Source organism: Chelonoidis abingdonii, chromosome 26 (assembly GCF_003597395.2).
Source record: "Chelonoidis abingdonii isolate Lonesome George chromosome 26, CheloAbing_2.0, whole genome shotgun sequence".
In the NCBI taxonomy this organism is placed as follows: domain Eukaryota; kingdom Metazoa; phylum Chordata; order Testudines; family Testudinidae; genus Chelonoidis; species Chelonoidis abingdonii.
The window spans coordinates 11,634,409-11,704,515 of record NC_133794.1 but is presented as its reverse complement, the minus strand read 5'-3'; the positions used below and the strand labels follow the sequence as shown (position 1 = coordinate 11,704,515).

Below are 70,107 nucleotides of genomic sequence, written 5' to 3'. Positions count from 1 at the left end.
GCACCTGGTACTTGCCACTGTTGGAAGACAAGATACTGGGCTAGATGGACCCAGTATGGCTGTTCTGATGTTCAGCTTCTTTTGGGGTAGGGAGAGGCTGCCACATTAGAGCCACGCTCTGTTGCCTGAGCCAAAAAAATCCAACTCTTCCAGCATCATTCATTTGTGGTATAGTCACTGGAGGGAGACAGAAAGCCTCATTATGTATGTAGATGACAATGTGGCCTAGCAGTTAGGGAATGGGACTGTGACTTGAGTCCTGGGTTCAATTCCAGGCCCTGCCACAAATTTGCTAAGTGACCTTGAGCAAGTCAGTACCCCCCATGCCTCAGTTTCCCCATTTGTGACATAAGGGTAATGATGCAGTTCTGGAGATCTCTAGTTAAAAAGCACTATATAATTGTGATTATCATTACACTTAAGTAACAGCGTCTCTTGACGTGTTATTTCCTCCTCTCAAGGCGAAATAAAGTCATTGCCTGGAATGGCTCCCACCAGCGTCTCATCCGTTACCACCTTCAACCCAGCAACGAGCCAGCCAACCCAAACCCTAGCTCCCTTGGCCGTGCAAGCTACGCCACAGGTAACTACCCACCAGTCCCGCAGCTGGGCGTGGGAAGGGAGCAAACGCGGACGGCGAGCAGGGGAAGAGCGAGAGGTATTTCTCCTGTGTCCGACATGTGGGAGGGGAGGCTCAAGCGGTGAGGTGGATGCACCTGTGAGGGCACTACGGACGCATGGGATTCACACCCGCTCTTCCAATGCTCCCTGTCGTGTATCGGTTGTTAATGGTCCCTGAAACAGCACTGTGTTTTGCACAGAGACGTGCCCAGTGGGAGAGCACCCAGTGGTGGGGTGGGGTTTGAATGAAACAACCCGCCTAGGCATGGAGCATAGGTTCTGTGTCCTGATCCATCCCTGGCCTCTCCTCCATATAGCGCCCGCCACAGAGGGCCCTGTGGCGTTGAGCTGCTGCTGGAAATGATTCTGTAGGGTTGCACTAAGGAAAAAAAAAAAGGCCCCTTCTGGTGTTGATTTGACAACCAGCTTCCGGGGGGCTCCGCTCAGCTGGAACCCAGCTGCTAAGACGGGAGCGATCCCACACCCACGCATGGCTCAGGCAGGCTCCCCCTGGCTGGGGCAAAGCGTGCCTTGGAAAGACCGCGTGCGCTCGCTAATGCGGCTGGTGCTGTCTGCAGTGGCGCTGATTTTTTTTTTCCTTTTCTTTTTTAAATCTTGTTTACTTTTGCAGGTCTTGACTCAGGAAAACTTAGCAACAGTTGTGACAGGAGTAATGGTTCCAGCAGGGGCAGTTACTCAACCTCTTCTTATCCCCATCAGTATTGCAGGTCAAGTGGCTGGTCAGCAGGGGCTGGCTGTGTGGACATTTCCTACAGCAACGGTCGCTGCCCTTCCCGGACTGACGGCTGCTTCTCCTACAGGGGGAATTTTCAAACCACCTATAGCCAACTTGCAAGGTACCGGCCGCTCCTCTGCCTTAGAACATCCCCAATTGGGTCAAATATCCTGTTGCTTGTGCTGAGTCAAAGTCCACTTGGCCTGGGAATGGGGTAAAGCTGCAAGCACCGGGCCTGAATCTGCTGTTCTTTTGCAGGCAAAAGCTCCCATTGGCTCCAGCTGGCTTTGCATGCATAAGGACTGCAGGCTCATGCAGGGGCAAGGAAGGTTGCATTGATTTCTCTGTGTCTGAGAAGAAGCATGGGCCAGTGCTCTGAGCTCCAGCCCAGGATCTGCATTTAAATTCTGAGTCCGCGGCTGGGTCGGTAGGGAAGTCATGCTCATTCTCTGGGTGAAATGCACCCCGCACAGGGGGCCGGCATGAGGTCTAGGCATCACTTCAGTCCATATGGTTGGTATACCATTTAAGCAGTGCCGAGGCCTCATGCTGCCACAGGGGTGAACGGTGCCCTCTCAGTTCATCTGATGCAGAGCTATGAGATTAACGCTGACCTGTCTCCTGGTGGAGCCGTGTTTAGCTAATGTGTCTAATTGCTTTGAAGCCCCGAAGGGCTGGCTCCCTCACACTGTCTAATCCTGTGGTTGCCACTGTGCGTGTTCGCTGCCCCGATGACCAGTTTGGTTCCCTTTACAGAGTTAAGGGTGGATTCCAGATGGGACTTTTCAGATTCTGGGGATGTTTGACCGATCAGGTTTTTGAACTTTGCCAACTCCCTTCCAAAAAGGGGGGGGTGGGGGGGAGTCCACCTGCTTCTCAACAAGAAGCTGCTCCTAAACGATGGTCTGGCAGATAAGGCAGCCAACAGGGACTCTGCGGAACTGGGTTCCCATCCTGGTTCACTCATGGATTTCCTCTGTGACCTGGGACTAAGCATGAACCCAACCCTGTGCCTTGGTCCCCCCACCTATTTACCCCCCCTTGGGTTGTGATGTCTGCGGATGGCACTCAGGTGCCCTGCGCTCCTGGATATCCATGTAACCCCTGCCCATGATCGCATGCAGGCCTTGGTACAGGAACTGACATGTGATATACCTAGAGCATTGGGCTGGGATTCAGGACTCCTTGGTTCTTTTCCTAGCTGAGCTGCTGGCTTTCTGGATGACCTTGGGCGTGTCATGTCACCGCCCCGTGCCTCCGTTTCCCCATCTGTAAAATGGGGGGGTGATGATCCTGGTCTCCTTTGTAAAACCCTTTCAGACCGACTCATGCAAACCGCTAGGGATGTTTCCCAGCATCTCTCTGCAGCCGCGGGGGCTAGAAACGTACGTCCAGTTTCCTAGACGAAAGCTGAAATATTTCCGTAGTCCCATGACCCCAAGAGCTGGGGCTCCATGGGCCGAATACCCTAAATCATGAGATGGGTGATAAAGCCACCAGAGTTGGCAGCTGGTCTTCTGTCAGACAGTCCATGGCCTGCCCTGTCCTGGATCCCACGCACCCTTGTCGTTTGTCGTAGTGCCAGGCATCCAAAGGACAGAACAGAGGCCAGTGCTGGTGCCTGGATAAAAAGGCTCAGGTGGGGCCAGCGGGGGCTCAGTTTAAAGGCTCTGGATGAGGCTAGGTATTACAATGATGGTTTGTTGCAGGGACAGGCAAAGAGAGCGGCATATTACGGCTATTCAGCGTCCATGTCTCTGCTCTGCTTTCAGCAGCTGCGGTCCTGAACACAGCAATGCCAGCCCCAGTGCAGCCTGCCCAGCCACTGCAGGCTTCGCCGACAGTCCAGCCGCGACCCTCCATCCAAACCCAGGCCGTGTTCCAGCTGCAGCCCTCGCTCCAGAGCCCGCCAGCCATCCTGCCCCAGCCTGCCGCTGCCCCTCCGCCGCCCGTGGCAAAGCCATTGGAGACCCAGACGCAAATCACAGTCCAGCCTGCGGGATTTGCCTTTAACCCTGGCATAGTAAGGAGCTGGTGTGACACTCCCAGAGAATCTCTGGGAGCCGAGCTGTCTGTCCTGCTTGGGCAGGAATCCCTGCCAGCTGACCTGACGTTGGGCAGTCGGTATTGACAGAGCAGCTCACAAAGGGACCTGATTCTGGCCCCTTGTGTCATCGTTTATACCTGCCCACAACAGGAGGCAGTGTTGCCTAGTGGATAGAACACTGGACTGGGAGGGAGGAGAGTTGCGTTCCATTCCTGGCTCTGACACTGACCAGCTGGAGGACCTTGGGCTAGTTGTTTTGCCGCTCTGTGCCTCAGTTTCCCCATCTGTAAAAATGGGGCTGATGATACCCCCTTTGTAAAGTGCTCTGAGAGCTACTGGTGGTATGAGCCAGGTGTGGTTATTAATCATTCTGATGGGGACTTTTCCCTTGCATAGGGAGCATGGCAGGAGAAAGGACACGGGGACTGGTGGGAGCAGCTGGCAGGTTGGGCTGGCTGCCATCACTGACAAAGCAGAAGCAGGCTGGGTGGTGAGCCGAGATAGGCGGAGTCTTTTGCAAGACCTCCTTGAAAGACGGTGCCTAGAAAAGGAAGGATGGCCTAGTGGTTATGGTGCTAACCTGGGACTTTGCAGGCCTGGGTTTACTTCCTTGTTGTCTCCCAGACTTCCTGCCTGCCTGAGGGTACAACTGGGCTGCAAATGAAGCTGTGACTGTTAGCATGCGGATGCATCCCTGCACTGGCTTTGATCTAGCTAGCACAGTAATAGTGAAGATGAGGCGGCATGGCCTGACTGCCCAAGTACAAGCCCTCCGGGAACCCTGGGTACAAATTCAGGTCGCTAGCTGGCCCCAGGCTCTGTCCCGCTGTTACGGTTCCCCGGGCTAGCTAGCTTAAAGCTGGCAGGGCTATGCCTACCTGTGCTACAATCACATCTTCATTTGTGGTCTCTGGTCCCTCTGCACCTCAGTGCCCCATCTGTAAAGTGAGGATAGTAGCACTGCTCTGTCCCCTCCCTCCCCCTGGGGTTTGTGAAGATGAGCACAATAAAGATTATGAAGTGTCACGATACTATCGTAATAAGAACATAAGAACGGCCATACTGGGTCAAACCAAAGGTCCATCCAGCCCAGTGTCCTGTCTGCCGACAGTGGCCAATGCCAGGTGCCCCAGAGGGAGTGAACCCAACAGGCAATGATCAAGTGATCTCTCTCCTGCCATCCATCTCCACCCTCTGACAAATAGAGGCTAGGGACACCCTTCCTTACCCATCCTGGCTAATAGCCATTAATGGACTTAACTTCCATGAATTTATCTAGTTCTCTTTTAAACCCTGTTATAGTCCTAACCTTCACAACCTCCTCAGGCAAGGAGTTCCACAGGTTGACTGGCACTGTGTGAAGAACTGGGGGCCAGATAAGTACCTAAAGCAGCTGGAGGATTCCTGCCCGTAAGAGAGAGCCAGAGGGGGGTTTCCCCACTGAACAAGACATGGCTGAGTGCATGTGTTTAACCTCCGACTCCTGTTTTCTCTACAGATCAGCGCAGCTTCTCTCGGGGGGCAAACCCAGCTCCTCAGCTCACTGGCCGCCGCCCCGGTGATCACGAACACCATTCCCAGCGTCCAAGGGATAACGAGCCAGATTCTGACCAATGCCCAGGGACAGGTACGTGGGGACAGGCTCCAATAGACAACAGGAGGATAACCCTCCCTAGCCACTCATAAAGCCTTCCTATGGGCATCCTCTCCCTTCCTGAGAGCTGTCACTCAGGATAGAGATAGTCATAGAGTTCAAGGCCAGATCAGCTGATCCGACCTCTTGTGTATCACAGGCCATCGGCACCACCTAGCCAGAATTAGATCCACGTGTTGCAGCCCACAGATGACCCAACTGTGCCCCCGGGCCCCATGCAGTGGCAGAGAATTGATTAAGTGAGGTATGCCCAGATGATCCTAGGAAGGTGAAATCAAGGTCACCTGGGGGAAATTTCTTCCCAACCGCACATATGGCCATCAGTTAGACCCCGAGCATGTGAGCATGAACCAGCCGGCCGAGTACTTGAGAGAGAATTTTCAACACCACCCCAGAGCACCAGCTCACCCCATGCAGTGTCCTGTATCCAGCCCCGGAAGGGAGGGACACTCCATCCTGCCGGATGGGAGGTGGGGAAGGATATTGGTGTGCCACGCACCCAGCTCCCATTCTTGTCTCCTCTGCAGGTCATTGGGACGCTGCCCTGGGTGGTGAACCCGGCTGGGATCACAACAGCCAGCGCCACCCCAGCTGTTTTGCCGGCCCAGAACCTGCAGGTGCAGGCGGTGACCCCGCAGCTGCTGCTGAACGCCCAAGGGCAGGTCATTGCGACGTTAACCAGCAGCGCCCTCCAGACGGCAGCCATCAGGAAACCCAATGCCCCAGAGTCCCCAGCAAAGAACGAAGTGAGAGCCAAATGGCAGGTGACGGCTGCCTAACAGGCACCTTCTCAGGGAGCCAACTGGTTGCTGTCTGTGGCCGTGCGCCAGCATAATGCCATGCGTGGCAGCTCCCAAAAAGCCTGGGGAGGTTGGTGACTTGGGCTCTGGCCCTTTACGGATCCACTTACTGAGCATTAAACAACCTGTGGGAGCCTCTGCCAGGACCTTGCGCCCTGCTGAATTCTCTGGTGCCCCGTTAGGCTGTTCAGAAACTGAGCCTGACCTCTCCCTTTGGAAGGAGTCAAGGTGGCAGCTCCCTCCAGAGGTTCCCCCAAGGTGGCAGCTCCCTCCAGATGTTCCCCCAAGGTGGCAGCTCTCAGATCCAGTGCCAGAAGACACCGTCTAGGACACCTTTTAGCCAGGTCAGGCAGCCCTGGCATGTAGGAATTGAACAGACACCTGCTTTGCCTGCAGTTCACTTGTGGCAATTGCCTGTCTACGGGCCAGATTCTGTCCTGCAGCCAAGCTCCATTCCGCCCAGGGGAAGACCAGAGATCCAGTCTGTGCCAGCCGTGACCCTGACATGAGTTGGAGTAGCATGGGGGCGGCTTTAACATATGCCACTGATGCCTGGGCCATATATTCAGTGGTGTAACCAGGTAGAGGGAATGGTAGGAAAAAAAGGCGCCACCCGCTGCGGCGCTTTTACTCACCTGGCAGCACTCCAGCTCTTCAGCGGCACTTCGGTGGCAGGCCCTTCACTCACTCCGGGTGTCTTCGGCGGCACTGAAGGACTCCCCGCGGAAATGCCACCGAAGTGCCGCTGAAGACCCGGAGTGCCGCCGGGTGAGTAAAATAAAAGCGCCGCAGCAGGTGGCGCCTTTTTTTTTTTTGATCGCTCCCCTGGGTGAGTAAAAAGGCGCCAAGAAATTGACAAGGTGCCACTTGTCCTCAGTGGGGGAATGGCCGCAGCCCCGGTCACCCCCAGCTACGCTACTGCATATGCCAACAGGGAATCAGCGTAGCAGAGCTGTGCTCTGCCCCCTATGCAGAGGCCGTGTGGGTGGCCAGGGCTTTACCGCAGCTGAGAGCTTGCCACAACCCTCTCCATCCATCTGGGCTACATGCACTGATATGGCCTTCATCTGAGCCTTGTTGTTTGCTGTGTTACCAGGTTCAGCCAATCCAGCCTGCCCCAGCTCTGCCCCAGCCAGCTGTGGTCATCGCAAACCCAGCCCCTGCCGCTAAGCCCTCTTCCGCGCCCGTTCCCATCACTTGCTCGGAGACCCCGACAGTGAGCCAGCTGGTTTCCAGTAAGCACCTCTCAGGTCCTGTCCATTTAATGCTGGGGGTTGGGGCGACAGCTTGCACTCCCTTTGTAGGAATTGGAGAGTGTGCGATGTGACCACTGAGGTTTAGCTCTTCCCGGTGATTGTCTAGTGGTGAGAGTACAGGACAGAACCAGTGTTGTGCACAATGGGTTATTGTAGTGTCCCTGGTGAGCTCCGAGCTGCGCACACTGTATTGGTATTGTAGGGGCGCTGGTAAGCTCCGAGCTGCCCACGCTGGGTTGTTATCGTAGGGGCGCTGGTGAGCTCTGAGCTGCCCACGCTGGGTTGTTATTGTAGGGTCCCTGGTGAGCTTCGAGCTGCGCACACTGGGTTGTTATTGTAGGGGCGCTGGTGAGCTCTGAGCTGCGCACGCTGGGTTATTGTAGGGTCACTGGTGAGCTCCGAGCTGCGCACGCTGGGTTGTTATCGTAGGGGCGCTGGTGAGCTCCGAGCTGCCCACGCTGGGTTGTTATTGTAGGGTCCCTGGTGAGCTTCGAGCTGCGCACTCTGGGTTGTTATCGTAGGGGCGCTGGTGAGCTTAGAGCTGCGCACGCTGGGTTATTGTAGGGTCACTGGTGAGCTCTGAGCTGCGCACGCTTGGTTGTTATCGTAGGGTAGCTGGTGAGCTCCGAGCTGCGCACGCTGGGTTGTTATCGTAGGGTCGCTGGTGAGCTCCGAGCTGCGCACGCTGGGTTGTTATCGTAGGGTCGCTGGTGAGCTCCGAGCTGCGCACGCTGGGTTGTTATCGTAGGGTCGCTGGTGAGCTCCGAGCTGCGCACGCTGGGTTGTTATCGTAGGGTCGCTGGTGAGCTCCGAGCTGCGCACGCTGGGTTGTTATCGTAGGGTCGCTGGTGAGCTCCGAGCTGCGCACGCTGGGTTGTTATCGTAGGGTCGCTGGTGAGCTCCGAGCTGCGCACGCTGGGTTGTTATCGTAGGGTCGCTGGTGAGCTCCGAGCTGCGCACGCTGGGTTGTTATCGTAGGGTCGCTGGTGAGCTCCGAGCTGCGCACGCTGGGTTGTTATCGTAGGGTCGCTGGTGAGCGCCGAGCTGCGCACGCTGGGTTGTTATCGTAGGGTCGCTGGTGAGCTCCGAGCTGCGCACGCTGGGTTGTTATCTTAGGGTCTCTGGTGAGCTCCGAGCTGCGCACGCTGGGTTGTTAATCGTAGGGTCGCTGGTGAGCTCCGAGCTGCACATGCTAGGTTGTTATTGTAGGGTCGCTGGTGCGCGCCAAGCTGCGCATGCTGGTTTGTTATCGTAGGGTCCCTGGTGAGCTCCGAGCTGCGCAACTGGGTTGTTATTGTAGGGTCCCTGGTGCACTCTGAGCTGCACACGCTGGGTTGTTATTGTAGGGTCCCTGGTGCACTCTGAGCTGCACACGCTGGGTTGTTATTGTAGGGTCGCTGGTGAGCTCCGAGCTGCACATGCTGGGTTGTTATTGTAGGGTCCCTGGTGCACTCTGAGCTGCACACACTGGGTTGTTATTGTAGGGGTGCTGGTGCGCTCCGAGCTGCGCATGCTGGGTTGTTATCGTAGGGTCTCTGGTGAGCTCCGAGCTGCGCACGCTGGGTTGTTATCGTAGGGTCACTGGTGAGCTCCAAGCTGCACATGCTAGGTTGTTATTGTAGGGTCGCTGGTGCGCGCCAAGCTGCGCACACTGGGTTGTTATCGTAGGGTCGCTGGTGAGCTTCGAGCTGCGCACACTGAGTTGTTATTGTAGGGTCGCTGGCACATGCTGCTAGGTGAAGCTTCCGATTTGTTTGGAAGCATTTTTGGTGGGGAGGAAAGGCCTTTAAACAGCGAAACAGACGTTGCGAAGCAGTGCCGTGTTAGTATTGTTATGTCTATAGTGACACCAGTGCCCTGCATCAAGCAGATCCCAGCCCCGACGAGCTGCTGCCCGAGACGCAAAGCACTCTAGAACAAGCCAAGTCACATGTTGGACTTGCTTCCCCTGGCATGGCAGTGTGGTCCTGTGAATGTGATGCTGGTCTGGGTCTTGGGAGACCTGAGTTCTCTTTCTGCCTCTGCCGCTGGGCAAGTCGCTTCCCCTCTTTCTGCCTCAGTTTCCCCTTCCACTGCTTGTTTGTTTAGACTGTAAGCACCCTGGGGCAGAGGCTGTCTGTCAACCCATTGGGGCCCTAACCATAAGGTGAGGCTACTAGAATGCTGCCAGTTATGGACAGTGTCTGCTCCCACTTGGAGATCTCCCTGGAGGAGTGAGGAGATGGACTGTGGCTGGATGTGATGATACAAAGCACACTGCGCTGCATTAACGGTACTTCCCTCCCTACCCCAGAGCCACAAACTCCAAATACAGGCACTGAGGAGGATGGAATCAACCTAGAGGAGATTCGGGAGTTTGCCAAGAACTTTAAGATCCGACGTCTGTCTCTGGGCCTGACGCAGACACAGGTGGGTCAAGCTTTGACGGCTACGGAAGGACCAGCTTACAGCCAGTCTGCCATCTGCAGGTAAGCGGCTGGGTTCAGTGCTGGCCCTGTGACGGGGCTCGGATGTTCAGGGCAGACAGTGGCTAGAGCGTCGCTCGTCTACGTAGCGTTTCGGTGACTCCCTCCCCTGAAAAAGCAAAGAGAAAACTGTCTCAGCCAAAAGGAGAGAAAGTGTTTTTGAACCCCCTGGCTTCATTGGGATAATCCCCTGAGCCAGGACAGCAGCACCCGGCCCTGCCCACCCCAGAAGCGGTGTTCATAATGCTCTCCTTTCAGCCAAGCACTAATGCCGTCAATAGAGAGGGGCACTAGGCACAGAGAGGTGGAGTGAGTTGTATAGTCGTCCAAAGACAGACTTAGAACCCAGGAGTCTTGACTCCCAGTCCCATCCACCCGCTCCAACCACTAGCCCCACTCCTCTCCCAGAGCTGGGAACAAAATCCCAAGAGTCCTGTCTCTCCATCTGCAGTAATCTGTAGACCCCAGGCCCCACCCAAAGCCATGAATAGAAGCCAGGCAGCCTGACTCCCACTCCATTACCAGTCTTGGGAAATTAACTCAGGACTCACCTTTAGATCACAGCAGGGACACCGGAATGGGAGGTGCCATGGCCCCCCACTTTTTTTCCGGCCATCAGGATGAGTGATGCGGGGCAGAGGGGGCAGAGAGGAGTGAGTGGGAGGCAGTCTTGGAAGAAGAGGCGGTGTGGGCACGGGGCCTCGGGAAGGGGTGGTGCAAGGGCAGGGGTTCGGGGAGAAGGGGTGGGGTGGGGCCTCAGGGGAAGGGCAGTGGGAGGGCAGATTCTAGGGAATGGGTAGCATGAAGGCGGGGGCTCAGGGAGAAGGGATGGAGTGGGGAGGGGCATCCAGGAAGGGGCGGGGTTGGGGGGGCCTCAGGGGGAAGGGGCGGCCAGGGGGCAGGGCCACAGTTTGAGCATCAGTGGCCCCACTCCTTCTATGAGCTGGTAATAGAACCTGAGTCCCCATCCCCACTGCTGTGACCATTCTCCACCCAGAACTGGGAAAAGAACCCAGGAGTCTAGTCTCTTTTTGTGGATCCCCAGAACCATGTGTCCATGCCTGTGTCCCATTTCAGAGTCCTCTTTTCTTAAACCAGCCTCTGTTGTCGTGTTTGTTACTGTACCATCGGCGCGTGGCCACGTAACCAGCTTGATCTTATGCCCCTTCCCCCACCCCTCCCCCCGAGCTTCTGGGGTCACTGCTGCTTCTGTCTGTGCCGGCCCCCTGGTGCAGGGCGGGACCCTCACCCCTTCTCTCCCTACCCGCTGCCCTGCCTGCAGGTTCGAGAAGCTGGACATCACTCCCAAGAGCGCCCAGAAGCTGAAGCCCGTGTTGGAGAAGTGGCTGAGCGAGGCCGAACTGCGGAACCAGGAAGGGCAGCAGAACCTGATGGAGTTCGTGGGCGGCGAGCCCTCCAAGAAACGCAAGCGCCGCACCTCCTTCACGCCCCAGGCCATCGAGGCCCTCAACGCCTACTTCGAGAAGAATGCCCTGCCCACCGGCCAGGAGATCACCGAGATCGCCAAGGAGCTCAACTACGACCGCGAGGTCGTCCGGGTCTGGTTCTGCAACCGCCGACAGACGCTCAAAAACACTAGCAAACTCAATATCTTTCAGATCCCCTAGGGGAGCAGGTGGGAGGACAGAACCCTGCCCAGCCCAGCCCGGCCACCCCCAGGATCCTGCCATGAGCACTTTGTGACTAACTGTTCCCTAGGCATTGTCCCTGTCCACCTCCCCCCTGCCCCACCAGCCCAGCTTCGCTGACTGCAGCCAGGCATTATTCCCCCCGCCCCCCCGTGTGCATATGTCCACACCCTTTGTCCTCACAGGATCTGACCGTCTACACGTCGGACATCGCAAGCCTAACTCTTTCCTTCTGCTCCTGAGTGTAACATGTACTGAGTGCCAGAGCTGCCGATGTGAGTGCCCCAAGGTAGCATCAGGGCCTGCCAGGAGGCCGGTAGGGGCCGGGAACAGGCAGATGTGAAGCCTACTTCATTTCAATCTTTGTTTATTTCATAACCTTGCTTGTCCCGTGTGAGACACAAGTTCTTGGTAGCTAACAGCATCTGGGCGGAGTAGCTTCATTTATATCCCCTCCCCTATGAGTACAAAGCACTATCCATCCAAAGACTTTAAAAGGAAGTTTCTGCGTATGATTAGCTGCTAGGGCTTGGGATCACTGCGTCGTTTAAAGAGCCAGTAGGTAGCTCCCTTACTAACCTCGTTTGCCAGGAGAAAACCAGCCACCTGCGTCCTGGATCTCCCCTGCCACCCTTGGGAAATGGAAGGTTAAATTGCACTAAATGGGATTGTTTCTATAGGAAGAAATGGGCAGAACCAGCTGGGCCAGGCAGCTTCTTCACCAAAGTGAGGCCTCTGAAGGCGGACTGGGTGTGAGCCCTTTCATTTGCTCCATCCTCTTTCTTTTTTTGCGTTGGCTCCTGTTGAAGTTGAGCGTTACGCCTTCCCCTGCTAGGGCTCGAGCCTGGGGATCTAAAGGCATGGGCCTCTGTTAGCTGGGAGGCATAAACCGCTCTGAGTGGTCTCACCAGGAGAGGGGACCAAAGAGCCATGGCGTGGTGCCGGGGCTATACAAGGTACATTTTACTTTCCTCCTGCAGGGGTCTACGCTTGTCTTTTGAGCGTAGCTTTTCTGAAGGGGATGATCTGGAAAATGAACGGACCAGACTCTTGCTCACTGCTGGAAGGGGGATGGGGAAGTAGCAGCAGTCCTCTCGGCTGTAAGAGGGGAGACCATCAGCTGATTGCCTTGTCGAATTGCCAAGTGAAGGGGGCCGACTCCAAGCCAGCAGCGCCAGCCTTCCTCCCCGTGGGAAAGCAGCCAGGCAAAGGACTCAGACTCTTTACAACGGAGACAAACCAGGCCCCGGGGCTGTGTGTGGAAGGAACAGCCTTCAGCTTTAAACTACAAAGTCCCTCCTTGTGCGGCTCAACAATCAGGGGACGCTCTCCAGGGGACGTCTATTCCTTCTTTACCGGCAGCCTTTCAGAGCGCAGCGGACGTCGCCTGAACGTGTCGTCCCTCGCCACCGCCTGTGTAGCATCATTGCAAAGCGTGCCAGAGCCCAACTCGTGGGCTGGATGCAGGGAGGTGGGATCCATCCCAAGATCACTCCCAGATGCCCTCTTTCTAAGCTGAGTTCAGTGCAAAAGAGGAGCAAGCAGAGGAAGCTGTGTGTATTAAGGTCCTGCAGGGAGGGTGGGGCCAGCCTGTTCCTGTTTGTATATGCACTGTGTGTCTTTAACATAAGAAGGGAATGGGAGGTGTGTTTTGCTGTCTTGTGAAAGCCAAAATATATATAGAGATATAAATGATTTCACAATAATCCTTAACTGTAAACCCAGGAAAAGGTCCCATTCGGTGCTGCCTCGTCTGCTTATCTTAAAGAGACAGTGTTGGTTGCCTCAGGGCTAATCATTTAAAAACAAGGCCTAAATTTCGGTCCCAAAGTAGATCATCAGAAAGTAGCTTCTGTTGCTAAGTGGAGTGGGAGGTTCTGCTTATCTGCATGGCAATCGAGGTGGTATCAGACCCCGGCACAATTTAATCTGCAGCCAGGGGCCCACCTACAGGCTAGGAAAGCATCAGATAGCCCAGTAGGATGAGAATCTGGTATAGGGGTCAGCTGGCCCTGTGCTTTATGGGAGCTCCCAGTGTCCCATAAAGCCCTCTTTATCCTAGAAGATATATGAGGGTTATGGGTCTGACATCCTGATCTCCAGGACACATCCCAGGGGCTAGTTGTTATTCCTAGGGGAATCTCAAGGGAATCTGGGTCTGTCCTAGTTCATCTCCCACCTTCCGAAGGGCAGCGGGAGTGAGTTTTCTGCTCTGGGAGGGTGGCACTGGGGGTTCAACGTAACTCACTGCCAGGCAAAATGTTTACACATCGCATTGATTTGGGCACAGCCGACCTGGGCGGGATGAGGGCCAGTTGAGGGTTTTGCTGAACTGAAAAGCTGCTTCGGTTTTACCGCATTTTTATCAGGCAAAGATCTGCCCGTAGGCTGAACGGAGCGTGAGTGTCACTAGCCCAGGACCATGAGACTCAGCAGGGAGAGGAAGAACAGGGGAAAGACCAAGCTGATTAATTGGACAGTGGCTGCTGCCTCCACAAGCAGACCTCAGTCCCAACATCAGCAGGGCGATTCTGCTGTGCAATAGAATTTCTTGGCACCTTCCCCTTCCAGTCAGGCTTTCGCTAGGATGTTTGGTTGGTCCCCTGCCCTGAGCTGATGCTGCTGTTCCCAAGATGCTACAAGCAAAGCTATCCGTTCCGTTGGCTGCCCGGTGTGGTGGTGAGACCAATGCTACCCAGGCGTTGCCGATTCCCCAAACCTCTGCTCTGAACGGCAGAACGGGGTGCTCGAGGGGCACGTCTGGATCTGTCCAAAGAAGGTTTCTTAGAGGGAGGGTTGTGGTTTTTTGTTTTTTAGGAAGCACCTTTCCGGATCTGCTGTCCCTCCACCTCTGTTTGGAATAGCTAGGGCAGGGTTGGCAGGCAAATTCCTCCCTAATAAAGGTGCTCCATCTCCCTCTCTCCCTGCCCTAAGAAATGAGTGTTTCAGTGATTTCCGGACATGGGTGGGCAGGACTGGGAGCAAAAGTGGTTTCATACCATCCTTGGAGCAGGAGGTGGTTTATACGCTGCCGCCCTGGGTCAATCAGAACCCGACCCGCTATCGCCAGTCCTGCGTCTCCAGCCTCCAATCTCCAGGGCTCCCCCCACATAGCCAGTCCTCATTGGGCGGGCCAGTCCCCCTCGCCTCGGTTAACACCACTGCTCAGTTTCAAGAGAAGCTGTTGGATTTCACAGAGTGCCGTGTGAGGTGGTATAAGCTGAACAAGGAGGGAGGGAAGGACTCCGTGGGGGTGGGGAGCCATCTGGGGTCTGGCTGTCTTGCTCTGTTAGACTGATGCACTTGATGTAGTTGTGTGAAATAAACAGTATTTTTTCTTTTTCTTTTTTCACTTTCTTTTGTAAAATATGTGTGATGTGGTTCCCCAATGGTTTATTTATTTGTAGTCTCGGGGGAGGAGAAGGGGCATGAGACGGGTGGTCCAGGTGAGGGCTGCATGGAGCAACTTCCAGCCATGCTGAAATGCTTCAGCATCTGCCGGGCTGAGGTCATTGGTTCCTACCTGCTCGCCTTCTGCTAGCTCACTGAAACTCCTACCCCCTGGGCTGGCAGAAGGCAATTCCCATTTCAGCCAACTAGTTGGTCAGGAAACCCATGAACGCTGAGTGAGTCCACGGTCAACTTAGGAAGCCAATCTCCATTCTTTCCTCTAATTCTTCAAGGAATTAGACACACCGTGTCCCTGTCTTCAGAGCACAATCTGCCAGCTAAGAGCTCTCTAGACCCCTTCTGCCGAAGCATGGAACGGAGTGGGTGGGTCACGGTCTTGTTCTTCTGTGTCTTGATCATAAGAATTGCCAGTGGGAACAGACAGTGAGGGGTTTGTCTGTACCTATCTCCTCATTCTAGCTTAGCCAGTAGGCTCTGACCCCTCAACATATACGCATAACCGATGCAAGAGAACGCCAAGGATGACAGATGTTTGGGATAAAATTGACAGCAGGAACACAGCTGCTTTTGTTGGAATGTATTAGGAAGACCCAAAGCTCCATAGGATCACAAACTTAAGCCAAGGGAGAGGTTAATTCTGGATTCAGAGCCTGCCATCTAAAGGCAAAATGACCTGAATTGCCTACCTGGAGGAGTGCTGGATTATTGCTGTTTCTGAAAAGCAAACAAAAAACACATATTTTGACAGAACAAGGAGTAATGGTCTCGAGTTGCAGTGGGAGAAGTTTAGGTTGGATATTAGGAAAAACTTTTTCACTAGGAGGGTGGTGAAGCACTGGGATGGGTTACCGAGGGAGGTGGTGGAATCTCCTTCCTTAGAGGTTTTTTAAGGCTTAGCTTGACAAAGCCCTGGCTGGGATGATTTAGTTGGGGTTGGTCCTGCTTTGAGCAGGGGGTTGGACTAGATACCTCCTGAGGTCTCTTCCAACCCTGATATTCTAGGATTCTAATGTAGATTTGAGGGTGAAATTTGACCTCCTAGTGCTGACAGACAACAGGATGCCTATCTACCACTTAAATTCACTGAAAAAACAGGCCAGCGTTCCTCAGTTCCACCTGAGGGGAATTAATTTGCTGGTCTTTCTGCCAGGGAAGGTGCCGCTGTGGTCCAGAGATGCACACGCAACATTGGCACAAACCAGGCAGCAGGATTTTGGAACCTGATTTTTTTATTTCAAAGTCCATTGATGATTTCTAAGCCCTTCTGACTACAGGGGCTGGTGGCCACTAGGTGGCATCGTTTCCCAAATCATATAGCAGCAAGTTGCATAATGGATGTAAAATTAGGGCCCTATAAACACCAATTAGGAGGGGGGAAGATTTTGCACTTGCTCAATGTTCCATAGGCTAGGGGCAGGGCCGGCGCTTCCATTTAGGCAGCCTAGGCAATCGCTTAGGGCGCCAGGATTATTGGTGGGCGGCATTTGGCATTTTGCCGGAGGGGGCGGCTCTGGTGGAGCTGCCGCAGTCGTGCCTGTGGAGCGTCTGCTGGTCCGCGGCTCCGGTGGAGCTGCCGCAGTCGTGCCTGTGGAGCGTCTGCTGGTCCGCGGCTCCGGTGGAGCTGCCACAGTCGTGCCTGCAGATGGTCGGCTGCTCCCGCGGCTTCGATGGAGCTCCCGCAGACACCACTGCGGCAGCTCCACCGAAGCCGCGGGACCAGGATGCGGGGCGGTGAAATTGCCATGTGCCTAGGGCGCTAAAACCCCTAGCGCCAGTCCTGGCTAGGGGGCCATGGCCCAGCTACTTTTAAGCAGTGATCTTGTACTAAATCAACACGGCGGAGAGTTTCCTCCAGGAAATATCCGAAATGGTGCCACTGATTGAAAAGTTTAAGATGTTCTGCTGTTAGGAACACAAAATGACTTCCCCAAAGCTGTTAGGAATAGGGCTCGGGCAGTGTGTAAGTGAAATAATATGTGCTAATCCTCTGCTGGCATCCGGAAGAGAGAGGCGCAAGCCCATTTTTCTTTGAAGAATAAGGCCCAAAATATCAGGGAACCAGTTCTGCAGGGAGCGAAACTTTTATTGTAAAGAATGGAAAACTAGAGAGACAGGTTGAGAGTGGAGGGAAACTACGATCTGCTAATGTGAGCACATAACTGAATGTAAACGCTTTGGGCTAAGGAGTGTCTTTTTGCTCTGTGTTTGTACTGCACCTTGCACAGTGGGGTCATAGTCCATGGCTCGGGCTCATAGGTAATAATAAGTAGGAATTTCCAACGCATATTGATTGTATTTTCTCTAGGAAAATAATACAGATGGCGTTAATCATATGGCCCTCCAGTAGGGGCTGAAAACTGATTACTAATGTAAACAAGCCTGACCCCATTTCCAGCTGAGTTTTCATTGCAGCAGGGCTCTAGTTCACTTCCTAACAGCAGTGCAGGCCGCCACTGGAAATCCACCCTATGAAAACAAGCCCCCCACCCCAGCTTGAATCTGTCAGGGCTGAGGGTTCCTGGGAAAGAAACTGCCACCCAAACTGTAGGACAGCAGCCAGCCTCCCATAGTGGTGGGAAGGCTGGGCTTCCTGTCTGCATGCTGAGGACTGTGTGGATGGAAGATTCTGACTGTAGAATCTGGATGCAGTTTGGGAGCACTTTAGCCAAAGCCCAACTTTTCTCATTTGAGTTCTAGATCCACTCTGAAAAGCACTTCCAGCAGCCAGATTAGCTGGGGTAGTTATGCACAAAGCTGGAGTTCTCCTCTGTTAGCTTCAAAGACTCAATTTGCTCCAGGGTCACCTTAAGACTTAATTGATTCACCTGCAAAGTTGGTGGGTCTGACTGGAAGGATTTTGTCACATATTTGTACCAAGTTATTTTAATAAACTTGCTACATGTTTAGTTTTTCCAGCCCATTTGATGTGAAAACTCAGCTGCTGTTCAGTAATATTTATTGTAATGCATGAAATAAGCATGTGAAATATTTGCCTTTGCTCCTCACTCATAAACCCTCTATTATTCTTGGAGTCCCCCAATGGCCTTTAGATCCCACCCTTGCACTTTCCCTTCCTGCCAATGCTCCTCAGTCCCAACCTACAGCCCCCTGCTATCCCTATCCTGGGTTTATCACCCTGAACAATTCTGCCAATGCCCTGCAATCCCAATCCCCACCCCGCCGATATCTCTGCCCCTCCCCCCAGGTCTGCCACTGCTCTCAGAGTCCCCCTGCCATTCTCCTGTCCCCTAGGTTCCAGGCTGAGTCCGCCCCCAACTCATCGCACTTATTGGCCAGGGACAGGAATCGAACCCGTAACACTCAGAGGAACTGGCCTAAGCCATGTCCCAGAAACGTAGAGGGAGGAGAATCCGGACCGTACCACGCTGAGCGGCTCCTGCGCCTTCACCCCTCTAGTCCCGCCCCGTCCGGAGCGCTCAGCCTATCGCAACGGCGCTGCCGAGGCGACGGGCCCGCCGGTGAGCAGTGATTGGCTGGCTCTCGTTTCGCGTCTGGAGGGGTCCGGGCGCCGCCATTGGCCGCGAGTGAGTGAGGGGGCGGGGCTTGTTCCCGGCTGGGCTGGAACAGGGGGCTGCGGCGCTGCTGCCGCCTCCATATTGCGGGGCCGGGCGAAGAGGTGGCGGGGTCGCGAGTCGGGCTCGCGGCTGGGCAGCTGAGGGACCCTGGGTGCCGCTGAGCGGGAAGGGGGAGGGGCTGTGAGTGAGGGGGTCCCCCGGGGGGTGCTGTCCCCTGGGAGGGGGGGCTCTGGTTGAGGGGGTTCCCTGAGGGGGGCTCTGGGTGAGGGGGTCCCCGGGGGGTGCTGTCCCCTGGGAGGGGGGGCTCTGGTTGAGGGGGTTCCCCTGGTGGGGGTGCTTCCCTGGGAGGGGGGGGTCTGGGTGAGGGGGTCCCTGGGTGGTGCTATCCCCTGGGACGGGGGGGGGGACTCTGTGTGTTGGGGTTCCTAGAGGTTAGTATCCCCTGGAAGTGGGGACTCTGGTTCTCAGGGTGCCTGGGGCGTGGGGGAGTAGAGGCCCTGGGAGGAGAGTCTATGGGTGTTCAGGTCCCAGGGAGATAATGTCCATTGGAAGGGAGTGATTGTGTGTTGAGTCCCCTGGGAGTTGGAAATTGTGGGTCCCTGGTGGGGCAGCGTCCTGTGGAGGGGCACTCCCTTGGTATTGGGGTCCCATAGGGGGAGATTGTGGGTATTGTATGTGCCTGGGGTGTATCTCCCAGAAGGGGTGACTCAGTAGTGAGTACCCTGCTTCCCACTGATCTCTGGGTGTGTGGGGAGGTACATTTGCGTCTGGACCTGAGCCCCAACCCACTGAGTGAGGATGGCGTGGGCTCTGAAGCTGCCGCTGGCGGATGAGGTGATCGAATCGGGGCTGGTGCAAGATTTCGATGCCAGCCTCTCGGGCATTGGCCAGGAGCTGGGCGCTGGCGCCTACAGCATGAGGTAGGTGAGATCCTCCTGAACATCTTGTCGTACACCGTGAATTGAGACGAGTGATGAGAGTAGAATATGGAGGTTGTGATTGGACTACCGTGGGCTGGGAGACTGCAGAGTCCAGGAATACTTGGATATTGCATTGAGCTCGGAAGAACAGACAGCACAGTATATCACAGGTGTTGCATTTAGTGGCAGATAACTTTCTGGTGAGCTGATTGAAGCCATCGCTAGGTTGGAGCAGATCAAGGGGCCATGTAGTGCAGTATTTGATTTTCAGTAGTGATCTGTACCGAGTACTGGGGGGACACCTTCCCCCCTGCGTGCTCTGCGTGCTGCATTTGTGAATGTGAAAGATGAAGTGAAACCAGTGGGAAGGAGATTTGGACAGCAGTATAAAACCCAAAGATGAGATAGAATTTAGAAATAAGACAAAAGTGTGTCACTCCCTGCATGAAACTGGCCTGAGGAGTTAGTGATTGCTGGGAGCCGGAGTTAAAATTCAGCCGCAGAACTCAATAGTCGAGATGGATAATTTTACGAGTTTTGTAAATCCTAAAATGGGAGTAAGGGGGACTCTGTGCTTGAGGGCATCATCTAAACTTGGGGTCAGGAAAGATTTGCAACACTTGCCCTTCCTCCCCTCATGTTCAGTGTTGCACAGCTGGTTAGCTTTGAGGCAGTTTATTTAGTTGGGGATTGGTCCTGCTTTGAGCAGAGGGTTGGACTAGATGACCTCCTGAGGTCCCTTCCAACCCTGACATTCTGTGATTCAGTTCACCTGCCTCTAAAAATATCAGGTATTGTCCATGGTTGAAGGCAGGTTCCCAGGTGGCATGGACTGTTCAGCTGATATAGTGAATCCATTCCTCTGAAATCTGGCCTCCTGCTGTCAAGTTAGGCTATGTCTGTGCATACACAGCTGCTGTACTGTATCAGTACGTCCAGGGAACGCATCTGGGGAAGATGCTATATACCAACTGGAGAGACCTTTTCCGTTGACATAAACAAACCACCTCAGCGAGCAGCATAAACTGTCTTGGTGAAAGAAGCTTTCCCACCTACATAGCACTGTGCACATGAATGCTTATGTCAATCTAATTTATGTCGCTCCGGGGGATGGAATATTCACACCTCTGAGCAGCACAAGTTTTGCCCTAGTGTAGATATAGTCTAAATCCTGTGCCTCCCACCTGTTGCTGGTTAGGAGAGCCTGTTCCATGCTTCTTTGTTCTGTACTCCCTCAACTAATCAGGCCAAGAGCGTCTCTTCCTTAATCTTGCCCTGAATAATCACCCCCAAGGGGTAGAAGAAGCACCTTCAGCTCTCTGATCTGAGCGCAGGCATTAGTATCTTAAAACTTTAATTCAAGAAGGATGTTGATGAAATGGAGACGGTTCAGAGAAGAGCCACGAAAATGATTAAAGGATTGGAAAACCTGCCTTAGGGTTGGTCTATGCAGGAAAATTAGATCAGCATGGCTACGTCTCTTGAGGTGTGAAAAATTCACACCCCTGAGGGATGTAAACCCTCAGTGTAGACAGGGCTAGGTTGACAGAAGAATTCTTCTGTTGACGTAGCTGCCAGCTCTTGGAACCCTTCCCATTGGTGTAGGTATAGTGACAGACTCAAAGAACTCATTCTGTTTCGCTTAACAAAGAAGAGGTTGAAGGGTGACTTGATACAGCCTATAAGCATCTACATGGGGAACAAATATTTAATAATGGGCTCTTCAGTCTAGCAAAGAAGAGTCTAATATGGTCCAGTGGCTGGAAGCTGAAGTTGGCCACGTTCAGACTGGAAATAATATGTAAAATTTTGACAGGCTAATTAATCACTAGAACCATTTACCGAGGGTTGTGGTGGAATTCTCCATCACTGATCATTTTTAAAGCAAGATTGGATGTTTTTCTGTGCCCTGTGTTATGCAGGAGGTCTGACTAATCGCAGTGTTCCTTTCTGGCCTTGGAATTTGTGCAGCTCTGAAATTCTGGCTTTCTTCCTTTCTGTGGCCTTGGGGGAAGTCTCTTTCCCTACGTTACAGTGGGGGCTGGGATGGAGTTTAAGGATCATTTGTTTAATATTAAAGTGCCTAATTAATACTTGTATTAAAATAGCGACCAACAACCCTGCTCAGGATCAGGACCTCATTGTGTCAGACACTGTACTGACATATCCTTGCTTAGAGTTTGTGTTAACCCACTGCTGAGTGTCTCATTGGTCCCTCTCTCTACTTGATCTGCAGGGGACAAGAGACTCACAGCCCCAGCTAAGCTATAGCAGCTCATGCTTTCAGCTCTGGACGTCCTCCGTTCAGTCTCTGGTGTGGTGGTCATCACCCTTGCAATCAAAGATGACGTATGACATGCAGCTTCAGGGGAGGAGGGATAAATCAGATAGAATTTTATAAACTTATAAGTTGGCAGCCCAATGTTTCCCCTCCCGTGCCCAATAATTCAAATATATGAAGTACCACTTATGTCCCTTTGTCTCTCCTGCCGTTATTGACTGGCTGACTTGATGTGGCCTTGAGAGGTGATCTGAAGATGAGGAGAGCGGTGGTCTCACTTGTTGGGAAGGCATAATACTTAATAAAGCGCTTTGAGATCTACAGATGAAAAGTGCTATGTCAGAGCTAGTATTGTGTCATGGATAAGGGGTGATATGGAATATGGAAGAAGGTGCAAATGAGGCTGGCATTTTTTTTGGCCAAGTGGAGGAGGTGGGTAGGGGGACAATACAGTAAGGCATGGTAGGGAGGCGCAGAACCGTGAAGGGCCTTGATGATGAGCTTGGTGATGGAATAGAGGGAGTCTTTGGAGAGGTTTAGTTAAGGGAGTGATGTAGTCAGTGTGATGGGAAAAGAGGCATTCTAGAAATCTTAGGGTTGGTCTGCATGAGAAAGTCACACTGGTTTAACTTAAGGTGTGATTTCTGGTTTTATTTTAAACTGGTGCAGAAGTGTGTGTGGACACTCCTGTTTCGACTGAAACCAGGCTTATTTTGGTCAATCCTAATCAACTGAAGCCGAATCAAAACGAAGCTGGTTTGAAATACAATGGAGGGGAGGAGTCCAAGATGTCTCTTGATTACAGACATGAGTAAGTGGGAGGATGATGGAGTTGCCAGCAGTGATGAGGAGACAGCTTGCCAGGAGAGTTCAGGAGTTTGGCTAACTTAAACTTAATATCTAGGACGAGATGTTGGAGAGACAGGCCAAGGGGTGGAGTAGGGTGGAGGGAGATGGGTCAGGACTGGAGAGGTAGATATGAGTCACCTGTGGGAAGATGGTAATCAAAACTGTCAGTGAAAGCAATCGCCCAGAGGGTGGGCGTAATGGGAGATGAGTGGGCCAAGGATGAAGTCCAGTGGAAACAATGTCCATAAAGTGACAAAAATGAAGCGGGTCATTTGCATGTGGCCCTGAAGGGCTAATAAGAGAGATGAGAGGAGAAGACAGGACAAGATTTAAAGGACGTGTGTGATCAATGGTGTCATGAGCAGCAGGGATCTGAAGGAGACAGAGAGTGGAGCAGGAGCAGGAAACTTGATGAGAGCAATTTTGGAGAGGTGAAGACGGAGGAAGCCAGAGTGGCAGAACACCCAGGATAGAGTTTGAGGAGAGGAATGTGAGGTGGAGAAAGATGGAGCAGTAATTGGCAGTGTTGCAAGGACATGTTTGTATTTTGGGGAGAACTGGCCAGCAGAGCAAAAGATTGCGAGGGAGGGAGGCGGGGGAAGCAAACTTTTTTTTTCTCCAGGTAGAGCTGCTCTCAGGATAGGTTGACATGAAACTTCACCACCAGTAAGTTGTTGCAATCATAATGCCAGCATTTGGGTAGAGGTGCACTGTGAAAAGTTCAAGCAGGGGACGCATAAGGTGGAGTTTGAAATGTGCTAAAAGTTAAATGACGTTTCCTGGAGGAGGAAGTGTGCAAATGTCAAGGTGTTAATACTTTCAATGCAACAGGCTCACGTTAATCTAAAGCTATGTCTACACTGCAGTTTTTGTCGACATAATTAGCTTGTGCCTCATGTTTGATCCTGGGACTGCTTTTGCTTGTCCCAAGGTCAGCCTTCCAATTTATGGGACTCAAGATCCCAGAAAGGTGGCAAATTAGGCCGCAAGTTACTTCCCCTCTTAGCTGTTATCAGAGGAGTCTGGCAAAAAGGTGTTTCCTTTTGTTCCAGGTCCACTATCAGAGGAGGCAGTGGGGTCAGCTAGGCAGAGATTGTAGAGGATGGTGACCCCCTAACAAGCAGCCTTAGTTTGGGTCAGCCCTAAAGACAAACAAGGAGGTTTTAACATGCTTTAGCTTGGTTTGGGGTTTCTTGCTGCTAACTCCCAGAAGCTGTATGGTGCAGGGGCTGATGAGGTGTTAGGTGAGAGAGGGATAGCTCAGTGATTTGAGCATTGGCCTGCTAAACCCAGGGTTGTGAATTCAATCCTTGAGGTGGGCACTAAGGGATCTGGGGCAAAAAATCAGTATTTGGTCCTGCTCGTGAAGGCAGGGGGCTGGACTTGATGACCTTTTGGGGTCCCTTCCAGTTCTATGAGAGAGGTATATCTCCATATATTAATTTGTATTGCTCAGGAGTGCGAATAACCCCCTCCAAGTGACATAAATTACACTGACATAAGCACTGGTGTGGCCAGCACCATGTTGGCAGGAGAAACTCTTCTGTAACTGCCGCCGCTCTTGGAGGTGGTTTTATTATGCTGACAGGAGAGCTCTCGCCTGTCAGCATAGAGCGTCTTCACCAGACATGCTGCAGCGGCACATCTGCATCAGTGCAGCTGCAACACTGTGTGTTGATATGCCCTTAATTCAGTGGTTCTCAACCCATGGCCAGTGTGCCGCTTGTGGCCCAGTCAGCACACAGCTGCAGCCCATGTGACATCCTCAGGTCCATACTGGTAGTATGTATATTGGGTGGATGTAGCCCACGTAACACACACACCTGCATATGCAGCCCACAATCGTAAGTAGGTGCCTTAGTCCATTGTCAATAGGAAGTGAAGAGCTCCTTGCTTCCTGTTACTTCATCTCCTTTAGGGGACAGAGGATGTTAAATAGCAGCTGTTATTGTTCAGGCCTGGTCTTTTATTTAACCAGTTGATGGGGATAGCTAGCGCTTTCACCCAGGTGCCTCTAAGTGTGTGACTGAGACTACTATCAAGGCTATGCAACATCAACTTATTCTTGTACCGTGTTTTTCGTGCAAATGGTACCTGCTCTGACTCACACATCTGGGACAGTGTCCTGTTTATCATATATAACTCTTAAAACCAACTCCTTTAACTACCTTACTGATAACACTTTCAAATATTAAAATTAGATTGTAAACTCTTTGGCACAGGGATTGTCTTTGTTCTGTTTGTACGGTGCATAATGTAATGGGGTTCTTATCCATGGCTGCAGGTCTTAGGTGCTACCACAATTTCCCCCTCTCAAAAACAAAACAAAACAAAAACCTTGAAGTAGTAACATTAGCTGGTGTGTGTGGCTTTTTATTTATTTATTTATTTAAATTATTTTGTATTCCCATAGTGCCTACAGACCCCAATCCAGGCTCTGGACCCCATTGAGATATTGGCTAGATAGGTACAAAACTGAAAGATGCTTCCTGACCCAAAGAGCTTATGAGCAAAGTCATGATGCAACATCAAGGGGCTTACAACAGACATGGAACGCAAAGCATACAGATGATTTGTGATTGATGTAATAAGCAGCAGTTGCAGCACACCCGCTTTCCTGGCTATTGTCAAGTGTTTCAGAGCTAGATGGCCTGTCCTTTTTCTGAGAGGAAATGCAAGCAGTGAGATAGACAGGTTAGTTTTGCTGTAGCTCTTTGCCATAAGTTTGGGCTTCAGAGTTCCAGACTAACACTTCACTTATTTTATTTTTGCAAAAATGCTAGGTATGAGCTATCTACTGTTGTTTAGTTTTCAGAGTGACTGAGAGGGAGAGAAATGGAGAGGTGTTAGCAAACAGCAAGGAGATGTTTTCAGCTAAAACTTGAAGTGAGACCAAGAGATGCAGGAAACCTGTTCTAAGTGGCAGGAATGTTCTGGCACCAACACTCCCCAGCAGTGGGCAAGGAAGGCCGAGCCTAGATAGCTGGTGGAGGTGGACAAGATGGGGGGACAAGAGGCCTGACTTCATTGCCTTGCATCTTGTGTTACCGTTTGCACCAGTGCAAAGTGCTACTGATCTGACGTGGTAATGTCTTACACGTCAGTGATGGAAATGATGGTACAAGGTGTGACGCAGTGAAGAATTGGGCTGAGGTCTGTGAAGTCAGCTGAGCAAGTGCACAGAGGATTTTAAGAATGACACAAGTTTTGAGCTGGCTCCGGGAATGAACAGCCAGCCTGGAGAGAACTGGGAGTAACTGGCTTATATATCCTACTTGTCAGAATACCAGAATGGGCAGCGGTGTATCTTGCCCATATTGAAAGTGGATCATTGTCTTATCCTCCTTCAGATAGTGGGCTTGATAGGATGATTCCCACCCTCCTATCTAGGAAGGAATGTAAATGGCTTGTCTGAATTGTAGACAAATTAGAGGTGTCCACAAGAACAGAGAATTCCAGCATTACAGGATCAGGTCTGATGATGTCCATATGAAATGCAGCATGGTCCAGCGGATAGAGTGCTGGCCTGGGAGCTGAGTTCTGGTTTTGGCCCCACTACTAACTTGCAGTACGACCTTGGAAAAGTTGCTTCCCTTCTCTGGGCCTCTTTCTTCTCCCACCCCCTGTCTATCTTATCTATTTAAATTGTAAAAATCTTGAGGCAGAGATTCTCCCCCACTGTGGGTTTGTGCTGTTCCCAGGGTAATGGGGCGCTTTGCCTTGGTTGTGGTCTCTAGGTGCCACCTTCTTCCTTTATAATCCCCAGTCATCCTCCGCTTCCTGTTCAGTTCAGATACGTGCCTTTTGGTTTGTGCTTTGTCATCGTGCTGCTCGGTTTATGGAGTCACATCCAACTTTGGATGCAGTTTCCCAACAGACAGTTCTGAACCTAATTTCTCAGCCACAGTGAGGAGAGGCTGGACATGAGGCTTGGGAACCAAATTCCGTGATTAGATTTCAGCTCTTGTAGTCTGGCAGTTAAGGCAGTCTCCCTCCCTTGTAATAGCAGGGTTTTTGTTTGTTTTTTTTGTTTTTTTCCCCCCCAAACCAGAAACACAGAGAAATGAATATATTCAAGTGAAACCCTGTCGGCTGCATTTCAGAGCTTGCCTTCCATAAAGGTGGCTTCGGTTAGCTTGCAAAGAAGTAGGGAAGGGGGTGGGATTTTAAATCTTTAATTTGTAAAATGACCTTGGTGAAATGGCTTGTCTTCTCCTGGCTCTGTAAACCCAGCTGTGCACTTGATAAAAGCAGGCTGATAGCGCTGAATACCAGGAGTTTGAGTGGAGTTTTCCCCAGGGAATAGCTACCCAGAACACCTGGCTCTTCCATATCCTCCTAGCAACACGCACCAACCAGAGTCAGAGCTCTGCTACTGAAATATTACCTGCAATTCCAGGGTAAAGAGCATCTGAGCTAAACACCCTTGGTAATGTCGTCTGACACCAATAAGTTTTTCATACTACTTAACAGTAATTCACTTAAGCAAACTCAACTCCCTTCTCCTTTGTTGAAAGCTTTCCCTGCCTTAGGTCTGAACTCTGTTGGCCTCCTGAAACTTAACTCTCTTTCCCTGACATTTGTTGACATTAAGCTGATCATAAATAGTGCTTGTCCTACTGTAGGTAAATGCCTTCCTGACATCTAACATTTTCTCCTGTGTCATGACAGTTCTACACGCCAGTCACAGGGAGGAAAGACATCTATAGCCATTTTGTTTCCTCCTGTGCATTTGTTTTTCCCCCTCCACCACTCCTTGTGGCTTTCAGTTGCTCTTTAATCCCACTAGGAAGAGGCACAATACTACCTTGGGAATGTGCATTGGTAGGTGAGGGTGGAGATGATCCTCACCCTTGGAGAAGGACGTTCTGTATGTTCTGCAGTATAGGATCAGAGGATGCATTTCTAGGTGTACTTAATCCTGCCTTGAAGCAAGGGGATGGAAGGACTACATGACCACCTGAGGTCATCCCTTTCAGCTGAACATTTCTATGATCTTGCTAGTGGATGCAATTGTTGGTGTTCCTGGTAGCTTTATACAACATAGCAGTTCTAAGAGATCAGAGACAGCTGTGAAATATTTCATTAGTAGCTGACCATACATTTCCCTTGGAAGAATTCCTGGAACTATGTTGTTTGTTTGACTCTGTCAACTGTACAAAAGTGTCTCAGTTGTGAATCACTAGTTGTCTAGGGGAATTCTAGGAAGCTGTTAATGGGAAGTATCAATGTGCTAATGGGGAGTATAACTGAATACGTTAGAGCTTCTCAGTTTAACAAAACTTACAACTCATCATCTTCCTGAACTGAGCAGATGAATAGTGACCTGAAAGGTCAAAGCATGAGAAGATGGGACTCAGCAGTGTGCTGTGTCTTGAAGGTTGGAGGTAAGACAGGAGGTCACAACCTCTTGCTATCTCTTGGTAAGTCATTAAGAATTTCCACTGGATATGCTAGTTGTGAGTCCAGGCATTTCTGACGAACTGTTGAGCTCTTTAAGCTGTCTGTCTTAATGATACCATTCCTATAAATATTTAAACTTCTTACACCATACAACACGTAAAGCTGACCCTATTACCTGGGTCGCATAGCACAGAAACATAATGGCCTTGAAATGATTAGAACTCCCAGTCTAGGAGCTCTTAACATAATCCATGACTGCTGGGACTGAGAGGTGAAGAAAACTGCTTTCTTTGGATGCTGTTTGTGATCTTTCTAGTGAGGATAACTCCATGCGGTTAACCATATCAGTACGATCACGGGACCAGAATGCCTATCTGTATGTTCAGTTAGTAATCAAAGGCTCAGAAGGAGTTGTGCTTCTGTAACCTATACAGAGCTCTTATCTTTGGTAGTGATGTATTGCTTGTTTTACACTTGGTTAATAAGTGGATAACTGTAGGAATTCTGTGCTTGATTAGACTAATTCTACAAATATGGCATTACAATGGTCCAGAACCGACTCTGTGTATCACCTATTGGAATGTGGCTAAGAAAGGTGAAAATATTGTCTAGTTTCTAACAGAAATCCAGATTCCAGGTTAAGCAGGGTTCCAAATAGCTGGGGTCCTAACAGCCTCATCAACAGCTAAATCGGATCCGTAGTTATTATAGACTTGCTAAATATTTGGTGCTGTGAAAAGCAGACTGTGATGTAAAGCAAACTGCTTTACTGACTCTTAACCTGATGTTAATTCCAGGTTGTTCTGTGGAACTCCAGATGTGTTTGCCACCTGTTCCAATGCAGTGATGACTGGCTGTTTCATTAGGGAGTGTTAAGGCTGGTGTTCTCAAGATAGGACGGTTGCATCCAGGGGAATTCTAGCTCAGGGAATCTTTCTGCAGGAAAAATAGCCGTCACTGTGTGCTAATGCGATGCCTAGTCTATAGCAAAGATTTGTTCTTCATCTGTCCGTTCTGCAGAGAAACATCAAGCCAAGTCGTTTCATTAGATTATGTAACCTGCCCAATTGTGTAAATTCACTCACATGTTCCTTGATACAGCAATGCTGTGTTTCCAGCACCCAGTAACTGTGTAGGTCATCTCCCTTGTATGTTTAGCTGGTTATTCGGGGGCAGATGACTGCTGCAGCAATATATCTGACAGTTTATGAGGTGGCATAAATTTCTCATATACACTGGGTGTGGGAGATCCCCTAAAATCTTAAGCATTTACTGTAATGTCTTGTGCATGTTCCTGGCTCTATTTTTCCCTGGTGCCACTCCCCCATCCCCTCGGCTTGCTAGGGATGCTAAGCACCTTCCATTGTACTTCTAGCTCGTTTCAATGTGAGGGTTAGTATGTATGGTCTACTGGTGTTTTCAGTTCTCCCCATTGCACTTACTAGGAGTGTGAGTCCATGAACCAACAGGCACTTGCTCAAGTTAGTTCCATTGCTCACTGGCATCGTTAAATATTATTTGCTTCACTAAAATTGTCATCTTTTGGGGTTAAATGAGCTGCAAGCTTCTGGGGGTCTCATGCTATAGGGCTGACTCTTAGCACCAAAGGATGGTCTTGTAGCTGTTGGTCTGTAGTAGAAATATGTAATCTATATATAGGGCCCTACCAAATTCATAGTCATGAAAAATGTGTAATGGAAATCTGGTCTTGTGTGCTTTTACCCTGTACTACGCACATTTCATGGGGGAGACCAGCATTTCTCAAACTGGGGGCCCTGACCCAAAAGGGAGTTGCAGGGAGGTCGCAAAGTTATTTTAGGGGGGTTGCAGTATTGCCACCCTTTCTTCTGCGCTGCCTTCAGAGTTGGGCAGACGGAGAGTGGATGCCGTGCCACACTTACTTCTGCACTGCTGTTGACAGCGGTTCTGCCTTCAGAGCTGGGCTCCTGGCCAGCAGCCGCCACTCTCCATTTGCCCAGCCCTGAAGGCAGCACTGCCACCAACATCAGTGCAGAAGTAAGGGTAGCAGTACCACAGCCCCCCCTACAATAACCTTGTGATGTCCCCCCCAACTCCTTTTCTGGGTCAGAACCTCTACAATTACACCACCGTGAAATTTCAGATTTAAATAGCAAAAATAATGAATTTATGATTTTAAAAATCCTATAACCATGAAATTGACCAAAATGGACAGTGAATTTGGTAGGGCCCTAACACCTCTACCCTAATATAATGTCCTTGGGAGCCAAAAAATTTTACTGTGTTATAGGTGAAACCGTGCTATATCGAATGTGCTTTGATTCGCCAGAATGCACAGCCTCGTCCTCCCCGGAGCGCTATATCTGAATTCATGTTATATCGGGGTAGAGGTGTACATTGCTACATGGCCCCTGTCACTGCAGTATGTGAACATCTAGAGGAAGGCAGGGATGATGATGCATGTGGAACGGATGATAGAAATCAGGGCATTTAAAAGAAATAAAGATAAGATGCCTGTGCGTATAAGAGTGGCTGGGCTGCAGCCAGCAACTGCCTGTGACAAACTGGGAATGTTCTTAATGTTTGCTCTGAATACTGTGCTGGTGCCTCAGTGTCCCCCATGCAGTTCTTAAGTATCTAGGTGGTGGGATAAAGGTGTGTGATTGCTGCAGAGCAAAGGGCCAGTGCACCTAAATGCCTGCACTCTGTCTCCAGCAACTATGGCCTGGGCCCCTCCTCTGCAAAGGTTGCCAACTGAAAGGTGTGGAGACAGAGATCAGGTGACCTCCTGGCCGGCGGAAAGGGGCTGAGCAGAGAGGGGGGCTGGGGGTTTTTGAGTCTGGAGCTTGCCTGGGGACGAGGAGTGAATTGGCAGACGTGGGGTGTCTGGCTCACTGCCCCCCAGAATGGACCCGGCCGAGGGGTCCGGTTCGCTGGTATCTACAAGCTCTGTTTTGAGACTCTGTTCATGTGCATCGAATAAAACCTTTGTGTTCCTGGCTGGCGGAAGTCAGCATGACTGCAAAGTGGGGGTGCAGGACCTTCTGGCTTCCCCACCCCACTGGGGCGGCTCACTGCTTTTTTTTTTTTTTTTTTTGGGAGCACAACGGGGGCAGAGGATCTGAATGCTCCAAGGAGAGACCCAGAGGTGAAGACGTGTGGAGCTTCTTGCCCGAACAAGTCTGCTCCAAGGGAGGGAGGCTCCCCAAAGTCCTGACTGGCTTTGTGGGGAGCTGTTCCAGAGCATCGCCTGGGGACTCCGTGACACTGCCCAACTTCCCTTCTCCATGGGTTTCTCTCTTTAAAAGCAGCCACTTCCTGTTATGATAATGATGGAATCAAATGGAGACTGGTTACTTTTGCAGCGTTTTGGGGGGAGGGGAGTCCATGAATATTTCATCTCCTGAAATGAAAGGGTTAAAACTTTGCTCAGGGGGCAAAATGGTAAATGTTTGACTAGTCCAGTTCTCCCTCAGCAAACTTTTAATGTTCAGCAAAAAAACATGTTGACCTTTTAAGGGTCTGACTTAATCTTCCTTCCCTACCTTTCTTCCCCATACCCTCTACGTTCCCCTAAAGTAGTTGGAAAAGTAAAGTAGTTGAAAAGGGCGTTCAGCAAAACTTAATGTGTGTTTAAATTGTTTTAAAATGAACTCCCAGTGTGGTGGAAAATTTCTCAGCCTCTCCAAAGCAAGGTCGTCAGCGATGTTAAAATCTCCGCTCTGGGGCTGGGCAGCGCTCAGCGACACCGCTCTGTGTGTGTCAGGCATGATGAAATGTATGCCACAATGTTCCTGCACTCCTTCTCCAGGCTCCATTTTTGTCAACGGGGCACAGGGTGAAACTCAAGTCCCCTATTTTACAATCTGCCAGATGACCACACCAGAGATTGTTTTGAACCATCCTATCAGAGCTTATCTCCTGAAGGCAACAGATAGGGGAACAGGAGACTTTGGGGACTAACAATAAGTAACACTGACTGTTAAATTGGATTGGTGACATTATTTTTAAAAAAGTAACTTAACTCTCAGGCTCAGATCCTCAGAGGGATTTAGGTGCCTAACTCCAATTGAAATCAGTAGGAGTTAGGTGCCTAAAATACCTTTGAGGATCTGGGCTTCAGACTCTTTGAAATGGACAGTGTTCCAGAGGGGTAGCCGTGTTAGTCTGTATCATCAAAAACAACTAGGAGTCCTTGTGGCACCTTAGAGACTAACACATTTATTTGTGCATAAGCTTTCATGGGCTATAACCCACTTCATCGAATGCATGGAGTGAAAAATTGCGTAGGCAGGTATAAATATACAGCGCATGAAAAGGTGGGAGTTGCCTTACCAGGTGGGTGGTCATTGCTAACGAGGACAATTCAATCATGGTGGATGTGGCCCATTCCAGACAGTTGACAAGAAAGTGTTACAATGTTACATATGACTGGAAGGAACCTCCTGGGTCAGTGAGTTGAGTCCCCTGCTTATCGCAGGCAATGCCATCATATAATCCCAATAATAAATTTGCTAAGCCCCACCTTAAAACAAGCTCGCTTGGGGGCCTCCACACCTCCTATGTTCTGTTAAGTACAATGACTTCCCTCTCAGGCTGTAGATATTTCTAAGAGCTCTTGTGCTCATTGCTATATGAGAAACAAATCAAGTAGAGCTCTATATCCTCGACAGCTTGTCTCTCTCACCCACAGACATTGGTCCAACAAAAGATATTACCTCACTCACCTCGGGTCTAATATTTTGAGGCTGACACTGCTACAGCAACACTGCATACATGAGAACCAAATAGACAGTCTGTCCCAAGGAGGTTGCAAGCTGAGACACAGAGATAAGAGGAGATGTACTGGGAGACCAAAAGGAGGTTTAGCTATGGCTGTGTGCGTAGATTTTTGTCACTTGTCTCAAATGTAATGTTACAGTGAAGAAGGCACTTTGACTTGCATAGTTCACGGCTTGTCAAATGTGTCAGTAAATCATTTGAGCTGTCTCCTTGCCAGTGCAGGATTGTTCCCTATGGTACAGATCCTGGCGTTCTTGAACTGTAGACTGGACAAAAGTTACAGTATGATAGATTCACGTAGTGCACTGGAGACAAGATAGAGGACGCTGAGCTAGACCAATACAAGTGGCTCGGCTTTGCCTGGGCTTTATTTTGATTTCATTACCTTTGTGTCGTACAACTACAATCTCTTAATGTGGGATTTGTCTGTGCCAGGGTAGGATGCCTGTGCTAAAAGGTGGTGTGTGTTTCATGTTTGTGGTCAACAGCATGCTGGGCAAGCTGGAAAGAAGCATTAAATAGTAAAAACTGTTGCATCCCCCAAGGATTAAGGAAAGTGTGTGAGCCATTGCAAGGTCTCAATATTTGTATGGAAGCAAAGTTTTGGAAACTCTTTAAATAAAATGTAATTCAGAGGAAGAGCCCATACAGATGAGATGCTGTGTGGCATTGGCGTGGAGTCTGAAACAACTAACATTGACTGTGTGACCCTGAGCAAGTCACTGCTCTTCTCTCTGCCTCAGTTTCCCCCCGGTCCCACCCCAACCTGTGTCTTGTCTATTTAGATTGTAAATTCTCTGGGGACAGGGACTAAATTTCATTTGCAAATGTAACACCATTAATTTGGGCTTGCCTCCTCATCTGTTATTGGCAGCGGACTACATCCACCCTGTTCGAATTGGCCCTGTCAACACTGGCTCTCCACTTGTGAGGTAACTCCCTTTTCGTCATGTATCAGTCTATCATGCCTGAAGCTGTAACTTTCACTCCATGCATCTGAAGAAGTGGGTTTTTTAACCACAGAAGCTTATGCCCAAACAAATCTGTTAGTACAGTGGCACCTTAAAGACTACTTGTTGTTTTTGTGTCTTACTATGTGTTTATACAAGACCAATACAATGGGAGCCTTGATCTTGGTTGGGTAGCTGGGTATTTCTGTAATGCAAATAATGGACGAAGAAGAGAATAAAATAAGGGCAATGCATCCAAGATTTTTACACTGGAAAAACTCTCATCCCCAAGTTTGTTGTCTGTGTGAATGTGACACATTTTAATACCCGAAATACTTTGCTTAACCAGGAAATGGACTGTGTGTGTGTTTGCTCTGAACTGTCTAGGCTGTTTTTCCACCCCTATATTTGTAATGGTATCGGTGACCTTAGCCTGAGTAGGGCCTCACATTCCATCCAGTCTTCCTCTTGGGGCAAAGTAGTTTCTAGTTACTTGCTAATCTAGCAAATTGAATTTCCCTTGTCTCATCCAGTGGTAGGTGTGAGGGGTTTGTCTGTTTATGCAACACTACCACCCTGTCTTGTGAGAAGAGCTCTGCCTCTTTCATTGTCTGCTAAGACTTGACTTCATCTGGCCCGTAGAACATTCTTTCTTAAGCCCTGTCTATGCAACTAAACTTTCTGGAAGAGCTATTGTGGAATGTGTGCCTTTTTGTGTGCCAGAATAAAGTATTCTTTAGTCCTTAGTCCTATTCCAGAACAGTTTATTCTGCAACAGCTCTGCTGGTTGACTACTCCACATAGACAAGGCTTTGAGCAGCTGCTTCCTTGATTGCAGCATCTCCTCTGTAAGGTGCTATTCCTGGAGATACCAGTGTAATGCATGGTGGGCAGCTGGTGTTTGGCGGAGGGCTTGAGTGGCAGAAGTGAACTGAAGGGGGAAGCGTTTTAAAAAACAAACAAAAACAACTTCCACTATTATAGCTGCACTTCAGCACACTCCACCTCGAATGCATCATGATTTGCGTGTGCGCGCGTCAGTAACAGCCTCATGTTTGTAAAGAAATGTCAGGCTTCTCCAGCACTGTATCAGATTCTGAACACTGGTCTCCAGAGCATCCCTCCTGTCAGTGCTCTTGACAGCTGATGAAGTCTGAGAGACTGTTAGAGACGTCAGCTGGGATTTTCTAGAAGTGCTTAAAGCCTGGTTTACACACCAGTTTTTTGTAGTGGTAGAACTCTTTCCATTAAGGGTGTATTCTCCTCCCCGCTCCCCCCCGATAATAATTCTACCAGTACAATCCCTAGCGTGAATGCAGTTTTACCAGTATAGCTTATTCCCATGTGGGAAAGGGAATAAACTATACTAGTTTACCAGCACTCTGATAGCAGTATAACTCCATCTCTGCTAGGGGCACATATGCTGCTACTGTTAGTAATACATACACCTTTTGTGTGCTGACAAGGGCTTAGGGCAGTGGTTTTCAAACCTTTTCTTGGGGCGACCGAGTTGAAGAAAACTGTTGATGCCCGTGACCCAGTGGAGCAGGGGATGGGGGTTGGGAGGAGCTCAGGGCTGGGGCAGAGGGTGGGGTGAGGGCTGCAGGTTGGGGCTGGGAATAAGGGGTTCAAGGTGTGGGAAGGGGCTCTGGGCTAGGGCAGGCGGTTGGGGTGTGGGAGGGGCTCAGGGCTGAGGCAGGGGATTGGAGTGCGGGCTTACCTCAGGCGGCTCCGAGTCAGTGACACAGCATGGGTGCTAAGGCACCGTGGACAGCTGCAGGTCCAGCTCCTAGGCGGAGGTTCACAAATGGCGCTGTAGTGCTCTCACTGCAGGCACCGTTCCCAGGTCCCATTGGCCGTGTGGAGCCAGTGTTCAGGGCGGGGGCAATGTGCGGAGCCCAGTGGCGTCCCCCTTCCCCCTCCTGCCAGGATCCTAACCTGCTGTCGGCCACTTCCAGGGCGCAGCATGGTGTCAGAACAGGCAAGGACTAACCTGCGTTAGCCGTGCAGCACTGCCAACGGGACTTTTAACGGCCCGGTCGGCGGTGCTGACCAGAGCCGCCGCAGCCCAGTGCCTTCCATTCCACAATCCAGTACTGGGTCGCAGCCCACAGTTTGAAAACCACTGCTTTTGGGAGCTGGCCTGTTTGAATTCATTGGGACTTAGGATACCTACCTTGGTACCCCTTGTGGGGTCCTACTTGAAATTATTGATGGTGGGGAGAATCCTTGGCTTATTGTAAATCTGTGTACCCAGGTCGTGATATGTTGTGGGACTGTTGGAAAAGGTGTCTAGAGCGTGTTGCTTTAGCACCCCTCCAATGACCCATCCCCTCGCAGTGGCATCTGAGGCAAACCACATTTGTAAACAACCAATGACAAATGAGGTGTAGAAATAGATGATCTAATAATGATTTACTCATAATTTCTACTAATAGTTTAAATAATCTCTAGTGGAGTTAAGGGTGCTGAGAAATGTCGCTAGCTAATGGAGGGTGCTGCAGGCTTGTTTATGTTTTGTTTTAAGGTCAAAAGGAACCATTGTGTTGGTCTAGTCTAGCCACCTGTGTAACACAGGGCCATAGGACTTCTCGTAAATTAATTCCTGCTTCAAGTTCAATAGCTGTGCTTAAACCAAAGCATATCGCTCAGAAAAACCGTCAGTTCTTGATTTTTGAAATTTCTTGTGACGAAGAATTCACCACAACCCGTGGTAATTTGTTCCAAAGATTGATTATCGTCACTGTGAAAAATCTGCCTATTATCTGTCCAGAAGGGATATCTGGTTGAGTTGCCATCCTCGATTCCATAGAAGCTGTTCCATCTCCATGGCAGCTTGGTGGGAGAATTTTCTCTTATGGGGACCCCTGGACATACTTGCTTACCTGGATGTAGGAGTTCAAATGCCTAGAACCCTGCAGATCTGCAGAAATCTTCTTTATATGCACAGACCATGTTTGCAAATATAAATTTTGTCTCTGTGCAGGACTCTACAAATACTCAAAGCTCCCAAAAGCATGATGGTACCATTCACTCACATAGCTGATTAGTTGGCGAAGATGGCTTGGTGATTTGTTGTGCAGCATTTCTATTGTTTAGCGCTCCCAGTAGATCTAGATTGGGGCCTTGTGCTAGGTGCTGCATAAACCCAGCCGAAGGCGTGGTCCCTGCTCCAAGGAGCACATTCTAGGGTTTGTATTCATGTTACCATAGCTCTTGTTGGCTGTTCGTTGTTTTAACATAGCTGTAATGGCTCTGAATTTGAAAGGGATTGACTTTACTCGGATCTCCCAGTGAGGGATAGGTTAGGCGTCAGCAGACCAAGGGGCAGAGAGGGATGAGAAGCCAGGCCCTGAGGGAAAGGCAAGGTGAATCATCCCTACCTCTCCCATCGCTCCCACCCCCAAGGTAACCTAGCCAACCGTCTAGCTTTTGAAAAAAATGCAGCCTGCAGCAGGTGTCAGTGTTGGGGAGTGGTTTGTGACCAAGCACGGCTCCTTTACAACCTGTCTGCACATTCTTCCTTGAAAAATGTGATGCTGCATGACCAGTGAGTTCAATCCTCAGCCTGTCGGATGGAGACAGCTATCAGTATGCACAGAGCTGAACACAGAAGCAAGAATTTATCTAACTTTTTGAGCTAATGGAAGGGCAGACTTGATGCTGGAGCTATGACATAGGTCACTTCCTTGAAGGTTAATGGTTTGCTGTAGGACATGCCTTTTGCATGCATGCCATATGTTTTAAAATAAAAAATCAGGATGGATAAAAATCAGTTATTTAAAAAAAATCTTTTTAAAATTTAAAGACACTTTTTTCTTTTTAAAAGTAAACCTAGTTAAAATTGAAACTGGCAAGCTGTATTCAAGCCTTAAATTTACTGCAATCTATTAATTATTGAAATTATATTCAAGCAGTGCATGTTTGGTGCTGAAGTTTTGAAGTTTTACGCGCGCGCGCACACACACACACACACACACGTATACATCCATCAGATGTTGTGCAGCTGCTGCATAGTTACCAATCCTGAAGACAGCTTAAGTTCATGGCTTGATTTTGCAGCTTGGGTTTGTAGCTTGTGGCGACTAACTGGCCACGAAAGCCGGGCACAGGGACAAGCTGGATCTCTGTTGGGCCTGCACTGATGTTCTCTCATGTTGGCAGCAGAATATTACCCAAAGTCTCATCTCACCCTTCTTTTTTATAGGCTTTCAGTTTGCATTCAAAGCCTATAGGTCTTGCTGTGTCACGCTACCTCTGGGTTTGGATTGATCACCCGCCAATTGCTGGTGTGACTTTCAGCCTTGAACCTGGCTTTGATCTTCCTTCTGTTGTTCTTTTGTCCTTTTCTTTTTAGGGTGTATGCTTTTTACTTTGTTTAGGGCTGTTGTCTAGGTCTTCAGCCGTTGGTATTTGAACTTTATCTCATCAGGACAGGCTGGAGCTGGAGGTTGATTCCATCATCCATACATGCCTCATTCACACATCTAAACTAAACTAATAAGATTACAGCAGGATTTGCAAAAATGAAGGTTAGAGGAAGCTTTTACAAAATGGAATGAATGTTTTAAAATGGGGTTTGAATTACAATATGGCAAACAGTGAAGAGAAGTTACAATGTAGGCAAGTGTAGTGAATGGTGAACAGAAGTTACATTAATAAAGTGAACAATTAAAAACAATTTTATTTATCAGTTCTACAAGTTCAATGACTAGTTTATTTTTGGTTGAGAAACCAACTGGGAGTTGAAAAAACAGGGAAATTTGTTTTCCCTCTTCCAATCTATGAATAGAAACAAGGTGTGAAAGGATGAGATCTACTGGTTCTAAGATTTTAAAAGACATGGTAATCGGAAACAATTCAGTTCACTAACTACAGATAATACTTATTTTTTTAATAGATCAGTTTGTTTTAAATGCAAAACATATTTTGAGAAACATGTTCTTGCCTATCCAGCACATTTAAAGTAGTCTTATTTAATTAATAAAAACAAGTTTAGAATTCAGTTAAAAATGCTCCAAAACAAAATTTTAATTTCCATCTAAATGCAGTTAGACACTAATCATCTGGTAAATAAGAAATGCACCATTCATAGTTTTCTAATGCTATAAAAATGTAAAAACTTCAAAATTTAAAATAAAGGTATGTTAGGCTACACAGGTGCTTAATAAATGTGTATAGATTGTGTTATTTTTCTGACTAGCAGAAAGTACCAAATATCGTGTGAAGGCTATATTTAGTTGCAAATCAATACAGTGTAATGCTTACCAACCAATGAGAATCAGTTTGTCTTTAGGAAAGTTATTAAAAAGTAAAAATGCGAAACAAGATTAAAATGGGTTTAAATCAAGGTTTCCTGGTTGCTGATTTTTGAATCATGATTGGAATCTGTGATTTAAATCAGCCCAACCTGATATACACGTGTATATGTACATAGCTTTGGTTTTTAAAGAGGGGTCAGCACAGAGTGACCTTTCCAGGAGTAGCATGCGGAGACATTACCAATGATTGCTTCCTCAAAGCTCATGCAAGCTCAGTGTTACCGAATTAGTTGCACCATGGCTTATAAAGCAAACCAGTCACTGGAGGCTGGTGCAATTGGAGACCCAGTTTGGGCTGTGGATAGCTGCATGGGGGTAGATGTTGCAGCTGTGGAGGTGGTTACCTATGGCTCCTGAGGGTCAAGGGGGTGATTGATCATTTTGCAGTATGACAGTAATGTCTTTGTTCACTTACCCATCTTCCCAACTTGGGAGATTGTGCGCTGCAATGTTGCTTGTGTGCCGTGGGGTCTAAAGGTAGTAAAATAGGCCTGCTGTTAAAGAGGATGTCTCTGCATTTAAGCCACAAACTGATGATGTTTGAAGCAGGGAATGATCATATTTAGAAGTGCAGGGAGGAGGAGGATGATAAAAAAAAATCTTGCAAGAATCAGTCTTTGGGTGCTGTTTGGAATTGCTAGCTTTATGCCGTTTTTGTAAAGCCTGAAGATGGGTGTTAGATTTGGGGGGGGGGGGGGTGAAGAGTGAAATATTAAAATGGCATCTCTGTGCCGTCAGAGCCGAAACCAGACTGATTGACAAATCTCTGTTGCAGTGATGTTCTAGCCCTGCCCATATTCAAACAGGAAGAATCAAGTTTGCCTCCCGACAACGAAAACAAGATCCTGCCTTTTCAATACGTTCTGTGTGCAGCCACATCCCCTGCAGTGAAACTCCATGATGAAACACTCACCTATCTCAATCAAGGTGAGGCTTTTCTGTGCTGCTGGAGGGCAGCTACATGGGTCACGTATATTTATTTATTAAGAGTCTGACTTTCATAACATACTCCTAAGAACGTTCACCCTTCAAATGTAAACCATCTTTGTACTAAAATCCAAGCTGCTTCGAGGCTCCCAGCCTTTTTCACCTCATTTCTCTCTACCCCATCAGATGTGGGATTAGCTGGTTTCCCCAAGGTTCCACCAGAACCAAAAGTCCGAAGGAAAATGGAGCTATCTAAACCCCACAGCCTGATTGGCAGAGAACCTACTGCTAACCTTTGCAATTCTTAAACCAAGTCTAGCATAGGACTGGTTAGTATCTATAGCAACAGGTACACTACATCTTACATACATTATAGACAATCTTTGTAGCTTAAAGCAGATTGTGCTGCAAATGCATCTCCTGATCCTACTTCCTGCCTCAGGAGCATACCCCTTTCTCCTTACTGGGATTTTGCTCACCTGGCTGCCAGCACACGTTCTTGTGACTGGCCGTAAGAGGAGGTAAGTTAGAGCAAGCATATTATTGGGCATACACTAGGAAATTCTTCACCATGTGTGTTATTTTGGAGGAGTGGGTGAGGTTCTGTGGCCTGCGATGCACAGGAGGTCAGACCAGGTGATCATGATGGTCCCTTCTGACCTTGCAGTCTGACTCTATAAATTCCAGTCACCTCCATAGTTGGGATTTTGGAAAGATCAGGATAGCTGCCAGTAACCCCGTTAAGCCAACATGTAATGGGTTTCTTCTCATATTCTTAGTTTGCAAGTAGATGAGCTTTGTTAGTGTGGGCAATTCTTAGAAAGCTCCATCTTGGTTCACAAGGAAGGACGGGAGCTAACGTCCCAACAGGTCCTTCTCACTTGGCCAGTGTTCATCCATTCCTTGATCAGCATATCACTTATACTTCTCACCGCTTCTGTCGCTCTTGTATTAGATGGCAGATTAAATGCCAAAGAGCAAAAACCCATGTGCAGCTAACAGTCGTTAGGCCTCTTCCCTAGGTCAGTCGTATGAGATCCGGATGCTGGATAACAGGAAAATCGGGGAGCTGCCTGAGATAAATGGGAAACTGGTAAAGGTAAGTGAACGAGGAGACGAATGTCCTTTGTATACAGACTTCCTCACACAGGGCGCCCTGCCAGCGCAGCAGAACACCAGGCAGTCTGCATGGAAGGGTCTTCTGGGCATAGGGATTGATAGGTGCTTTAAGGCACTCAATGCCACCAGCCTGCACAAGGTGCTTCCCAGCAGGTGTGGGCTTAGCTGGTCTCTCCAGGGCTTCACCAGAACCAAAGGCCCTATGGAAGATGGAGCCAGCTGGACTCCATCGTCCCCTTTTCAGAGAATCTGCTGTAAATGCTGGAGGATCTCAGGCCCAGGCTAAAATACAACAGTCTAGTGCCAAGAAAAGAAAATGTGACAGTTACACACACCTCCTGAGGGGTATAGAGGTGGAGGAGAACTTTGCATTGTGTAAGAGTACCCCCTTTTCCCCCACAGCTAATGCTTCCTCATTCCATCTTTGAATGGATCTTTGGACCATTCCACACAAGCCCTCTGACAGGGAAGAGCTGGGATAAGAGGAAATGCTGATTTGGTGGCTTGTCACTCATGTCGCAAGGCCTAGTTTAACTCTGTTTTGCCCCTTCAGCTTCTGTGGATGGCTCTAGGTCTCCCATATTCTCCCTCCCTGCTCTTTCACTGAGCTGGTGACACAGGGAGACCCCAGCTGCCTGAGGGATATTGAGCTGCTTAGTGATTGCAGGACTGGACACAAGGTGCTTTGAGCAGGGGGTTGGACTAGATGACCTCCTGAGGTCCCTTCCAACCCTTATATTCTATGATTGTTCCCTCTAGAGTATATTTCGAGTGGTGTTTCATGACCGGCGGCTACAGTATACGGAGCATCAGCAGCTTGAGGGCTGGAGGTGGAACAGGCCTGGGGACAGGATATTGGATATAGGTGAGTGTCTGCAGTAGCCTGGATAGGGCATGAAGAACAGATCTGCATGTAATTTGTCTTAACTGATGCAATTCCCACTGATCCAAACAGCTTCTGTGCTCTAAGTAACCCAAGAATTATTTTTATACGCAAGAAGAGGGAATAATAATGTTTTGTTGCTCATAAAATAGAGGGTAAATTACTGTGTTTAGTGTATTGACTCATGACTTTAGCTGGCAGTTCTGTTTTGAATATGACCTCCCCGCCCTTAGCCCTTCAGGAAAAAAAGTGACTGACTCATCACTGTAGGTATTAAAGGGTGTAAAAACATTCAGTATCCCTTGTTCCATGTACCCTGCACAGCAGAAGCCTTCACACGACTGTAAGACACATCTTCACCTAGCTGTGGCCTCCATATTGCTCTCTGTCTCCATCGCCACCACCACCTGGCAGTCTTGGAGGCTGGAAGTGGGGAAGCTTCCACAGCATCTGCCTGAACTATATGGGGCTCTAGCCAAGCTCCTCGATCCCTTGATTTCTTGCACACTGAACTTCCTCAAGAAATTCACTCCGCTCTGGTTGCTGCAGGGAAAGTGAAATAGAGATGATGCCTCTGTCACTGTACCTGTGCTCGTATATCCAGAGGGTCAAGGACACTTTATAAAATATATGGAGATAAAGCTATATCTCATAGAACTGGAAGGGACCCTGAAGGGTCATCGAATCCAGCCCCCTGCCTTCACTAGCAGGGCCAAGTACTGATTTTTGCGCCAAATTTCTAAGCGTCCCCCTCAACGATTGAACTCACAACCCTGGGTTTAGCAGGCCAATGTTCAAACCACTGCGCTATGCCTCCGCCACTTTCTGCCTTGTGCTTGCCCTCCAAGTGTGTCTTCTGCTTCCACAGATATCCCGATGTCTGTGGGTATAATTGACCCCAGGGCAAATCCAACGCAACTAAATACAGTAGAGTTTCTCTGGGATCCTTCAAAGAGGACTTCAGTGTTCATCCAGGTAAGACAGGAGTTGTGGGGAACATCCGGCTCCCGCTGCTCCTTTGCAGCAAACCAGAGAAGGGGAGAAGCTGTCCTGGGGAAAAAGGGCTCTTTCCTGGGTCAATTCTCAGAAACAGCAGCCAGCTGGGTTTTACAGGGGCTGGGGAAGGATCTGCACGAGAGCTCCCCCTAGAGCAATGCATGAGGTGGCATTGTCTTGTTACTGTATGAAATAGGAAGTGCCTCTGACTAGCTGTAAAACAGTGAAATTATCTGTGCGTTTGGGCCAACTTGTCAAGGGTATTTAGGCACCTAATAGGATTTTTGAAAGCACATAAGCTAGCTCGTTGCCTATTTCCTGTTGAAATTGATAGGACTCAAGTGCCTAACCTGCTTAGTCACTTTGAAAATCCCCCTGGGTGCCTAAATATCTTTGAAAATCTGGTCCTTTGGGCCTAGAAGGAATAAACTGGAAAAAGCGGGGGGGGGGGAGGGGCATGTTCTTGTTCAGTAAAATTAGAGCTCTGCTAATGATGCCCCTCCTTGCGTGACTCTTCTCAGGTGCACTGTATCAGCACGGAGTTCACCATGAGGAAACATGGTGGCGAAAAGGGAGTGCCCTTCCGAGTCCAGATCGACACCTTCAAAGACAATGAGAATGGGGAGTACACTGAGCACTTGCATTCTGCCAGCTGCCAGATTAAAGTCTTCAAGGTACCATGTGCGCTGTGGGCACATCCTGCTAAAGAACTCGAACCAGACACAAACATCCCCCATGTGACACAGTCGGGGAGCAGACCACAACTAACTCTGCTGCCTCAATCAACTTCAGGGACAGGGCTGTGCATTTGTACGCCACAGAAGGAGCTCCTTGCCTGTCATGACTGGCACCCTATAAATACCTTTTATATAGGCAGCAAAACTCATAGGCAGGGAGTAACATAATGTCATCCAAGTGGACTTTGCCTGTGCTCTCCTAGGGCTCCATATCTTGGCCTTGGGCAGTTTTCTCTGTTTAACATCTAGTTATTGTGGGATAGGTGCTTTTTTTTTTTTTTTTTTTTAAGTCATAAATCTAGTCCCCCTCTAACCCCTGGGTTAGCACAGGCATGAGTGGAAATGTGTACATGTAATACGAGTTAAGGATTGGATCAGAGGTTTAATATCAACATAAACCCTGGGTGTGACGATCTGATCTGTCCTTAGCTTTTGTGGGTAGTGGTAAGAGGAGTAGGTAAAACATCAAAGGTCCTAGAGGAAAGGCTGCTTGCCAGCAGAACTGCTTGGGTCTGGAATAGATGACCTATGGACCCCCAGGATGTTTGGGACAAGTGACACCATCTTAGAGAATCTTCACTCCCCCATAATAATGCAGAACCCCGGACAACTTCCTTGGCTTCTCTCCAGCTCCAGAGGGGAGCCCTGCACAGAGAACTGTCCGAATAGCTTGGTCTAGTGGCTAGGGTGCTGCACCAAGACAGGAGAACAGAGGTTCTGGGCCCAACCCTGCCACTAACTTGTTGTGTGCCTTTAAGTTAGTCACTTCTCTCTGTCCTTGTTTCTCCTCCTATGTCTTGTCTCTTTAGATTGCAAGCTCTTCAGGGCAGGGACTGTGTTTTAGGCTACGTTTACACTACAGCCTGTGTCGACAAAACGTATGTCTCTCAGCGATGTGAATATTGCAACCTCCTGAGCAACATAAATTACGCCAGCATAAGCTTTTGTGTGCACAGCGCTATGTCAGTGGGAGACGCTCATAAGCATATAACTTATGCCACTCACGGGGGTGGGTTTTTTTAATGCCGACAGGACAGGCCTCTCGCAGCGGCTTAGTACGTCTTCACCACAGGCATGCACTATACATATAGACATGGCCTATGATTTGGTACAATGCCCAGCACCATGGGACCCTGATCTCTGTTGGGTCTTCTGGGTGCTACTTTAGTACAAATAAATAAAGTAAACGTAACCTCTAGCATCCTGAGCTGTGATATGACAGCCTATAGGCCAGCTCGCTCTCAAGAGCAGGATTGCAAAGCCATTGACTCTGAACTTCTACACAGCTTCTGTTTTTAGCACCAGGAAACATGGTAACAGATGCAAAAAATACCAAATTCCCTTTGAAACCAGAGGAAGAACCACTCAGCTATTCAGAAATAAAGTCCTGCTTACCAGGCTTCAACCCAGCACATGTTAGAACAGAGGCATAAACCCTTTGCAGAAGGGTTGGCTGGTAGGTAGGTCTGGGGGCATCTCCATCTGGTGTCAGAATAATTCATGATCTTCGTGCACTTGATGCACCCACTCTTACTGCCTGTGTGAAAAGCTGCTGCTGTGCAGCAGGGCTTCTTGCTGTTTATCCTACAAGCAATCTTTATATGCTCTGTTTGGATTCCTGGTGGAAGTAGCTGTTCCCATTTTGAAGTGTAAATAACCCTTCCCTCAAGAGCTGATGGATGACTGAGATCACAGAAAACTCTTTTGAACTCCACCAGTGGTTGAGAGCTTTGCAGGGATTCCTGACTACATGGAGTCAAGTTGATCTGCTCACTAGATACAGCCACTGCACCTGTAGCACAAGCACTATGGGGGCTGAAGATAACATCGGTGCCTGGGGTAAACTGGTGTGCAATCCTTTCACTGCAGGAGATTCTCAGGACATTCTTACCCGCATGAGTAATATCGATTGTAGGACAGTGGGAGTAGAAGTCCAGAGCAGCTGTGTTTTGAAAGTGGCTTGTGAGGGCTTTTATCAGGTCTTTCCCCGTGTGGAGTTTGGGTCGTCTTCCCAAACCTTTGCAGAGACACCTGACGCAGACCCAAATTGAAATATGGGGCAGAGCAGGGATGCAAGTTCTGTTTCAAAGCAGCTGATATCCTCTTTAAAGGGCCTCATTGCTCTCATCGCTGTTTCTAAGCCAGGGAGGGGAAGCTGCTGTGCAGGCTTAACACTTGGGCAAGAAAGAAACTCCAGCTTTGCATTTCAGATCCTCAGTTTTGAGGAGTCTGGGGGAAAGCATGGCACTCCATTGATGCTATGTCTGCATTAAGGAATGTGGTACCATTGTAATTACATCATTGCAAACCATCTGGCCAGGTCTACACTACAGACTTACATCAGTATAACTGTGTCGCTCAGGGGTAGCAACATACTTATAGCAACATAACCCCCGGTCTAGAGAGCATTATGTTGACGGGACATAGCTACTGCCTCTCGTGGAGGTGGATTAACTCTGCCAACGGGAAACGCTCTCCCACTGGCGTAGGAGCATCTTAAGTGCTTTTAAGTGTAGACCTGCCCTTTATGTAGACCTGCTGCAGGTTTTACACCTGTGCAGCTTACTCTTGCAGCGTGTCTACATTAGGGGGTTGCATCAATGCAACTATATTGGTGTCATTGGGCCAGAACAAATGTCTTTAATGCAGAAAGGGCCTGGTGGCCATAGTCCTGAGAAGCACGTTAAGGAACCTCTAAATGCAAAGACGGTGTTTTCAGAATCCTGAACAGGAATTCCAGCCTTCATTTACACACAGCTTGAGCTATGTTGTCTAACAACTTACACTGAGCTGTGAAAGGGTGTGGTGGTTTTGCATGCTTACTGCTAACCTGATTACACAGATGAAAATCTAGCAAGGAATTTCACAAAGTGCAGGAGGTGCAATAAAACGAGTTAGTTGAAGGATTAAAGCAAACGTGGAAAAAGAGATGAACTGAAAGACTCTGTGAAATAGTGCAGGGAAGAGCTTTGTAGCCAAAAGAACTTGGTGACCCTTTCAGTTCACTGCTGATTCTGTTCTTATACCAGCACCCCTATGAAATACCAAAGTGTTGGAAAACGTATTCTGTTAGCATGAAGAACACAATTCTCCATCTCCCTTCCCTGATCATTGTCAGCCAGTCTAGGCTAGGGAGCCAGCACAGAATTATTCCCTATAATAATTGCAAGTCTAGCTTTAAATCTCTCCAGAAGTGAGATAGAAGGGGAATTGCTAGTCTCCTAAAGCAATAGGTGAAGGCCTAAATCATAATCCCTAGCTCTTTAGTGCTTTTCATCAAGTCTTTTAGAGCACTTTACAAAGGAGGTCAGTTCCATCATCCCATTTTACAGCTGGGGAAACTGAGATATAGGGCGGTGAAGTGACTTGCCCAATGTCACCCAGCAGGCCAGTGGCAGAGCTTGGAATAAAATCTCGGTCTGATTCACCATCCAGGGCTCTTTCCCTTATGCTGCCAACAGAGTTAAACCAGAACAGATCTGCAGCCACACCCACCCATGTCTTTGTCCTGTTAGAGCTCACTGGCTTGGCATAGCATCCTGATCTGTTCCTGATTCCTTTCTGAAAGATTTTTCACTTTCTAGTTCAGATATTTTGAAATCTTTTCCTGGGGGAGGGCAGATTGGGTTAGTTGGGAGAACATCTCGTAATATGAAGATCTGTCGCAGGGAGAGCATTATTCTCTGCCCATACCAGCCGGGCTACCTTCCCCTAAGGCAGCAGTTTGGAATCTATCCTCCAGCTCAGTAACTCGAAAGATTCCCCAGCTCTCTGTCAGCTTTTCTATTCTGTTCCAGTCTCCTTCTGTCTCTTTGTGCAGCCAGTGTGAATCTAGCTCTCTTCCTGCATTTGGCTAACTGCCTTCCAAGATGCCAGGCATTTGTGATCTAACAAAAATGTTGGACTTCCAGCCCAAAGGAGCAGATCGAAAACAGAAGACGGACAGAGAGAAAATGGAGAAGAGAACTCCTCATGAGAAGGAGAAATACCAGCCTTCCTATGAGACCACAATACTCACAGAGGTAAGACATCTTGGATGTGCATTTGGCTACTGGAATCTGTGTCTTCGCAGATCAGCTTGGTTGGGGGTGACAATGTCATTCCACCTCCTCCACCTCCAGGCCTAATTGAAAGGTCATTAAACTGTTAAGCTCAGTGGTGGGTGTGATAAATAGCTAGATAGGGTGAGACTTGTTAGCCTATCAGTGAGAGGCAGCTGTCTCATTCTTTGGTCATGTGCCTGATGAAGTGCGTATCACGAAAGCTTATGCTCCAGTACACCTGTTAGTCTTCAAGGTGCCACAGGACTCATTGTTGCTTTTTACAGATCCAGTCTAACACGACTACCCCTCTGATACTATTCTTTGGACCGCCGTGCTAAAGTGACTCTTAGGAAGTGCTTCAGTAGAACAGTTTGTTGAATATGTGATCTGGTTAGAGTAAATTCTGGGGTGGTACTCCATTTCTAAATTCAATAACGGGCTGCTTGATGTGTGTGCACGCTCTGCAGCTGTCACAGTGGGAGGATATAAAGCAAACACACAAAATGCCCAGGAGATGTGACTCCAATCCAAGAGCTCACTGTTTTGAATATTATCATTTGAAGACAGTCCAGTGTTTCACAGGGTCTGTGCTACCTCTGTAAATCGTAATGCAGCAGTAAACTAGCGCTTTAGTGGTTTTCTGCAAAAGCAGGTTTACTCTAGTCTACATTAAATGCAGCAGGTAACAATTTTGCCCTAGTTCACAGAAGCCAGCTTAAAGCTAAACCTAGAGAAACCAGTTTGTAAAAGTTGAAAACAATACTGTGACTTTCCTGGGTATCTCACAATGGGGTTTTCATTTCTAGTGTTCTCCGTGGCCAGAGATCACTTATGTCAACAATGCACCTTCTCCTGGCTTTAACAGCTCCCACAGCAGCTTTTCCATTGGTGAGGGGTAAGTGTGGGCAGTGAGAACTCCTTGAATCATAGAATAGAATATTAGGGTTGGAAGGGACCTCAGGAGGTATCTAGTCCAACCCCCTGCACAAAGTAGGACCAATCCCCAGACAGATTTTTGCCCCAAATGGCCCCCTCAAGGACTGAACTCACAACCTTGGTTTTTGCAGGCCAATGCTCAAACCACTGAGCTATCCCTTGGCTGTTTGTCATCCTCTTCCGACTTCCCTGAGGGATTGGAAACCTTTGAATTGTCTGGTGACCTTACCCTAAATGATTTCCTAACATTTTAGAATCAGCAGCTAGAGCATCCTATTTAAAAAGCGCTAATGGCAGCAAAAATGGCAGCTTCTGGAGATCTAGACGGTTGCTTATTTTGATCACCAACATGTACAGCAAACTTTGCCCCAGAAATGAGAACTGAATGTGCATTTGTGTAGCTGTTGTGTCTGTGTTCAGCCACCAGCCTTTCCCTGGCATATCAATCCACTCACATAGTGCTGTTTGTTCTGCGAGGTATTTCATTTCTCTGGCAATTATATTGACATGGTCACGTTGCTACTTGCAACCAGCCATGCCTACAGGTTTCTGAGCCCACTTCCTAGAAACACTGTGTGCTGGTCATTGCGTATCATGATTCACAATAGCATATGTGACACCTTTTTGTAAGTGTATTTTAGAGGCATCAGACTGGGAGGTGGGGAAGAGCAGATTCCAACCATGGTGTGGTTTTTTTTTTTTTTCTTTCTCAAAATCTAGAAATGGCTCTCCAAACCACCAACCCGAGCCACCTCCTCCGATCACAGATGTAAGTCCCTCCTCAAATCTTATGCTTGTGGTAAGGATGGTGTTAATCCTATTTTCTAAATTTACTGTTGGAAGTTTGTGGGTTTCTAGGTGTCTATGTTCAGGAGCTTGCTGGTATGCTGCAGTATGGGGTCTCTGGGCTTGTCTACACATGAAAGTTAATCCGGAATAAGGTAGGGTATGACTTTAAAGTGGTTTAACTATTCCTGGTTAACTCCATCTGTGAACACCCTTATTCCAAATGGATTTAATCCACTTTCAGATAATTTAGAATAAAACACTCTGATTCCAGAATAAGAGCATCCACATATGATGTTAATCAGGAATAGCTATTCCAGAATAATTCCCCATGTAGACAAGTCCTCTGTCTCTGGGCTTGACAGGCTTCCTTTGAGAATAAATTTCATAGACCATTTTAATGCCAGAAGGGGCTATTATCATCCAGTCTGACCACCTCTATTACACAGGCCAAAGAAGTTCACTAACCCCTGGTCTACACTGAGAGGGGAGGAGATAGCTATCTAAATTACGCAGCTTCAGCTACATGAATAACGGTAGCTGAAGTTGACATACTTAGATTGGTTTACTGTGGTGTCTTCACCGCAGTGAGTCGATGCTGCCGCTCCCTTGTTGACTCTGCCTGCGCCTCTTGCGGTGCTGGAGTACAGGAATCGATGGGAGAGTGCTCGAGGGTTCATTTACCGCATCTAGACTAGATGCGATAAATCGACCCCCGCTGGATCGATCGCTGCCTGCCAATCCGGCGGATAGTGAAGATGTACCCTAAGGAACTTCTAAGTTAAGCCCATAACTTCTGCCTCAATGGCTCCTACTTGATGAGAGAGGTTCTAGAATGAAAACCCTCTCAGTGAAGCCATACAAAAACTTTGACAGAGGTTGAGCAGCCGGCATTCTGTGACCTGTGCTCTACTGTGCTGACCAGCATTATCTCATTGTTGCGCTTCTGCTTTCTTCCGCCCTTCCCGCCCCGCCCCCCACTTCGTCTGTCTGTATTTCACCTGCTGTCTCTAGTGTTATACTGAAATTGTAAGCTCTCTGGGATAAGGACCATCTTCATTCTATGTTTGTACAGGGCCCAGATCCATGCCTTTGGGGTCCTAGGCGTTACCATATTACAGTAGTAATCTAGCTGACCTGTGCTAATGTTTTAATGCAAGTGGCTTATGTGTTACCTAGTCTAAGGGACAGTAACCATTTTGTTCCCGTGCCGCAGAACCTCCTGCCAACGACGACGCCTCAGGAAGCCCAGCAATGGCTGCATCGAAACCGCTTCTCCACGTTCTCCCGGCTCTTCACAAACTTCTCAGGTTGGTGATGAAAGCCCATCTCTGCTCGCTCCTCGCCTGAGGAAGTATCGATCGCTAGCAGTATTGTAGTCTGTGCAAACTCTGCTGTGATGCGCTGTCTGAAACTTACCTCCATCTTCTTTACATGAACCATTCCTACTCTTTTCCCCATTGATGATCTGTTGGCTCCTTGTTGTTTTAAATTCCAGGTGCAGACTTACTGAAGCTAACCAGGGAAGACGTTATCCAGATCTGCGGTCCTGCAGATGGCATCAGGCTCTTTAATGCGTTAAAGGGACGGTGTGTACACTTGTAAAAGCTGAGAATGAGTGTTGATTTTTATGCCCCACAGAACAATGTCCATGGGATCTCTGCCGCTCTATCACTGTTGTAGTTCTGGGCCTTATCTACCCTGGAAAAGGTTGCCGGTATAATTATAGTTTTAATGGAAGCCAGTGATAGTGGAGACGCAGTTTCTCCCAGCAAACGGACTCTTTTACCAATATAATTGCATCTGCATTAGGGCTCTTGCCAGCGTAGCTATGTTGGTCACAAATCCTACCTCGTCGCATCCCTGACTGATGTACTAATCCAACAAAGCTTCAGTATAGACTGGGCCTCTGGCTCATCAGTGCATTGCTGCCGTGATGCCTAGTGCCTCCGTAAACCCAAGACAAAGGAGGACTTCTGTGGCATGACAGAAAAATGTTGTGACAGGTTAGAAATGTCAAGGCTAACCTTATTCCAAAAACTGCAGGAAAAAAGCCAGGGCTTCCGTGGATTTGTTGAAAAGCCTAGCACAGTTAAAAGCAAAATCGTTCTTCAGGATCTGACCTTATATCACAGACTCACAGATCATGCCCACTCTTGGCCCTGTGCGGTCCATGGGGGGGTGCCCCTTTCAGTGAGACAGCCCTTCTCAGAGGTCTACTCTCTTGCGGGGTAAGGCCCCTCCACCTCCTGAAGCTGTACTTTTCTGAGCCTTAGCACACCTGTTCCTCGCCGTGGGCCCCCTCAGGGAGTGCACTCACTTTGGACCCCCGGGGCCTCCACCCCCTAAAGGGATTGATGCAACCCTGTTCTCTAGACCAGCACGACTCTCAGCCAGTGTAAAACAGGAGGGGTTATTGACCATTGAACACAGCACAGAAAATTCTCAGGGCCTCAGGCCTGGCCTCCCTCGGCACAGCACCTCCAAGTCTCCCCTGCCTCCAAGTGGGCTCTGCCTGCCCTCTATCCCAGCCCAGAGCCCCTGCTTCCCAGCTGAGCATCTAATATCACCGGCCCCAAGCCCCGCCTCTGTCCATTGTCTTCTCTCCAGGTAAACAGGGTCGCCTGGGCCTCGTCTCCCCTCTTCTATCCTCTGGCCTCTCTGGTTAGATCACCAGAGTCCTCTCATCGGGGTCCTCTCTTTACAGCCCATTGTCCTCCCACTGGCCAGAACCGTCTGTGACTCCTGAGCTGGGCCTCTGGGTCAGCAGGTCACCAGTCGCTGAGGTATCTGTCCTCCAGGCCACTGGCTGGGGTCCCAGGTTCCCTCTCCGGTCCTCTGTAACAACAAACTCTCTCTCCCCTCACCTTGTTAAACCAATAACATCCAGGGAAACTGAGTCCCACACCCTCTGCATGAAAACCACTGGAAAAACAAGGAAAAAACAAGAGGGGGTATCATTAAGCTGTCTGCCATGGATGGAACAAAAGAAGGGGTCTAGAGACACAATGAAAATGATTAGAAGGGTCACTTCCAGGTGAGGAAAGGTTGGGTTTTGTGAAGAGAGGACGACAAGGGGACGCAAGGTGGGTAAAACATACGGGGTAGAGAAGCTAAACTGGATGCTTCTGTTTATCCCACTTTGTAACACAAAAACTTGAGGGCATTGAGTGACATTGCAAAGCAACAAATGCATAATCGCTAAATGAAAATAGTTATAGATTTTGGAAAATTAACTCATGGAAGACTCTGCCACAAAACACCATCAAGGGCAAGAGTGTAGCAGGGTTCAGAAGAGGATTAGATGCTTCTAAGGGCACATCTATACTACTGCGCTATGGGTCTGCCCAGAGGATTGAGGGGGCCTGGGGCAAAGCAATTTCAGGGGCCCCTTCCATAAAAAAAAGTTGCAATACTATATTCTTGTGGGGGCCCCTGTGAGGCCCGGGGCATGGGGCCCCTCTTGTCCCCCCCCCCCCCCCCCCCCCCCGAGCGGCCCTGCTGCGCTACATCAGCGCAGCTGTGCCATTGTAGCATGTCTGGTGGAGACACTAGGCTGACAGGAGACCGCACTTCTGTTGGCATAATTACTCCACCTCGATGAAAGGCAGAAGTTATATCAGCAGGACAGCATCTCCCGCCGACATAGTGCTGGCGTGGACAGCACTTAGATTGATGTAACGTGTGGCTCGGGGGGGTGTCTTTCACAGTCCTGAGCGATGTAAGTTACATCAACTTGAAACACTTTTGTCATATTTTTAGGGCATAATTCCAACCAATAAGGGTCTAGATTTTCAGGAGCTCTACATGTTGGATGCTGAGCAATTCTGAGAATCCAGATCTTTGTTGAGGTGCGTGAATAAAAGCTGAGCTCTTTTGAAAATCTGGACCGGATCATTAGTGCTGGACAGTCACTAAATCTGGCCTCAGGTGACGGGGGTAGAAAGAAATGTCTCTTGTGGGCAAGTTCCTCCATTAGGGAGCTTTCCTTGCATCTCCCTGTGAAGCCTCTGGGACTAGCTTGCAGTTCCAATCACCCTGTGTTGGAGATGGAGGATCAGCTAGTGGAGAAACTGTTGCAGCAATTGCAACCAGTCAGAGAAGCATAGAGCCACGGGTGGTGTACTAATGTCGGGGTGTGTTTTGGGAGAGCATGGATTTCTGATAAGGAACGGCAAGAGTCAGTGCTAGTGTGAGCATTTCAGGGAGTTAATGTACCAAGTCGGATGACTGGTGAGATAGCACTGAAATGTTGTCGCAGCTTTGCATGGGGGTGGGGAAGCAGACATTCGTCACCTCCTAGCTGACTCAATTCAGACTTTGCAGTGACAAGCTTCATCTGTTTCCTATTCCAGTGTTATCCACTGCTCTTGCCGCAGCCTAGAGTCTCCATGCTTTAAACCCCAACCCATCCACTCCCAGCTGCTATTAATTCCACTTAAGAGGGTTGAATGGGACACTTGGCAGCTAGTCCTCATGGCCCTCAATTGGCCAGGAGTCTGAATGCTGCTTGATTCCTCCCCCCTCACCCCCTCCTTTTTTTTGTGTTGTCTCCATGAAACAAAACTTGCTGTGATCTCCTTCTTATTTCTGCCTGAAGACAGGCCTGTGTGGCTGGTCTTCTGCATCAAGGAGCCTGAAAAGTGGCGCGTGGGACCTGAGCATCAGGGAAACTGGAAACATACTCATGGGTAAACTCAGTGGTATTCACCTGTCCCGCCCTCCCTCCCGCAGGATGGTACGGCCAAGGCTGACCATCTACGTGTGCCAGGAGCCTCAGCAGCTGAGGGACCAGCAGAAGCATGAGGATGGGGAGTCGGCAAACAGTACTTTCTTTGGTAAGAGTTTCCAGAAGGGGTGATGTGCTTTCTTCCCTCACGGGCTGCAGTTACAGCTTAGTGCTATGGGATCTCTACAGAAGCAGCATGTAGGATACCAGTCATCTCAGAGGAGAAGCAGCATGGTCCAGTGGATAGAGAGCTGGACGGGGACTCCGATGATCTGAGTTCTAATCCTGGCTCTTCCACTTTGGGCAAGTCACTTCCCTGCTGACACTATTTCTGTCTATTTTAAGCTCTTTAGGGCTTGATATTCTCTCAATATGTGTACAGTGCCCAGTAAAACGGCACTTCAGTCTCAACTAGTGCCTCTAGTCATTACCATAGAGGAATTTTATGCAACCTTGCCTCCATTTTCGGCTGCCCTTTCTTATCCTAGCCCCTATTGTTCTTGCTTTTGTGCTGCCAGAAAGTAGAAGTCTTCCCTGAGGATAACCCAGCACCAGCATGAAGGCAGTAGGGCTGTTGGTTCCCCCACACAGCCAGCATTTGGGGGGAAGGTTGAGTGGGGTTGGAAGGAGGGCTCTGTATTGACCTGCCATCATTCTAGCCTGCTGGCTTTCTCCTCCCCAGTCGAAACTGTGGCTGTGGCATCTCATGGTTAGCATGGTGCCTGCACTGGGCTGATAAATTATAGTTTACCTACTTTTCTGGAGCGGCTTGATGCCAGCACATCCACTTTCTGTATTCTGGGAGGAAACTGCAAAGCCTGTGGGCTCTGTCCTTCTGTCTTGTTACGACTCCATAACCCGCATGCTTCCCCATGTCCCCTCCAAGGCGATGGCGTTGGTATTCCAAGGGGGCTCGTCAGTCGCACTTTGCTTTCTTTTGTCTGATTGGAAATAGCCGGGAATGGTGCAGAATCACGTTTGGCCACCATTACTGAGATGGGAACTCTTTGCGGTAGGCAGGGTCATTCCATTCGGTTCGTATAGCAGTGGGGCCCTGATCCTCGACTGGGGTGCCTAAGCACTGCCATAATATTTACAGTATTCAGGCAGCTCGGACAAAGTCACAATAGATGCTTTGGAAACTAATTGTAGCTGCCCTTGTCTCTGTTGCAGTATATCACGCTATCTATTTGGAAGAGCTGACAGCAGTGGAACTGACAGAAAAAATAGCCCAGCTCTTCAGTATCTCCTCTCGACAGATCAGCCATATCTACAAACAAGGCCCTACAGGAATACATGTACTGATCAGCGATGAGGTAAGTACCTCTTGGCACTTAGCCTGGAGGGATCTTCAAGTCATGGTGGCTCAGCTACTTTCAGTCTGTTGCCAACCTGGTCTGGTTCTATGATCTGTGACATGGGGAAACGTGCTAAGGATTCCAAATAGACAGGAGTGGTTTGAATATTGGCCCTTTCCAGGTAAACAGCGGCTCTGCGTACCTGTCTGCAGAGCCCAGTGGTCTAGATTTTACAATTGCATTTATGCTTTCACCTGTCATGCTATTTGTGTTCCTCTGTTTCAGAGCATTAATCCTGAACCACCACCCCACTTATCCCCATTTTACAGATGCCAAAACTGTGCCCAAGGCCACAGAATTGGTGTCAGGGCCCAAATAAGGCCCTGGAGGGAATCCAGGCTCCCAGTTCTGTGCTTAGGCCATGGCACTTAAGATCTGATCCACCCAATGTTGCCTGTTTTAAAGGGAAAGTTGGAATTACTCATTTAGAGTGAGTTTCCCAGATTGCTTTGTGTGCAGGGGGCCTGAGTCTTAGTGTAAATAAAACTCCTTATATACCACTCTTGCAGTGTAAAAGAGCCTTAAAGTTGGGCACCTTTACATTGCTAGAGAGCTGGGAAGGAGCCTTGGTGTAAACGAAAACCAGGCCCACAGTGAAATATCCACCTAATACCTGTCCTGTCCTGTCTATGGGCCAAGACCTGGATGATCTCCCAGGTCTCTCTAACTCCTGTGGGATCCATATAACCTTCACTGTCCACTGCAACTGAACTGCTAGGAGGGGCAGTTAGCTGCAGCATGTGCGTGGCCAACGGCAAGTCCGCTTTAGAAGAAGGGAAGTGAGAAGTCCAGCCTCCCAGCTGGGCTTGCCGCCTGCTCAGCCCACTCAGCTACTACTGGCACAAACTGGTGGGGTAGGTGCTGCGACTCCTGCCATAAAGGTTGCAGAGAGGTCTCCAGAAAGGCAAACAAAGCTTTTACTGATAGCCTCTATGCTGGCTAGTGGGACTTGACTTCAGGACTGTGCATCGCGAAACAGAGCTGCTGCCTTGACTCTAAAAATAAATGCAAATGTCCTGAGCAACCGCTGCCTGTCCAGCAGGTAACAAAATTGCCACTAGCAGTTATAACCAGACTGTCACAGGGTGGCCAGCCCCTTAAGGGGAGATGAGCCTCAGTCCATCTGCGACCAGCTTGTCTCACCTCCTCAGGTGTGGACAGTGGGACATGGGACTCGGTGAGGCACTGCTGGTCCCTGGGGAGGGAAGGGAGCTCTAGTGAGAGTGCTGGCTGCAGTTCCTTAGGCTTCTGCTTAGGCTTTTTCCACAGCTGGGGAGGCAAGTTAAGATGGGGGGCCTATCTTTTTTCTTAAGGGACCAGCCACCCTTAAGAATGCATGTATATTCTCTCTCTGAGAATTTGGGAAGGGACTTCAATATCTGAGGCAGGAGTTCTAAAATCTGTTCATTTGTTTAATTGGCTGGTTTGTTCTGCTGTATTTTTCTCTCTCTCGATGTGAGGGATAATTATTCCAGGTGATGCATTCTATACATCCCAAAGCACTGTAGTGGCTGAATAGCTTCCAGCCCTTTCAAGGGGCCGTGCCAAACCCCACCATTGAATGACTTATACATATGAAATTGAGCCTCAGTCCTAAACTTAAACACTCCATAATGGATTCAACTGATCTCATGCCTTCTTTCAGATGATACAGAATTTCCAAGATGAATCGTGTTTTGTTCTGGACACAATGAAAGGTAACTGAATTCATTCAATATGCTTTTATAAAACAGTGGGTGCTCCCCCTCCTCTTAGTTTTCCTTCCCCCCAACCACTTGTTTGGCAATCTTGAGAACTCTTCTGTAGAAAGAGGCATGTTGAATTGAAATTGAAAGCTGCTTTCCTTGTGGTTGGAGATGTCTGACGCTGCTCTGCTTTCTTTGCAGCTGAAACCAACGATAGCTACCACATCATCTTAAAATAAGAGGGAAATGGATTAGGAGAGAGCCTGTAGCCACCTCTCATCACACACAAAGACCCATCGCCTATTGCACAAGGATGCAAGCAGAGATCAGAAATTCATGGGAGGCTTCTGGAAAGATCCTGATTTTTGTTACCGCGCTGTACGTTCTGGCAGGTGACCCCGCCCCCCGTGTAGCTCTTCTGGCATGCAGCCTGCTGATGATGATAGCACACTGCTTAACCTCTGGAGTTTAAAATGAAAGTAGTTGCAGATGTGAGGCTAAACTTGCCAGGTTGTGTTGTCCTTAGCTATTGATAGAAACTTGCCTTTGTGTCTTGGGACCTGCGTATGGGTTTGATGATAAATGTGTTATATTTTGAGAGAGGTTGGCTCCTGTGATTGTGCTGGAGACTCGCAAGTGAACTTCTATTCTAAGAACTCAACCCAGCAACCTCTCTGGCATACACAGCGACCTCTCAAACACCCTGCCCCCCCCCCCCCCCCCCCTCCCCCAATCAAATAACCTTCCAGCTGCACTGAGGGAACTGTGTGGGGGGGGAGGGGGGGAAGCACTATTTTTTGAGCTTCTCTTTGACATTGGACAGCTGCATTGTACAGGCGTTATTCTCATTCTCCCAATCCTTGTTGATTTAGTTCCTGCGTGTGTGTGTGTGTGAAAGGGATTGATTGTAGTTCTGTTCTCCATGTCAGTGTCAAGACTGTCAGGAATTAACTCCAGTCTCATGGATTTATAAGATCACTGTCTATATGGACAAACGTGGCTTTACTCTCCAAGGAACTGAAATTCTTGATCTTTGGGGTGGAGGGGAAGTGATAAACTTCTGCTGTACCTTCATTGTAAACTTGGGTGACACTTTATTGGTATGTTGACTTTTATGTCTCATTGGCCTGAAACTCACTTTTGGAGCTGGAACAGTATGGGACGAGCACTGAAAAAGATTTACATAGCAAGAGCCTGCAGGCTGTGCTTAAAGCTACTGAAAACGCCATGGCAACAAAAGGGCCTACATACAGATTTCCAGGAGAGCAGCTGTTGGGTCTCTGGGTGTAAAAGAAAAAAATAAATAAATAAAAAAATCTGCTTTCTAAAACAGATGCCTTAGCACATGTCCCCTCTTTGTGAGAGCACCTATTATAGCTTAAAAGATGATGTTCTAAATAAAAAGCATCTTATAGTAAAATGAGGCCTGGATTTATATTTGCCCAGAATGTCAGGTTCTTGGATAAACAGATGGTTTTTATAAAAATACATGAAATATTTTTACAAGAAACATAATACAAAGCAGATGTGTTCAGATGATTAGGTTGTGACATTAACCAACACAAGGCAGGAAATGCCAGGTTCTGAGTTGGACCGGGAAAGGCCCAGCTGGGCGAGGAGTAAGGCTGCGTATGCGACAGTCTGACAACCATATCTCCATAGTTCTAAACAGCTGGTAGGATACTGACTGCTCCTCTTATAACCCTAAGAAGACCTGTCTGATGAACTCCCCTCTGCCTCCAATTCATTGGAAAGCCCTAAAGATGGCAACCATTATGTATCTGTTCCAATCCCCCCTTCCCTCTGACGATGATGGCTTCTGTAGATGCTATTTAGTGATGCATCTGAGAGCCTTTCACCTCTAGACTGGATTTGAAATAATGAAACAACTCAGCAATGGCGCAAGAGTTGTTGGCCATTTGATGGCTGCATGGTAGCCCCTGCGTGAAAGGTGCTGGAAGTTCTCTCCCACCCCCACCCCCCAGTTCCCTACCAAAGACCAGTCAATCCCCTATCATTGGCATCATTGTTGACGAAGAACTGACTGAGTTGATGGTGAGTAATGTTTTGCAGGACAATGTGCAAACATGCTGTGCTGCTTGCTGTTCTGTGCCTGTTCTGGGAATAAATAGAGGACTTCGGGACAGCCTCTTCTATCCTGTTTTGTCACCCAGGGCTGAATTCACTTCAGTGCCTAAGCAGTTGTTTTTTCCTGGGTTTTGCTTAAAAAGACTCTGAAAGCCCCTTTGTATGACGGGCTGATTTGTGGGCAGCAACCTGCATTGTTCCTCTACCTGGCTTTTTGATGGCTTGTGTCATAAGTCGTCACATTTGAATCTTGAACTTTAAATATAAACACTCTGAAATTGCCATGGATCTTCGTCTAATAAATGTGGAGGCCTCGGCCACTTAAATCGATGGGGCTGAAGATGCCAAGGAAAAGCCTTAGAAAAAGCTGGAGCAATTCACCTGCTTTCCTAGCTGAAGAACAGTGTGCGCTACTGATGAATTAACGGGACTATGAACCCTGCGTACAGAGGTGCTATTATTTTGTGTCTGTTGTACTAAATCCGTGATAGATTAGAAAGATACCTGTATTTTAATCTAGGGGAAGGGAACGGGTTCTCAGTATGCAAGAGGCGTAATAGAAAATGTATAATAGTGACAGACTTGTTGAACATTTTTGTATCCATGTTTCTGGGTGCGTACAGATTCTTAATGAATCCATTGTTTGAAAACATAAACTTGTGCATCTGTGTTGTTTGATCTACAGCTGCTCATTAAACAGTCCCTCAGAGAAGGATTAGAGGGCAAAACAGCCAGAGGTTCACTTCTCCTCCCCCTGAAACTTAATAGCCAGTACTGGAAATAAAAGATACAATAAAGGGGAAATAGAAATCCTCTTGATCAACTGCCTCTTTGCCTAAACGGCTTCACTAAGGAAATCACTTGACTTCCTTATTAGCTAATTGAATGGACACAACTCTCCATTTGAATTGATACCCAAATTTGGATTTTTAGAGCAAAAATTGTTTGGGACCCTGGACTTCAGAAAAGCAGACTTTGACTCCCTCAGGGAACTGGTGGGCAGGATCCCCTGGTAGAATAACACGAGGGAGAAAGGAGTCCAGGAGAGCTTGCTGTATTTTAAAGAAACCTTATTGAGGTTGCAAGAAAAAACATCCCAATGTGTAGAAAGAACAGTAAATATGGCAGGAGACAAGCTTGGCTTTACAGTGAAATCCTTGCTGATCTTAAATGCAAAAAAAGTTTACAAGAAGTGGAATATTGGACAAATGACCAGGGAGGAGTATAAAAATTATTGCTCAGGTATGCGGGAGTGAAATCACGAAGGCCAAACTCACACTTGGAGTTGCACACACCATGTTAAGAGTAACAGCGGGAATTTCCTATCGTGTTTAGCACAAGAGAAAGTCAAGGAAATGTGTGCCCTCTTACTGATGAGAAGGAAGAACCTGGAAGAGTGATGTAGGAAAGCTGAGTATCAATGCCTTTTTTTTGTCTGCTCTGCTTCAGAACAGTCAGCACCCAGATGTTGCCCTGTGACATCCCTCGTGGAGACGAAGTGGTTCGAGCTATTCAAAATGGATGAGCACAAGTCCATGGCAGATTGCCATTGCCTTCACGGTTGCTAAAGGTTACGGTGTGATGAGATGATCAGGGAGTCACGATGTCTGGAAAAAGGCTAAATATTCTCTTACAGGGAGAGGAGATCGGAACTTACGCCAGTAGCTCACTTCAGTTCTGGAAAATATGACACTTCTAAGGAATCATTTGAAGCTATGGGGAGCGGAGTGTCAGAAAGTCAGCTGATTCCGGCATCATGCCTGACTAACCTCACATTGCCTTCTATGAGGACAATAACACTGGTCTTGCGATTGACGGACAGGATGATTTGCCTTGACTTTAGAGTTTTGATAGTCTCCCCCAGTATCTTGCTGGTAAGTTTAAAGTAGTAAGGGCTGGAATTGAATGACTGATAAGAGATAGAAGCTAGCTAAGTCATCGGCTACATGGTGTGATATCAATGGGTCCACTTGTCTAGTTGGCCCAGGTTTCAGCGGACTGTCAGTGTACAGGGTCGTCCTGGGGTGTTGTTCAACATTTCATTATGATCTGCGAGGTGACGTGGACTCACTCTCGAAGTATTCCGATGATGCTAAACTGGGAGAGGGTAGATACGTGGAGCTAGGGATCGGTAAGACGGACCTGCCAATTGAAGATCAGGCCAAAAAACCTGATGAGGTTCACAAGGACAAGCAGTCTGCATTAGCATGGAGTCTATTCACTGACAGATAGGACCGATGGCTCGGCAGTTCTGCAGAAAGATCTGGGGTTAACTTATGGGCGATCTGGTCGCACAGTGTTTGCCCTTTTGCAGAAGGTACGCTTTTGGGCCTATTAAGTAGGATGGCACTGCACACAATCGAGAGGTATTCATTCCTCTGTCGCCTGTGCTCATCTGGAGTACTGTGTCCAGTTTTGGGGCCCCACACTACAAGAAGGATGAGGAAAAATTGGAAAGAGTCCAGCAAAGGGCAACACAAATGATTAGGGGGCTGGAGCACATTACTTAGGAGGAGAGGCAAAGGAAACTGGGATTGTTTAGTCTGCAGAAGAGAAGAATGAGCAGGGATTTGATAGCTGCTTTCAACTACCTGAAAGGGGGCTCCAACAAGGATGGATCTAGACTGTTCTCAGTGGTACCAGATGGCAGAACAAGGAGTAATGGTCTCAAGTTGCAGTGTGGGAGGTTTAGGTTGGATAGTAGGAAAAACTTTTTTTCACTAGGAGAGTGGTGAAGCACTGAAATGGGTTACTTAGGGAGGTGGTGGAATCTTCCTTAGAGGTTTTTAAGGTCAGTCTTGACAAAGCCTTGGTTGGGATGATTTAGTTGGGAATTGGTCCTGCTTTGAGCAGGAGGTTGGACCAAATGACCTCCCTGAGGTCCCTTCTAACCCTGATATTCTATGATTCCATGATTCCCATCAGCTGAGCGAGGCAAGTGACAAAGTTGTTGAATATGTGGAAAAAGCTTGTGGCAGGCTGGTAGAGAATTCCTTCATTAAAACTGGGCTCTTGCTTGCCTTCTGGGTCCTATCTAATTTGACACTGTCCATCCAATGCGCTTCATGTTATATTGTGAAAAGTTTTCATACAGCACCTCTCAGATTCCTACTGGATGGAAAACAGTTCTGCATTGTTGTCTTTCTGCCTGCCCTTTTACGAGAGAGAATTAGTAGTCCTAGTGTACTTAACAAGCAAAGCTAGAAACAGGATCCCCAGTGACAGAATACAGTAGATGTTAAGTGAATGGCCAGTAATTGAAACTTGTGCCATGTGAAGCTGTATAGTGGATTGAAAAGAAACTGAATTTAATGTGAGAATTGGAATCTGCTGGAAAGCTTTCTGTACTCATAAACTGGTTTCTTACTTGATTTTAACTAGTCTGGGGCTTAGATTCTCCAACTGCTTCTTGACTCAGTTGCTCTTTGACCCCCTACATCAGGCTGCAGCTGCTCACTATTTCTAAAATAAGGTGCTTTTGCTTATTCCTGCTGGTTCTGGCCTTTCTAATCTCTTGTCTAGACTCCTCTGTAATTCCACTTCTGATCACCTTATTTCTTCCAGCTGGAGCTGTTTACACCCAGAGCTCAGCAGTTGGGCTTCTTCACTGCAGACGTGTTTATCCCATTATTACCCTTACTAACAATTCAACCTGAAATTCTGATAACATATGGTGGTGGCTTATTTTAGTGTAAGTGCGGATCTGGGGATTTGTTAATGGGGCCCTCTTATCCGTCTTTCTAAGCTGATTTTTGCTGGTCTTGTTAGAACTCTTCAATGGGTGGGCTGATTCCATCATCATTGTGGAATTTACACTTAAGTTTTGTGGCGTTACTGTTTGAATTTTAACTTTCTCTTCCTTAGATCCAGCTAATCCAGCTGTTGCTTCTCAATTCTTGTTTCTTTTTGTAACTGGTTCATGATTGCCTTGGGGTTTAAACTGTAAAGATTGTGTTTAATGATCTGTAAGACTGGGTGATCGCTGTATGGGGAGAATGAGAGAATCGTTCCGGTCCTGGAGACCTCAATGAGTGCAAATGCACAGAGGCTCCAAGGACCCTTCTGCTCAATGCATCTTTATTGCACACACCCCATCCAGTGGTGATCCAGGATATTACATTAATTAACATTTGTACTCTTTGTAATTGCAGGGTGAGTAATTAAAGCGAAGCTAAGAACCTTTGCACTAAAGGGAATTCATTTTGCACCCTAGCCTTGTTCCTTTCAGCTGTCTGTGGAAACTCTTGATGCAGGCAGGCAAAGAGCTGTGTTGTACAGAAGATAGGTACTCAGGGACACAAAGCAGATAGTGGATCTTGGGGTGTGGAGGGGTGGTTTATGGTGGGTTGGTTTTTGCCCAGATTCCTCCCTTGTTGCCTGTACTCTTGATACCTTAAATTTGTGGAAGAGCAAAAGCTTCACCTTATTCCTCCCTATGACCTGCTGTCTGTTGCTGTCACACTAGGTGATGATAAAGCTGCAGTTCTGTGTTATGAATGTGTCAGTTTACTTTTTAGAAAGCTTATGCTTCTTGCTTTTGCTTTTTTTTTTTTTTTTTTTTTTAAAAAGCTCCTAGCTCTGGAGCAGCTAGAGAAAAGCCTGACTGTGTTCCTCTAAAGGCTCCATCAGAAGGCAAAAACCAGTGATGGCTCTGCAACAACATGCATCTCTCCACTCAGTCTCCTGCACAATTGTATTCCTCCCATGCTTCTTCCCAGGGCCTGATTTTCCTTTGCAGCTGCGACAGCTTCCGTCTCCCAGCCTTTTCCACCTGGACCCGCTGCTTTGCGGGCTAGGCCATCGACTACAACTCCCAGCAAGCCCCTCCTTCCGGACTCCATTTCCCAGCGGCCATTGCGCAGACCGGCTTGTCAGAACTCTATTTCCCAAGCGGCCGCGCGCCCGGGCGGGGGAGAAGTCACGTGCTCTGGGCTATATAAGGGGAGGCGCTGCGCCGGCAGCCCCATTGTTATCGCGGAGCGGAGCCGGGGCGGGTTTGTCCGGTTAGAGCCCGAGAAGCGCCCGTAGCCGGCCTATCGCCTACCAGCTCGACCCGGCCGGACCTCCCCCACCCGCCCCACCTCGGAACGCCGGAAGACCCGGCCTTCGGCCCTCACCCACGGCCGCTCTGGCGGGAGGCAGAAGCGCGGAGAGACTCGCAGCGGTGATGACCGAGCGGGCAGTAGCCCCTTCCCGCCCGGGGGGGGGTATGGGGGCTACTTCACCTCTCGTGGGAGGGGACAAATCTGGGGGGGCTCTTCCCCTCACGTCATCGGGGGGGCTAACATGGGGGGCTTTTCCCTCATGTTTCCTGAGGGGACAAATCGGGGGGGGCAGACATGGGGGGGCTTTTCCCCTCAAATCGCCTGGGGGGGCGAACATGGGGGGGCTTTCCCCTCACGTCTCTTGAGGGGACAGATGGGGGGGCAAACATGGGGGGGCTTTTCCCCTCATGTCACTGGGGGGGCACAGATCTGGGGGGGGCTCTTCCCCTCACGTCATGGGGGGGCGAACATGGGGAGGGCTTTCTCATGTCTCCTGAGGGGACAAATGGGGGGGGGCAAATATGGGGGGGCTTTTCCCTTCAGATCGCCTGGGGGGTACAAATCTGGGGGGGGCTCTTCCCCTCACGTCATGGGGGGGCTCTTCCCCTCACGTCTCCTGGGGGGATTGGAGCATTTCCCATGTGTGGGGGGGTATATGTGGTTGGAAGGGGTATTGGGGAGGGCAGATAACGGCATCTGCTCCCCCTTGGGTGGGGCAATCATCAAATGGTGTTGGAGAATAGGTGGGATGACCCTGCTCCCTTGGGTGTTGGTACGATGGCTGCATGATGGGAGGGCAGGTGGACCATCCCCTTCACCCCTGAATGTTAATGGGGGACTGTCTTAGAGGATTACCACTGGGGGGAATGTGGGGCTGTGGGGGGTGTATCTGGAGGGGCAGGTGAGGCAGCGCCTCCCCCTTGGATGGGGTGTTGTGCTGAGGGTTGCAGTGTGGGGCTTCTGGGGGGAGAACATTTGGGTTATACTCCTTGAGTTGGGAGCTGGGAGGGATGAGCTGTAGGGGTCATTGTGGATCCTTCCCTGGCCCAGGGTCACAGGAGACATTGTGGTTTTTTTGTGGGGGAGGGGGCAGGATGGATGGAAGGTTGTGACTTCCCCCCCTCAGGGCAGGAGGCTGAGGGTATTAAAGCATCCCAGTGCTGCATGCTGGGAACGGGCTCTTGGTGATGTGACTGGACCTGTTCTCTTGTTGGAGGTGCTGGAAAGTATGTTTCCTCACAGGCATCCAGGCCAAGGGGTCAGTGTGCCACGGGCATGCTCCCCCTCCCCCACCCATTTATAGCAGGAGCTAAGGTCACAGAGAGGATAGAGCTGGCCCTGCTGGAGTCTTGCAGAGCCATAGTAACCTCCATGTGCCCCCCTCTTTCCTTCCCATTGACACTATCAGGGGCGAGCTGCCCCCTCAGCTTCACGCTTCTCTTTCTGCCTTGGTTTGAGTGTGAAATCTTTCCCTTTTAAACCAGGCGAGGAAAACATCAGTAAAGCCCAGCAGAGTTAGTGCAGTTTCTGACTCTGTGACCTTACGCCTGTCCTGTTTCAAGCTTGGCCGGGAAGAAGGTCGTGGATGAGTATGGATTTCCCTATTGTTATCCAGCAGTAACCCTAATATCAAAGTTTTTGGAACGTGACCTTGATGCCCATCAAGTCACCATGGGTCACTTGGAGCTGATCAAGCCGTAAAGGCCTGATTCTGATCTTAAACGGGCCTCTATGAGCATCAGCATGTATTGGGGTTGCACCTTTTGCAAATGAGCTCAGCTGTGCTGAGGTTCTATAAGAGTTTTGAAAGGTATGTCTAGCCATAGCATTTGTGAAAGATAATATCTTAGGGAAATTCAATAGGAAAATTCAGGCTATATTTACCTCTGGTGGTAGCAACCATATAAGCTGTAGTGTAGATGAGGCACAGGTATTTCTACTGCTGATACAGTGGTGAATATAAATAAATCTATGCCTTGAGTGTGCTATAATTTTCACCATTGCTATCACTGGTGGAGAATGGAGGGTCTGTATCTTCCATGATCTGGTGTGAATCTTGTGGTTCACTGTACTTCCAGAACCTGTTGTTTTAATGGACAGACTGAGACCTGCTCTCTAGCATGTCGGCCCTACTAGAGTTGGAGCATGGTGTGTGAAATAAAATAGCCACAAATCTGAATGGCTGACAGAGGATGATAGCTGAACCCAGTGGGAAATCCTGACTGGTTTGTAAACAGCTTGGGCAATAACTGCTGAACTCTTGACATTTACTGGGAAGCTGTCACTTCATGCATTGTCTTAGGGATTGTCCCATCACAGTGGCAAGTCTCTAATCTGATGTGTAATTAACCTATTTTCTGTGGCTTGCTGACATGGGTTTTTGAGGACACTGTGTAGAAGCCATCTGAGGTCTTGACTGGGTTCTCTGTGCTCTCACTATACTTCAAAGATGAAACTCTTGGATATGCATCCAATCAGATGGTGATGGGAACCTTAATGGTTATTCACGTTCTTGTTGCAAGCCTCTAGTTTGATACTCTCAACTTCTGGAACCTGCATAGGGCTTCATATCCCCCAGCCCCTGTTGAAATGGTTACCATACACCCTCTGTTCTAGCCCTAGCCAGTTAAATAGAAGTTGATGATTGATTGTACTTCAGAAGCGATTCCCTCAATCAAACCCAATGCAAATCCCTATACCATATGTCTATCAAATACATTCCACAGGCTTATTAGAGTGCATGCCCTTGTAAAAGTGATGTGGTGCTTTACTTGCCTTTAGGAGGAATGGTCGACATGGGGTTAGATTCTTTGTGGTTGCTATTTCTTCTCTAGCATTACAATCACTTCATGGTGTTTGTTGTGTTCAGTATTGTTCCTTGGAGAGCTGTGTAATCTAGACTCACTAGTATGCTGGAGATGTGTAGACCACACGTGTGTGTCTGGCATTCGCTGAAGCAAGCCACTTTACATTTATTTTGAAACAGTTTAGAGTATTGACTACTCTGCATGTTGGCACAGGTATAGAATTCATTTTATATCTAATGCAGCTACCGACACCTGGCCAGTGAGAGCAGCTGTAGTAAGGGTTTCTCTAGTGTATGTGTTGCTTTGTGGCTTTCGCTGGTGTTTGTGGAGGTCTCTAGATGTGGAGTAGTAGCTATTCATGGCTCTCTCCCAGACCCTCAGCATGTTTCACTGTTCTCTCTCTGACATCATGTTACATCAGTGGGGTGTGTTGCTCTGCAGTGATGGTGCCGTGTCATTCTGGGCAATGTTATTCCTGCTGCATAATTGGTAACTAGTGAGATCATTGTCTGAGATCTTGGGTGAGCTTAGCACACAGCAGAACCCCTTTCTCTGGAGGCTTCAACTTGGAGGAATGTGAGCCTCCCTTACCCATTTGTTTTAAAATAAATAAATAAATCATCTCCCTTAAAATAGCTGCTGGAAGCAGCCTCGCTTCTCTCAAGTAAACGTGAAAGCGCAGGCTAGTTCCTGTTCTTATTAACTGTTCCTCATGTCTTAAAGCTGCCTTGATTGAAGAAAATTGGAGTTTAACATTTCACAGCATAAAATGGGGCCTTTCTGAATTTCTGGACTGATCTGATTGAACATAATCCATTCGTAAAGGTGCCATGTGCCACCTAGAGCAGGAATGTCGAGTTCATTCTGTGGATAGGGATGAATCCCACATCTAATTATGGTTTGTAGACCAGACAAAACGTTGAGGCCTGTGTGCTGTCCTTGAGCCACAATGGGGCTGCCATTGATGTCAGTGGCAGTGTGCACAACAATGGAACTAAAAGTTTAATTGTCATTTATTTTTCAGTCCCTTATTGTCATAGAGAGCATCATCCTGTGGGAGAATATGCTTTCCTTAAGATCCTTGCAATTTCTCTTTTCTTCCTCTTCCTTTCTCTTCTTCCCATCCTCTTCAGGAAACTCTTAATTTCGTCCCCCTTCCCCATCCATCTGCTAAAATGATCAGCAATGAAATAAAGTGCTGTCAGCACTGGCCTCTAAAGTTCTCACTCCTGTGAGACCACTGCAGGGCAGGGAGTTCACACTTCTCTGAATCGTTATTTCTTCAAGTATGATTGGTCCCTGTATGTATTCCAAACATGGATGCTCATGTGCACCATGCACCAGAGTTAGATGGTTTTCTTAGCAGAGTCCATTGACCTCCACCAGTGTCCTCTCATGCTCACAGCTGAGAGTTTCCTTTCCAGTTCCCTCTTACCACCATATGGCCGGAGTCTTAGCTTGAGAGTGATAGTTGTGCACAGCTGCCTTAGTGTTTTATATTTCTTCTTATATAGTATAATTTTTTCCCCCATTTGGGGAAATGGGCTTTAAGAACTGTGCCTCTTACCCGTGCTAATTTTCTGTGATCGACAAGCACCAGAGTTGCCGCTGCTGCTTTGGCGAGGCCTGTATCATAGCCCAGTGTGCTGTTTGTAAGTCCTTCGCACCCTGAATATTGGAGGCTCAAGAGCTTAGCTTCTGGAAATTAATGGAAGAACCCATGCACCCCAGGGTGCACCCAGATCCGGGACCTGCAAAACCACTGGTACAGAGACCATCACCATCGGTGAGTGCCCTTCCGAGCACCTCCCAAGCTCTGGATCCATTGCTACCAAAGGAGATGGACAAGCCCTGCCATGAGGGTAAAAAGCATGGACCCAGGCCTAAGAGCAGATCCCCGTCCTGGATTGCCCAGCGTTTCCTCCCCGAACCGTGCCAGGTCAGATGAGAGGTTGCATGTGGTTCCAACTGGACCAGCACCCAAGCTGCATCACACTGAGAGCAAGGCAAAGTGCAAATGGGATTTGGTGGTACTGACGACTGCCTCGATTAACCCCACAGGCACCCTCACCAGCATGTGTACTGTCCATCATGCCAGTGCCTCTAGGCTCACTGGATCAAGCAGCACCACTATTGCCGTCTGGACCCTCGGCTGTGTCCAGGGGGACACCATGCACTCCTGGGCAGTTGGAGCCTCTGCTCTTGATGGAGGAGCTGCTCCTTCCATACCTACGTTCTCTGCTCCTCTCCAGACCTCTGCTTGCCACGGTACTTCTGTCTCCAGTGGATAAATCTTGCTGCTACTGGAGAAGCATGTCCTGTTGCGATATCACAGCCCTCTGGTACCAACAATGCCCCCCGTTGCTGGAACTGTCTTCAGAATCCAAGGGCCTTTCGGAGCTGGAGCCCTCATTTTCTCCCAGGCCCTGTCGGAGTCCGGACTTGCAGCCCAAATTGCCATAATCTTCCAGCTTTCGACCCCGCTGCAGAGGCCTAGTACCGTTATGTGCTAGATCTATCAATGCCCAGGGACACTTCTTTTTGGCTCTTTTTCACTTTCAATACTGTCAGTTTACGAGGCAAAGGAAGATATGGAACCGGTTCCACGGTGCTTCTTCGTCACTGGACGAGGCTCTTATTTCTCCCTGTTTGATGACCACTGCCAGAAGCAGGACTTGTTTCAGACGGTGGTGGTGGACCTGAGGATTCTGTTGGAGGAGATCCAGGTCATGCAGCATCCGCTCCTGGACATCCTTCAACCCCAGGGACTCTCTCAAGCAGTTCTCCCCATCAATGAGGCCATTCTGCAACAGATGAAGACAGCATGGCGCCCTTCTGCCTCCTGTGCCCCACACCAAAGAGAATAGAGAGGCAGTATTTTTGTTCCTGCTAAAGGGGCAGACTTTTTTTACTCACCCAGCCCCAAACACTCTTGTGGTCCATGCAGCAGCAAAACAGGCACCCCAGCACCCTCAGAAAATCTACTTCCCCAGACAGAGTGGCAAAAAGGATGGACCTGCTAGACAGGAAGGTCTGCTCCTTCAGCAGGACTGCTGTTCCACATGGCCAATTATCAAGCTCTGCTAGCCAAATATGACTTTGCTAGCCTGTTACAGTTGTTAGAGTTCAGGGACAAGCTGCCACCAGAACAACAGCAGCAAGTCCAGGCGCTGGTGGACAAGGTGGGCCTCCAGGCTGCTGTGAACACAGAGGACACATCCTCCTGCTCTCTGGTGACCATAATGCCCAGTGACTCTTAGCTCCAATTGTCTGGATCTCCCAGGGAGGTCCAAAACTTAATCGGGGAC

General features: G+C 48.8%; 2 protein-coding genes across 11 annotated transcripts in view; both read left to right on the top strand.

The window, feature by feature from the left end:
- The window catches only part of POU6F1 (POU class 6 homeobox 1), a 36,306-nt gene extending 21,735 nt beyond the window's left edge, over nt 1–14,571 (top strand). For 2 of the 7 annotated variants that reach the window (XM_032786843.2, XM_075061276.1), the window contains 8 exons: nt 462–583; nt 1,253–1,478; nt 3,130–3,380; nt 4,903–5,031; nt 5,586–5,804; nt 6,955–7,093; nt 9,408–9,582; nt 10,862–14,571. In XM_032786843.2, the coding sequence (XP_032642734.1) occupies nt 462–583; nt 1,253–1,478; nt 3,130–3,380; nt 4,903–5,031; nt 5,586–5,804; nt 6,955–7,093; nt 9,408–9,582; nt 10,862–11,207 (1,607 nt within the window). In that variant the 3' untranslated portion in view covers nt 11,208–14,571. Of the gene's footprint in view, nt 1–461; nt 584–1,252; nt 1,479–1,615; nt 1,687–3,129; nt 3,381–4,902; nt 5,032–5,585; nt 5,805–6,954; nt 7,094–9,407; nt 9,583–10,861 lie in introns of all 7 variants that reach the window. The other 5 variants (XR_004374549.2, XM_032786846.2, XM_032786845.2 and 2 more) reach the window with 5 other exon arrangements.
- Nucleotides 14,572–18,539: 3,968 nt separating this feature from the next.
- On the top strand, nt 18,540–57,575 carry TFCP2 (transcription factor CP2). Of its 4 annotated transcripts, none has more exons than XM_032786847.2 (15): nt 18,540–19,095; nt 39,436–39,587; nt 40,610–40,686; nt 41,466–41,571; nt 42,458–42,564; nt 43,107–43,259; nt 47,234–47,344; nt 48,172–48,260; nt 49,022–49,100; nt 50,304–50,397; nt 50,586–50,676; nt 53,822–53,925; nt 54,990–55,132; nt 56,820–56,871; nt 57,061–57,575. In XM_032786847.2, exons 1-15 carry the CDS (start codon nt 18,974–18,976, stop codon nt 57,096–57,098), a joined length of 1,518 nt encoding a protein of 505 aa, XP_032642738.1. In that variant the 5' UTR covers nt 18,540–18,973; the 3' UTR covers nt 57,099–57,575. The 4 variants fall into 4 exon arrangements, with proteins under 4 accessions (XP_032642738.1, XP_032642739.1, XP_032642740.1 ...); XM_032786848.2 differs by having other exon boundaries at nt 18,699–19,095; nt 49,022–49,070; XM_032786849.2 differs by lacking the exons at nt 53,822–53,925; nt 54,990–55,132; nt 56,820–56,871; nt 57,061–57,575 and adding an exon at nt 53,692–53,815 and having other exon boundaries at nt 18,891–19,095.
- The last annotated feature ends 12,532 nt before the right edge of the window (nt 57,576–70,107 follow it).

Excerpts from the sequence above, each read along its gene's own strand:
- TFCP2 (XM_032786847.2), top strand. The coding sequence starts at position 18,974 with ATGGCGTGGGCTCTGAAGCTGCCGCTGGCGGATGAGGTGATCGAATCG. Across the intron at positions 42,565-43,106 it reads GGACTTCAGTGTTCATCCAG|GTGCACTGTATCAGCACGGA; the intron begins GTAAGACAGGAG and ends GACTCTTCTCAG. Across the intron at positions 47,345-48,171 it reads AGACCACAATACTCACAGAG|TGTTCTCCGTGGCCAGAGAT; the intron begins GTAAGACATCTT and ends TTTCATTTCTAG.